Genomic DNA, 65,373 nt, shown 5'->3' with positions numbered 1-65,373 from the left:
TCTGATGTACTATTGGAGCTGGATCCTGCTTAGCCCGGCGGAAGGAGGGATCCCCCAAGTATAAATCAAACCCCGGCCTTGTGAAACGGTCGAATAACAATGGGATAAAACGCCCAAAGCGCAATAGTGCCGTTTGTGGGTGTGCTTGTGTTGCCGTAAGGTCCCCCCTGAAATGAGGCGTGTGTGCTGGAGGCTGGCTGTTTGCTGGAGCCGCTATAAATAGCCTCCCGGTGACAGCAGGACTCAAGCTAATGTGAGTGAGCGCATCTTCTCGCCTTGCCCGTGTTCATTAAAACCCACCTCGGACCCGTGCTCCACGGCGCTTTTCCCCTCTCGTCTTTGCCGGTGGGGTATTGGTTGAAGCCGGCAAGACGAGGCGTTTGCTATAGAACCCGCTCCTCTCCGTTAACCTCTCGCTGGCTGTTTTGATAAATTAGGAACATTTAGACATGAGGCATTAGCTGCCAGCAGGGTTTCATTAAATTTACCTCCCGCTGCAGAGCCACCAGCACCTCCAATAATTGGGGTTTAAGAACCGAGAGCAATTAATTTCTCCGGAGCGCTCGGAAAGGGAACCGTGAGAACGGAGGGAAACCTTTGAAACAGGGTCATGCTGTATGGAGGTAATTGTGGTATTCCATTTATGTTGAGATGAAGTGAATGGATGTTCTGACTGCGCTAGTGGAGTACAGATATGAAAGCGTTCAGCTCCAGCGGCTGCGCTCTCAGTGGACCTCTTGACCTTTGCGTCTTCATTTTTCTCCCGGGCCTTTGAGGACACAGTTTTATTTAGAAAAGAGGTGAACTACCGAGTGTGACTGAAGGCCACAGGTTCAACCTGTTTTGTGTGTGCTCTGTGTTGCTCTTCACGTGTGATCAGGTTCAGGGTGTCAGCAATTCGGCTCTGAGCTCGGACTTCTGATTGTTGGGGCCTGTAATTTCAGGATTCCGTAAAGTGTCAATCCATTTTTAACCCTTAGTCATTTTCTATCCGTTAGGTTCCAACTTCCTGTGTGCCACCCACATCATCCCTGTGAAGAACGAGGAGGGCGTGGTCATGATGTTCATCCTCAACTTTGACTACATCCTGGAAGAAGGCAGCAGCGACTCGCTGGAGAGGCTCAACCACTCCTCGCCCTCCAAGGCCGATCAACGTGAGTACGAGGCGGCTGCTTGTCTCAGCGTGAGGACGTCAGGAGGTGAAAGCAGCCGCTTTTCATCCTCAAGTACAGCAGGTTCAACATCATTACCCAGAATGCAGTGCAATGCCAAGAGCAGCTTTTAAAACAATACCTCTTGTTTTCACGCATCAAAGTAACAGTAAACATGAAACATACAAGCACTTCTTACACAGAAGACTGTCCATAAACTCTTTTTGAAGGACATCACGCAGCGTGTCCTCAAAGTTGCGTCTCTCTCCATTGATTCCTTCAGCGCGCTGCCGCCGTAATGGCCTCGCAGCTTCTCCTCGCGGCGCTAATCACGAGTTCAGCTGCAGAGACTCGCCCGCTAGCCGGCTCCCGTGGCATGTTGACGCCACTGTTTAGCAGACGCCGATGTGTTAGACTGCCATCATCTCTGAAGTCTGGCCCAATTATAGCTCATAGTCTGCCGGTGTGACATGATAAGCTAGTGGGGCAGTGCCCTCTGCTTCCCAGAGCTGCCGGTGTAATAGCGTATAATGCCAATCCCCAGCGGTGCTCTTCAGCGCGCTCCTGACGCTTCCTCTCCTCCGTTCTCCGCCTGTGACTTATGAAGCTGCAGCATGAAGGCATGCGCGTTGCCTCTGGACGGGGCCATTCACAGGCTGATGCCTCTCGGAGTGGGAGGCGCGCGTTGTCATAAGTGACTGGTGTGTCGGCTTGTTTGCGCGCGCAATTAGGCTCCTGTGAATCCATGTGTGAACGTAGAAGCTGGGCGTATGGTGTGTGTCTGTGTGCCGCCATGTACTGTACATACAGCACCACAATGCAATTTCCCTTTCCCTTCTTGTCCAATTAGGAGGCTAATTGCACAACTCATATACTGTATCAATCCCCGTGGAGAGGGCCTCTGCTTAGTCTACTCATGCCTGTCAGAGTGAGGGAGCGTCCCTGCAGCTCGGCTGGTGAGGTCCGTCTCTGTCCAGGAGCCCGGCGCTGAGGCCCTCTCTCTCTTATCTCTCTATATAACAGAGAGAGGGAGAGAAAGGAGAGAAGGGTAGAGGAAACACCGATAAGAGAGATGGTAGCAGAAAGGAGAGATAAGAGAGCGAGGACGAGGGACAGAGAAGGAGAGAGGAGAGAGAGAGAGGAGAGAGGGAGAGAAAGGAGAGAGAGAGAGAGAAGAGAGAGAGGGAGAAAGGAAGAGAGGGACGAAGAAGGGATGGGGAGAGAGAGAGCGAAGAAAGATCAAAGAGAGAGAGAGATGAGGGACTAGAGAGGGGAGAAAGGCGAGAGAGAAGAGAGGAGAGAGAGAGAGAGAGAGGGGGAGAGAGAAGAGAGAGCAGAGAGAGACGAGAGAGGTAGGAGAAGGGAGGAAAGGAGAGAGAGAGAGAGTGATTGAGAGAGAGAGAGAGAAGAGAGGCAGAGGAGGGGGAGAGCAGCAGATCTCTATCTTCTATCACTCCTAGCTATCTCCCCTATATCTTTTCCACTCGGCTTCATTTCCTCGCTGATGCTGCAGCCTACCTGGATTAATGGGGTAACCTGCTAATCTTCCACTACACAGATGGCTCGGCAGAACGACGGCCCAGCATGCTGCACAACCCGCCAAGTCCCAGCAGGCCGAGTGTTCTTTAAGGTTTGGCGACCAAAGCTGCAACGTTCAGTGTCTTCTCCAGCGAACAATGTTCTGCTCTGGTTCTGTGGGGACACAGCCTGAGCTCTGATAAACCCAAGTAATTACTCTCAGAGTCCTGGACTGGACTTGGATGAGTCATCTGAGTGCAGGTCCAGGGGAAAACCTTAAACTTGATAGATGTGCAAGAGTAGATACAGCACAACCATTAAGATGAATGCCACAAACGCCCCCTTAGACTTGTTTGACCTTGAGGCCTGTACTGACTGTAGCGCCGCTGTTGGAGGAAAGGACACAGTTCAGGTGAGGACAGTCTCATGTAGCAGGGATGCCTCCGACCAACTGTCCCCACGGACAAGTGGCTTTACACACACACACACACACACACACACACACACACACACACACACACACACACACACACACACACACACACACACACACACACACACACACACACACACACACACACACACACACACACACACACAAATATGAATTTCCGTCCGGGTTCACCTCAGCTCCCTCCTCATCGTCTTTCCTTTGTTCTAGCTGTATTATTTACACAATATGGAGGCTATGCCATCGCATCTCACTTCATCTTCGCAAATTAATTATTAAGGAATGGAACAGAAAGATTTAGCCCATTGAATTAAACTATATTAAAGGGTTGTTGCACGGTGTGTGTGTGTGTGAGAACAACCATTCAAGGGTAATAACACTTTGTTTTAAAATGCCAGACTACAGCACTAGTATCTCTCTAAAAGACTGAAATAACTGAAACTCATTTGCTGTTTCCTTTGTTATATTTGTGACTTTGCCGCTTTAATAACAAACTGATGAGGACGACAGAGTACTTCATGTGGTAATGAGCTGGCAGTGGAAGGGCTTAACACAAACCCCGCTGTCCTTAAACGCAAGTATTAGTGAATCAAAACAAAAGATAAAGAAAGGATCTTTATTGTCATCATTGAAGTCATTACAAGCTACATGCGCTCAGACTGGAGATTCTGCTGCTTTTCTTAGACTTAAATCACAGGGATGGAACATTTTCAAGGTTCTGGAGCCTCATTTGTTTGCTCGACTTTTATTGCAGCGAGAACATTTACGTACGCCTGAAGCCACAAACGTTCACAGCAGGACAAGCTGCAATATCCCTGATGACCTGACAAGCCTTTAATATTACTTAGGGTACTTCAATTTTCCTATTTTGTCTGTGTCAAACTCAAAGTAATGATTAACTACAGCAGTTATAACTAGCACAACAAAAGTAACAAGGACAACAGTCCTGACATTTTTAATATCAGAGGTAAAGTATCAAGAATTGAAGTACAGTGCAGTACCCAAGTGCATGTGATTAGTATCTTCCAGACTTTTGCTGCCAATGTAGTGAAATGAGTTCAATGCAAATAAGAGCAGCTAAATGTGTAAGTACACCTGCACTGTGAGCAGACTGTGGAAACTGCCTTTAGGTGTTTCACTGAGAGCAGGTTTAGTTTCATTTGATTCAATTTCCACTATCAATAATTAAGACAACGCAGCTCTGTGCACTGGCCCATTGTGGGATCTTAAGTTCTTAAGTGCTGAACACTTTGATCAGTTAGTGAGGATGAAATGTGTGTGGTCGAGCCGAACAGTGAATGTGGGATTTGTGAACGCAGATAGTGCTCCTCGACTGCCCTCTGTGTGTGTGTGTGTGTGTGTGTGTGTGTGTGTGTGTGCGCTTGTGAACTGCAGCTAGGTGTGTAATGTGAGTGACACTGATGTGAGCTCAGCCTCTTGCAGGACGAAGCCGTTGGTCGGTTACGGAGACATCTCCTGCCTTCGTCCTGATCTCCGACCCTCTGGTCGCCAACGACGACTGTTGTCAGATCAACTTGTTCGAGTCAGACTCTGACCCGGGATCCACATGTCAGCAAATCTGAATCACTGCTGCTCTGCTATTGTCCCCCATTGGACTTTACAACCCAGGCCGAGGAAAACAGGATCAGAAACCGGTGAATGAAAAGTTTGCTGTAACAAGTGGCTGTGATGTAGAGTGCTGTCGATCCAAAACACAGGGAAGTCATTTGTTGTAGGGTTAAAACGTAACAGCACTGGGTGCAGCTGAATATGACAGCTTACCTTTCAAAGGGAGAAGCATGCTCGGGAAACGTGATCCCGTCCCCTTCTCCCCCAGGAACACAGTTGTACCGTACTAAGAGCCGTTTAACTGGGATGCCAGCGCTCTAATCCAGGAGGGAGAGTGACAACATCATCAGTGCTGTCGCTGAGGCCCAACAGTTGCACGGACTGGAAACAAAAGGTCACGTGAAACCAGTGAAGGAGCAGCCAATCAGTCTATGCACGTGTCCCCAACAACATGCGTTCAGGTTACTGTTCTGATGTACAGTAGCTCATATCCTTAACACAACATTACTGTGTATGAAAAGAGGATTTGGACGCAGCCTTAAGGAACAGAATGCTAGAGAAATAACAAGAGGAGCCTGCGAGGCTTTGGGCACCATGTGCAGTCACAGCTAAAGGTTATCTGGGAGATCATGTTGGGTGATGGATGGCTCTGTGGACTGTCACACGGCAAGCTGTGAGCGGTGTCATAAACACACGCTTTATCATTATGAATGGGGAGTAAAACACAACCCTGACAGATGGTGCTGCAAACAAGATATCACCAAGTGAAGTGACTCGGACGCGTCTGAAAAGAAGTCGCTTCTAACAAAGCTGTCACCGTTTGGAGACAGAAAGCGCGGCCATGTTTTTAAGTTTCTGAGAGATTAGTGTTTTACGGAGGGACTATTTGTTACAAAAGGGAGAGTGCTTTCTTGTTTTGTCTGTTTCATATTTCATACTGATAGAGTAGCAGCATTCCCACCTTGAGGGGGAGGCGGGCGGGAGCAGGGGACATCTTGGAGGCATCGACGTGTAACACTGCAGCATTTACTGGAAAAGGTGTCAGGATTCAGGAGAGAAAACCCAGAGCTGTCAACGCTCTGTAACCAACAAGTACACGCTTCAAATTAAATCCACTCAAATGGGAATTATTACGATGTATTAGGCAGTTACGCAGCACAGCGGTACCCTATCATTATATGGGGGGGCTTGACCTGAAGCTGTGAATGTTTTGGATCACTGACATAAAAAGAAAAGCTCTGATGATTCGATTTGTTCATTCAAGTACATACAGTAAAGGAAACTGCAGTATCCAAGTAAAGGCAGGCAGACGTGTGGCTATAAGAGCTTCATTTAGCTGAACATCGCTGCATCTGCTGAGCAGGTTCATCCAGTGAACTGGACTGCGTCTCGCTCTCTCTCTCTCTGGGCCTCGGTGGGGACGAGCGCGGGACCCGGACGGACAAAGGCAAACACGGAGCCTCAGAGAAATGTCAGATCGCTGCGCTCCTGCGCCTGGATAACGCGGAGCCGTCCAGTTCTGTCGGGCGTCTGGCCGGCCGTGATGCAACAGGCCAGGGGCCGCAGGCCGGCCCCCTCACTCACTGGGTTTATTAAGTCACCGTCCATCAAAACGGCTTCACAGAAAAGTTGATCCCCGCATGGCACTTAGTGCTCGCTCTCAAGACAAACAAGCCGATTCGTGAACATGGGCAAATTTACTTAGAATATGCAACAATAAGACGCGGTTGATTTGAATCAATGAAATGCAGCAAGGAATGAGCTTAAAATCACAGTATATAGTTAAAAAACACCAAATGGCCCCTTACAAAGCCAGGGGAAGGTCCAAGATTACATAGGAAATAATTAAAACTTCCATGATATTGTTGCAGAAAATAAACCATCACATGAATGAACATAAACAGGGCGCGCAATGAATGAATGAGGACGACAGAAAGGGAAACGAACGCTCATTCACAGACATGTAATCTGTGAATGGGAGCAAAGCCGGGATCATGGTCTGGAATCTCATAAGCCCGACGGAGGGGCTAAGTCTGCGTGCCCATCAATAAACCTTTTGACTTCACTTCGCTGCCAGGCGCTTTAATGCCGCGTAAACCGTCGTCATGTTGGGCTCATTGTTCGCCGGGTGGCGGCGAGCTGTGGTGGGCGGGTGAGACATGGGGGAGGGGGCGCCGCAGAGCGAGGTGTTGAGCCAGACCAGGTTGGGGGAGGGAGCTGTGTGTCTGCGCTAATACCATCAAATAATGGCTGTGTCTGCAGCGACGGGGGAGGAGGGGCTTCGGGGGGGGGGGGGGGGGGGGGGGGGGGGATCCTTGGATTCGACATCAATGACCTACATTTATTCACTGGCACGGTGCCTGCAAACCCACGGTGGAGATATAAGCTGGTGTATACGGCTGACGCTGGCAGTCTTACAACATTTTACAAGGTATCAGACACTTACATGGAGGTGAGACCCCTGATGAATACACAACTATAAAACTGCCATCTCATTAGTAAAATATCTCTCACAATAACATGGCGCTGCGTTGTCATTAATATTGCTAACATGCTTTTTAGTGTTTGAGCATATTAGCAGCGCCGGCTAATAAAACCAGGATAATTGTAACAAAATAACTCTTAAACAGCTGTTATAAAGAGAACTTATTCTATCAGGTTTGGACAAACAACACTAAAAGTCACTGATAATGAACAAAGTGCTGAGCTGCGGCGTAAATAAAGGTGATGCAGAGAGCTGATGTTCGGTTACTCCAGCTGTGCACACCTGTACGTCAGGAGAGGAAGCATTTTGTGAGACATTTTTTTAGGATCTTTTTAGGATCTATTGCATTATGGTTCAAGACTTCACACAGTAGGAGTTAGTCACCAAGTCATGCTCCACCGTATATGAAATGCTGGGAGTGTCTGAGATGTGAACTCATTATGACTTTACACCAGCATCACAAAGTTCATTTTCCGGCGTTAGTCGCACTCGGCGAATGGACGAGATGCGTTCGATGCCGGTACCAGGACCGCGTGACCCAGTCCCACTTGTTCGCTGTGTTCCCCCGGCTTTGAACCCCTCCGGCACATAACGCCAGGACGAATCCGAGCGCGAATCAGTGGTTGCCAGGACAACACTATGCTGTACAACACAGCAACGCTTGTTATGGGGAACGGAGCGGCGTGGAAAAGGACGTGTCAGACGGGAGGAAATTGACCTAAACCAATCAAACGCTACAGAACGGAGGTGCGTTCAAATGGGACTGCCAGAGCACAGCAGGGGGCACGATCTGCTTTGAAAACACCACAATCTATAACGGCAGCGGCCGAGGAGCGCAACCGCAAATCGGCTTTTCTTGTAAGCGGGCGATCTGTAATGTGCGAGCCGCTCCTTGTTGCTGGAAGCCTGGGGGGAGTCGTTGAACAGACTCGTTATAAATGAGATCCACTGCGAGGCACGGAAGAGGAAATCGAAGCCTTTGCTACAACACAAATCTGTCAGTGTCACTTTAGGTCAAGAAAGGGGAGGGGGCTCGGTCCGCAGCTTTCTCTGGGGCTCGGGAGACCTCAAGTTGAACCAATTCATGAATCTTCATTTGTGTGATCCTTTATGATTTGCTCTAGACGTTACCGGCACCGCAGTATTTTAGAGTCACTTTACTTGGACCTAAAGAGGGAACCCACTTTGCAGAGAGTTAGATGGAGGATGCTGGAGACAGAGGCGGGGCCACGTGACTGAAGCCAATCAACCGTACCTTCATCTACTCTCTATTTAGCATTTAACTTGTGTTGCATTCAGGTGCCTGTTGTCTCGCCTCCCTTCTGTTTTTGTTGCTCTGCTTTGCCCCGTCCTTCGCCTGCTCTGGTCTCTCACAGATATGAGCTGGTCAATGCAATGCTTTCAAATGCAGCTCAACCTGAGAACATGAGGGGTGACTGCAGGGGAAATGGGATAAAGGCTTATCTTGTTTGCACAGTGGTGGATCTACAAGAATTGTTTTTTTGTTTTTTTTTTTAACATAAATGGCTTCCATTCCAGAGTCGCACCATCGGATTCAGGCTGCTCCAGGCAAATCATCAGTCATCGTGTCCAGCTTGGTGCGAGGCTGCAGGGCCCCACTGACTAGTCACTCGTTACTCTCCAATGTAGTTGCATTAGCAGCGTCGACACTGGAGAAATAACATCCATCATAGACACTCCTTAAATAGTTTCCATTGGCATGTCTGCATTTCGCTCTGCAAGTATGGCATACGCAATATCTTCACTTCTCCAGGTCAAGTTCATACAGTATAGGAGCTCAAATAACTCAATTCAAGACCACAACCAAGACATCACTGACTCAGTATTTAATTTGAGTTTTAATTTAAGTTTTTTATACAAGTTTACCATCAAGCATTTTGTGTTTTCAAATCTTTAGTGATACACAATCTAAGGTTTGTAGATGTTACAAAAGGCTAGAAAACCAATCTCTGCACATCTCTGAAGTAACAAAGCAACTTTTATCTGTTTCTAGTTCAATGCTTCATTTAATTTGCTATTTTCAAATGAGAGCTTTTACTGTGCACTGAGCCCATGGATTTCTTAATACACCAAGGACCAGGCGAGCTCTTTAGTATGGAGAGGTTCAGTCTGAATCATTGGACGGAGAGGCAGACAGAGCTGCTCGGTAAATATGTTCTGCGCTCGTCAGAGCCGTTTGTTTTTACTCCGATTTCCGAAGCCATCATTAAGAGGGGAAGATTTAAAAGCTTAATCTCTAACTTGCACATTTTATTTTGCAAGACTGAGTGCATTCATTAGCACATTAAAGGCTGCAGGCTAACAATCGCTGTCTGAACTGTTGCACTTGGTGAGTACGGTGCAGTGTTCAATCTTAAATCTTAAACAGATGACCTAAGGGCTCAATTATTTGTTTTGATGGCAAAGCATTTATAGTAAGTGATGCTGAATGAGAACAGTATGTTACTCACACTGTAGTAAATGCTGCTGGGAAAGTTGAACTTTAACAAGAGTATTACTGTACATTAAGGATTGCACATACTGATATGATACGGTTTATATATTATCTCAGGGCCCCTATATGTGATATATAGAATATGTTTGATGTGTTACGACCCTCATCTGTCATCTCACCTGGCTGTCGTTCGATTCAAAGACAGCTTCTAATATCAGGGTCCAGACATATACACAGTAAACCAGCAGCTACTGTCCGTGAAACCCCAGTTGACTTCACACAGAGCAAGTCATTAGACCCCTTTGGGTTACCAGACATCTATGAAAGTTATGCAAACATACGTATTATGTAGGGAGCTGGGGCTCCGTCATTGTAAATGTAGCTCTGATTCATTTATTTCAAACAGTCGCCTTTCCCTCGTCCCCTGCCTTAAAACGCACCTCACACATTAAGCCCACACACACCACGTCACGCATAATGAACACTGTCCTCTCTTCTCAGACAGACTCCGTTTTGTTTCTTACCATTAGTTAAGAATGTAAACAAAGACCGAAATGCACAAATAAGTGGGATGATCGTGCGCTTGTCTTTCCTGGTGGAAACCAAGGATGTGTAGAGGCACAGTTTAGATAATACATCATGGAAGAACTTAGACACAGTTCAGCCTTAAGCTACAAAGAAATGAAAAATGGCTTTCAAAATCCGAATCGCTGTATTTATTCAGCTGAAAAATCACATCTGTCAACACAACACGACGATGCTGTGAAGGCAGCATAAAGTAGCGCTGGAGGAAACCGCAGGTGGTGGCCTTTAACAAAAAACAAAATGACACTAAAGTCGAAAGTACTGAACTGAATATTTAGTCCGGACTTTTAGAGCATCTAAATGTCAAGCAGCTTCAATAAACTTCTGCCACGTTAACAACAGCTGCTTCGCTGCTATAGGTCACAGAGATAAGCCCAAATACTGAGTGGTTCAGCAGAGGCCGAATCATAAAGCGCTAACAATGTGCCCGGGGTTGTGCTGACGAGCACAGTCTTCCTCGCGGACCGTGAAGGAGAGTTTATGCAGACCCGGGGTCATGGGATTTAAAAAAAGAAGATTGCCTCGCAGAAATCTCTACGGTCGCCACGAGAGGAGCAATCATCTCTGCACAATGACATTTCCTCTAACATCCCGGTACAGGAGACAGCAGAGATACAGGCTGAGAGCTGTGTGCTGGATACCAAGGGCCACTGAAGAAGTCCCATCTAAAATATAATTGTTTTTTAAACGGCTACAACCTCAAATCATTCATTTTAATGTTTTTTTAATCTAAACCTAAAATCTCTCACATTGACCTGGTTTTTATTAGAGCATTGTTTCAGCTGAGACACTATTCCTGGAGAAATATTGAGCACTGCTTCACGCTGATTTATTTCTTGTCCTTTAGCTCAATGCTGCACTTTATAAAATGTCCCATTAAGACATCAAGATAGTCGTTTTCCCCTGAAAGAAGCAGTTCGAAGCTGTAAGGTGTCCAGCGTCTGCATGGTATCTGGCCTCAGACAAGTGTGGCTGATCAGACGGGGAGGTTTGAAGCGAGCGATCTTCTCAGCTGAGATGATGAAGCTCTGCGGTCTAATGTGTGCACCGCAACACACAGTGAAGCTGGGAGGACGGCCTCCTTGGAAGTAGAATACAGCAGCCTGAGGATGAACATGCTCTACTGGGCCTGCGTTGTTATGGAGCATATATTAATGTGTTAACATTTAAGGTCCTTGGCGATGGTGGTACCAGAGCTCCATAGCTGTCATTGCAGTGCTGCAGACGGGAATTACCAGCGCTATTGTCTTGAAGCTGTTCATCTCCAGCCTGTTGTGACTGTTAGCTGTAGCACTTGTCTGTATGCAGAGGCATCTGAATCCTCAATGAGGCCAAAGACTCATTCAAATGTACAGTAAGGAGGTGTGGTTCATAGCGTTCAGAGAGACGAGGAGGGGGCGGCCTCCTGTCTGTCTGGAAGCTCTGACGGAAAAGACAGAAGGGCCTAAATGTGGTTTAGGCCCTTGTTTAGGTGGTTTAGGTGCTACAAACCTGAGTTGGTGTGAAGCAGCTCTGGTGTTTAAGCTTAAAACCAAAAAACGGATCCCTGTTTCTTTGGATGCTGGAGGACGGAACGTAGGGAGCAAGTATGGATTTTATGGAGGCAGAATGACACTGAAAGACCTTGAACTCGGGGGTCATTAAAAAAGGTTTTATCATTAACTTTTGTGGTGTTTTTTATTTAGCAACCAGAATTTGAGTTTGCTTTGAACGTCTGTGCAGCGCTGCAGTTACTGAATGTGACGCGAGGACAAAGGCTGAACTCCTTTTGGAGAACCATGCCTATAGCGACGGCTCTGTCCCCACAGTGAAGCCTGCTCTTGACCCCGGCAGCAACAGGGCAGTGAGTAGCCTGAAGGGATGAGGGATCACTCCTCTCATGCTCTGCAGATCTGAGACCTGAGACCGCGGTGATGTCTCACCTTAACCATCCAAAGCAAACCCCAAGACAGCGCTAGAATGGTTCTGACCGTCCTTGAGTGGAGGGACCTGAAGATGACAGATCCCAGATAGCTCCATCCAGTCTGACGCAGGCCGAAGACTGAAATTACATTTGCAAAACATTAAAGTGTCCAGGGAGTGAGGGAAAGTTTTTTCAAAGCTACTGCACTACGATTTGAAGAAGAAAGACTTGAGTCTTTTCTATGATTTAAAATTACAGAAGCAAAGTGCACCAAAGGATCGTGTACACTGTGAATATAAGTACATTTGTTTAGAAGGGCAGCTCGCCTCGTTGAAATAGGTGTACGACCTTCCCTGGAGAAGATCTGAGTCAGGTGAAGGGAAAACACGGGGGTAATTAGAGGCACAGGATACAGAATAATAATGAAGCATTTTGCCCTGCTGCAGGGTCCGACAGTCAGGAGCCCCGCACTGCTTTCTATCCAAGTCTCCTGTGGGCCAGCCGGTGGAGGGAGGGTGTTCGGCAGCCATTGATTTTCTTCCTCCCGTGCACCGGTTTTGAAGATCAATGCAACATGAAGGTATTTGTGTCCTCATTAATGCTGTTTGCTCAGCGGATCAATGCAAACTGAAGCCCTGGCTCGGCTCGGCTGATGATGATGCGGGCCCAGAGAGGCACCGGGCTTGTTTGGGTCAAGAGCGAAGTGCTTACTAATCATAAACATGGAAATGCTCCGATGTGTGTAAATATCCTGCATTCAACTTTACTTACTGCCCTAATTGTAAGATGTCTCACAGGCTTTCATTGGTTAATTAGTTCAACAAACATTCCCAGAGGCTTCCTACATAAAACTATAATAACAGTAAACACTATTGATGATCTATTCAATTTTTTTATGTACCCCCACACAAATTTGCACCCTTAACTTTTATCTCTGCAATATTCTGCTGAGTTTATATCTACAAGAAAAATATTAACTCAAATTTCTAAGATCAGAGCCACTACTAAACTAAATATATGGTACATAAATAAATACTGTGGAAGATGTTAGGAAACATAAAACCACAAATCAAAGCACCAGGACCTCATTTAGCACTGACCAGCACAACTACATGGAGCTTTTATTGAGACACAGACTCTTATTGCTGTTTCTGCTGGCAGGTCAAAGTTCAGAGGAAACAATATCACCAAGGGCTGTGGGTGACACTGACAGCCTCACGGGGCACGGTGTAAGGCCACACCACTCCACTCAAAACACAGCCTGACATCACCGCTCTAACTCATCGCCTCCAGCAATTTTCTGAAACTCGATCTCACTCCTCCGACCCCACGCGTTTCTGAAGTGCCTCTATGAGATGTCCACAATTAAATCTGTCACAAGCCGGTCTGGGTTTTCTGTACCTGCCTGAGTACAGTACAAACTGAAGACACGCATTCACGAGTTCTTCTTAATAACCACACAAAGTTTCTATCACATTAACTCAATGACGGATTATTATCTGCAAGAAAAAACATCCACTGCACGAGATAAACTGTAACCACAGCTCAGAAGTTTTGACATCATTTACCCGTTACATCAACTAGTCAGTGATGGTTATTTTTAAATGCTTACATTCAAACGCTGCACATTCAAACGTGCTACAACTGTCAATATGGTCTTAAAATACACAGCAGCAGAGTCAGGGCCACATCATTCAGTTGAAGTCAAAACTGAATCAACATGATGAAAGGCAAAAGTTTTTGTCTGAGGACAAAATATCAGCTGTATCGAGCATACCAATAAAAACAAATAAACTGTGTATTATTACTTAGGATAGCAACTGTATTGGAGTTTGAATCCTGCTGTAGGAGCCGTTCCTCCTCCAGCGAGTGTGAGAGAGTCTGCCAGTCTGAAAACCGGTAGCTGGTGTCGTCAGAATCGTACACTGCGTTCCCACAGATGGCGGCTTGAACTCGCCTCATCGCTGCATCCCCCCCACACCGGCCGGCCACCGCTCAGACACAACAGCATTTTGGTGCAGCACATCCACTTCTGAGGACAATCGGCAGCTCAGTCATCGCACACACACACGCGCACAAACACGCACACACACGCACAAACACACACACACACACACGCACACACACACACACACACACACACACACACACACACACACACACACACACACACACACACACACGCTGCCAAGCGACGCCTCGATCTGAACGCAGTTTAGGCATGTAAATACATTCTCCAAGCTGCTGCACAGAGGAACATCAGGTCTGCTACAGTACGGTAAAACGCTTACATCAGGAAACGCGAGGGAAGCGAACAAACGCTGGGTGACACGTCTGGACAGAGTGCTGCACCGCAGAGATGCTATTTTCTGTGGATGACGGGAGCGGAGGCAGAGCAACCGCACGCTTCACTGTCTTCACATTAGTCTTAAGGGAAGTGCGCTACATCCTTCCCAGGGTGCCCTCCTCAGCGCAGGCTAATGAACATCTTTCCCAGCCACCCAGCGCCCGCATCACTTCAAAACTGGACTTGGTAGCAAAGGAGACCTTCGCAGCTGCTCCCCCTCCCCCCCTCAGGGCTCTAAATGGGTGCACTCAGAGATTTGCGGCTGCAAAATGCTCCAGATAAGGCCAAGTCAGAACTAAAAATTACCCACTGTGTACCGAGGGCGCGAGGCAGTGGAAAAGTCACCTACTGTACAGCGGCTCACTGCCGTGGCTGCAAACCGACACAAGCACCCAGTGTTTCACAGTGGTCGTGGACCAGGACTAATGGTCCACACAGACAGACAGACAGGCAGCCCAATGAGGCTTTGCGCGGAGCCGCGGCCGCACTCACCGTCTTTGCGGTGGTAGGTTATCTCCACCTTGCGCTCCTCCGAGCCCAGCAGGGCCTGGGCCACCTGGGCCACGGCGTGCCGGCTGGTGAACTGGCCGTGCAGGAAGTCGCACGTGCACGGCCTCTGCATGACGTCCGGCCGCGAGAAGCCCGTCATCTCGCAGAAGCCATCGTTGCAGTAGATGATAGCGCAGTTCTGCACGCGGGCGTTCGCTATGATGAATTTCTTGTCTGCGCCGGTTCAGATGTTGGGGAAGAAAAAGAGAGAGAAGGAGGAGAATGTCTGATTATTCATGGGCAGATTATCGCACAAACAAATCAGTTTAGCGTGGTGAATCACGTCTTAATAAAGACGCACACACTTTCAGACAACACATTAGAAGGAATGTGGAAAAATGATAAATTGGAGGCTGTTGAAATGGTTTTAAATTGGATTATTCTCCATTACATCCCTATTATAGCTGCTTTATTCTTCAGAGGGGCTGTAGGAATGAAAAACGTAAAACTTCATAATCTCACACTGGATTAAATTAAACCTGTTCAAATCAGGTCTTTACGAAAGCATGATTCTATTCGCAGGAACAGAATGTGATGGAAAAAAAGCGGTCCTCTTGTTTACAACAGCAAACCCAGATTTATGGCAGCAGGCATTAACACAGCGCCGATAATAATGTGTAACATACACAAACGCATGCTTTTTGTGGGTGGGTTTTTATCGAAGCATTGGATTCTTTAATCCGCGTTTCTCATACGCAACTGCAATTGCCACTGCAGCGGGAGCGCGAGAGGCGAGAGGCACTCCTGCGCTTCACAACTACCAACCCGGCCAGCTGCTGCCAAGGTAGCGGCATAATCAGCCCATAATCAGCACCACGCATCTCCAGTCCATGCCAGTGACTGGGAAGTGGGATGAGTCGAGATCAGCCCGTCTGCGTCGCACGCCGTGGCGTTACAAAAGAAGGCCCATTAGGCGACTAACAACAATTTTGCAGCAGGACGGACACAAAAGGCGAGCGGCAAAACCGCGCAGGACGCCGGCGGAGCTACTCACTCTGTCCCTCGAATTTACGGATAATTACTCCCAGAAATGTGTTCTGTGGCGCAACATGACCCCTCCGGACCGGCATGGTTCCCCTCCAGGAAGAAGAAGGTGGCAGAAATCTCCGGCCGCCCGAGTCAGCGCGCGCCGGTCCCCTGAAACGCGTCGGTCAAGTTTCGGCAGGTGACGAGCGCAGCCGGATGGGCTCCACGTTTCCCCGGTTTCTTTGTCACCAGTCAGTCATCCTCGCAGGAAAAACCTCCCCCTCGGCCGCTTCCTCGCGCTTCCCCCCGTCTTTGCCTTATTTCAACTCCGACGCGCCCCCCGCTGAGCGCATCGCCGAGGCTCCCCTGCGCTCCTCGCCGACGTGAAGCTGGGATCAACGGAGGAGTCGCTGAGCCGCAGTTGAACCAACATCTCACCGTCGCTCCTCGAAAGCTCCGTGCGCAAGTGTGGCGGCGCGCGAGCGGGCGCGCGCGCGCGCGCGCCAAGGCGTGCGTGCGGGGGGTGTCCATTGTTGTGAAGGGAAGACGGATGGTCCGCGAGGCCAATAGCTGAGAGGCTGACACCTACACTGCGAGGAGAAATAGCCACATGGATGCGCAGACAAAGCGGCGGACGCAGCGGATTACGGCAGTCTGCGGTGCCGGTTGTTAGCGCTTAATTAACATAAAACTACTATTGATACATTTTAAACCTTTCACCATTTCCGCCTAAACCTTTTGTCAGACTGTTGCCGCCTTTATTCCAGCTGTCAGCTCACGCTGCTTTCACTTCAGAGGCGGATGATGCGCAACTGCTGCTCAATTCGACGTAAAAGCCACAAATCACGGCGGAGACGATTTAAGTGATGAGCTACACCCGAGTCACGAGCCCGGCGGCGCGCGCAGGTGCAGCGCGTGCGGAGGGGCTCGGCCGTAGCTGGAGCGGCTCGGAGCAGGAGGCGCTGGCCATGGTGCTGCCCGGGATCTGGAACTCCCCGCTGCTGGATGCTCTCCCCTACTGTAGATCTGAAGGAGTCAGGGGAAAGGTCGCACAGAGTAGTACCAGTCCCCGTCCAAGTGAAATATAGTGACAGTAAGAACAGTCATTCTCATCTAAAGTGACACATATACCGCTTTTAAAATGTATTATTTCATTTTCAAGCCGTTGTACTGATATTCCTAAATTAAACTTTAGTACAAAGTTGTAATATACTCCCCAAACTGCTTATTTATAGATACATGTACCTATTGGGACAGTCATTGTTTTTGTTTCTGCAGTGCACTGGATCATTTAACAAAGCGAAACGTGTTGCTCATGGGAACTTCAGCAGAACATGAAGCATTAACTGCAGGCGTTCGCCGGCCAACAGAGACTTGGAATCACAATCCTGTAACCGATTTAAAAACCACGGCAGGTGATCTGGAGCGGAGATTTGAACATTTTATTCCGCTGTTCATCCCTCGCTCGCTCCACTTTTCCCGTTGGATTCAATTCATTTTCCCCTCCGCGCTCTCAGAGAGGCAAACGCAAACAAACACACGCCCAGAATGTAGCGGAACATGTGTCCAGGCTCCCGCTCCATCTGGTCCATTGAGAAAACCGTTCCTCACACAGCAGCGGGGGGTGTGAGAGGGGAAGCGAATGCAGCACAAACCGTCCTGAAACACTGACCACACTGGATTTCACTTTGGTTTCCAACACACAATTATTCACCAAGAGTAATGTCCAAAAACAATAAAAAGTAAATCCATTCTACTGACTGCGCTGGAGCAGTAGAAGGTAGTCGTACTCACATTAAGGGGAGTGACAACATTAATTAATTGTGTTTTAGCTCATAATCTGCTCAGTGAACGGACATCTGGTAGCGGAAAAAGCTGTTTTAACAGAGAGGGAGAGAACAGACTAAATACTGAGCTCTGATCAAAATCAATACTGAGCAGCAGCGCAAGAATGTCTACAGTTAATACATGTAGAGTATGTTTTAGGACAACAGGAAACATATGAGGGTGGATTGGGTTTGAGTATACCTTCAAACACAGGCCAGCTGGCTGGGGAGCGGACATGAACACTGTGTGCTGTGCAAACAAGGCAAAGGAAACCTATTTGGAAGACAAAAGGATTAGTTTAGATACTGTGAACTGTGTTGATTAAAAGTAAATAGGAAAACTAGTTGTCATACGTAATTTGTTTGCACTAAAGCAACAAAAAATGTCTAAAATGTTTTGCTATGCTGTGTGACAGCCAACATATTGGTGTAGTGGAACCAGACATGCGTTGTGCTGCAGGGACAGGTCTCCGCGTTCCTGGAAGCAGCCAGCGCCGTTTACTCCTCGAATGTCTCTAGCCGCATGCACCTGATGAGGAAGCTCCGTGGTTCTGTGGGAAATGACAGCTATGAATGTATAAACTGTATTTATGTCCCATTTATCTGGAACATCACTTACTGTGTTTGTCTAAAGCCCTATGAATCACAGTAAAGAGTAGGAAATCAAGCATTTTTTTCCTAAAATACTGCTGAAGGTGTAATGATTAATTAAACTGAAATTAAACAAGGCAAAGTGGAATATAGGACTCAGTGACAATCACAGGGGAATTCTTAGGGCCTGGGGGCTTGAGAATATTTCATAAGCACTTCAGGATTTGCTTTGTTTAGGTCCAAGGAAGTGATCATTTTATTGTACTAAAATATTAAGATCCCCTGCCTCCTGGGATATATTAACTGTCATGTGACTGTCCAGCAGTTTTATGGTCAAATAAATTGATCCTATTACAGCTATATGTAGCATTTATAAATATGTAATAGTACAGATTTATTTACTTTGCTGTACAGTATATTGTATATACTGAATGCGTCCTACGCATTCGGAGCAAATTCAACAAATCGGCTCATCAGCTGGTTGCTCTCGTCAGACCATTTCTGGGCCAGTGCTTGGCTAGATGCTACTGTACGTGCCAAAGCGGCCGCACTCACGGTTTCCTAGCACAACACTGACCACAGCTTCACCCCGCCTTGGCTGGATTGCCTTCCTCCCATAGCACATCATGTGCCATGTGTTCCCCAGATAAGTGCAACACACACAAGTCATCCACATAAGACCAGGCCGCCCTCTTCAAATGCATGTGCTTCTGATCATGCCCACACTTTCTGAGGAGAGCAGGGGTCAGTGACTATGACTGGACTGTAGATTTGCAGCCCCCAAGGTGATGCACTGTGTATTATGACTTTCTATCACAACAGTATTAGGTTTCTCAGCAATATGAGCCAGCCCTCACTTCCCAAATGCAACAGTGAGCTTCGGCCGCCCTGTCTCTGAAGAGATAGTTCTATTCACCTCACCTTCATGGGTCAGAATGTAATGGTCTGTGTACTTCTGTAGTCAATAAAAAGTCACAGATATTAACTTGGCATAAAAAGCAGATTAACTTTGTTCTGCAACGGAATCGTAATACTGTAAGTAGTGTTGAAGCTATTTTAATTTGCTAAAAAATCTTGTCTTTTTCCTGTGCCTGGCACAATAAAGTTTGTCTCTAGCAAATGTCTCTGTTTGAGGAAGGATGTTACGGTCTTGCTTTCGTCACGGGCACAGTCAGGCTCAAAAGGATGGAGCTGAAATAGCCCCCGTATCATTAGAGCTGAAACAGCAGGTGAATTATTACAACTCTGCCCTGTGGGATCATCATCATCATTATGATGTACTGGAGAAAGTAAAATGGGTATTACACTAAAGTGTAACCTTGCCCTGGGCCTTGCTAATTAGTCGTACTAATAACAAACAATGCAAGTTGTGGCCTGTGAGCAAAAAAGTTCAGATTTAGCATTGCAGAGATGCAGCGTGACACCGTGAATGCAGTGATACAGAAGTGAGCAGAGAGCCTGTCCTTCAACCTGAGTGCAGGCCCTCTTGATAGCAGACATCCATCTTCCTAAAGCGTACAGCAGGAACAAACACCGAAATCCCAGCAGTTCCTGAAATGTTCAGTCAAATGAGTCCACTTCCCTCGTTAATCAATAGGGAAACACGCAATTCCCCTCCTCTGAGAGTGCTTAATCATTTAAAATTGGCTTTGTCGTGAATTTAGGGATGCCGTCTGCTGTCAAACAGGCCCCATCCACTTTATGTGACGCAGGATTTAAAGGTTATGGCCTACAAAGGGTTTATTCTCCAGCTTTTGTGAGCGTAAAAAAGCTAACATGGTTAATTATGTGGGCCGCCAACAACCCAGCAGTGATTTCCCCTGGTGGTTGTAAAGGATCTCTATTACTACGAGGCATTTTCTCTGACCTCAGCCCATGAGAGAGCCTCCGCATACTGTAGCCTGTGCAGCAATCATTAAATAAACCCAGCACAGCCTAATCCACTCAACATCAGCTCATTCATGACTGCAGAGAGGAACAGGTCATATGTGTGATTTCTTTTTTATGAACATGTATCTGGTTCCGACTGGCACATGTGGATCTCCCTGTATTGCAAAGCATTGCATAACAGGAAATATTTGGAAAAGGCAACTAGAATAAAGAAGCCTTTAGAAGCTACAGAATAATGTTTGTGACGCTTGACATCTTCATATGCTACAGTAATATTAGTCAACTTCCACGAGCCTTATGCAAAAGTCACTGGTACTGTATGTAATCAGAAATCCAAAGCTGAAATGTTTAGATGTTGATTTACAAGCAGAGATAATGTAAAAGAATTGCAGCATAGATCATTCCAAATTCAGTCAATCCAAATAAAAAATGTCCACAACATAGTGGTTTTACAGCCAAGGTCAGGAATCACCACAATGGATGGTGTATGTGCTTTTGGTAGAATAATGGTCTGTGGTTTTGTACCAATCCATAATAACAAAAATAATAGTTTAACTGGATAAGTAATAAATCTTCCCCATCTGAGCCCCAGATGAGATGCCATGATATGACCAGCGGTTTATCCTCAGAGCATGGTGGAGCCCTTTGACCATCTGATAAATTAGCTTTACACAAAGTATAATCAATAAACACACAACCTGATAGTGATGCTTGAGAAAAGGACAGCAGCCTCAGAAGGATTCATCCTCTGTGCACCATGGATAACAAAATTCCATGGCAGCCACTACAGGTGGACTAAGACATGATAATGACACATAAACAACATTGATGATGAGAATAATACTGCTACTGATGCTGTACTGGTGATCAAGAAGCAAAACTGGCAATGACACAGACACTGACTGAAGTGTGACGTTAGTGGTGGCAAGCATTACTCTGACATCATGATAATTATGACCAATGGTGGTCTTTGTGATGACAGACAGACAGACACAGTACCTGTTATCAGCAGCATCACTGCGGAAACACTGTCCATTCTTATATCAGAGTTTGTTTCAGACAAAAGAAAGTTCCCTCCACGTCTTTAACCTCCTTGCTGCTGCTAGGAGTGTTTCTGAATAGAGAATATCCCTCCGTAAGCCTGACTCTATCATCTCCGTTGGTCCGTTCATTTATAGCTTAATCTGTTCAGTTTGTGGAGCAATTTAGATTGGGCAGTCAGGCCTTGCCCCCTAATCCAGGGATCACTCCAAGGCGAATAGCTGCCTGAATCCAGGAATGACCCTCCTGGCCTTTCTATTCTCTCACCCTTTATTTTTGCTCATTCTTGCAGTTTGTCCTTGATCACTGCTCTGACAAAAGCCAGGAAAAGCTAATAGGAAATATAAAAAAAGTCCAAATGAATAAATAAGAAGAAGTTATTGTCTTATTGCTTCCACTGTAGTCGCACATCAGCCTATCTTCCCAGACGTTTTCCCTGACGGCCCCTTTCACAGATAAATGTCTCACCTTTCCCCATCTGCTGTCTTCCTATCTATTGGGACCGGCGCAACCCGGCTCTCGGTTCATGGGAAATAAGCGCCAGGGACACAGTGTTGGCGTGTCAACGATAACCCACGTGTCACTCTGAGATACCGCCGGCGGCTCCCTGTAAACCCGTGGCTTTGTCTTCTGTCAGTGTCGCCATCACAGCTAAACGCCTGTGACTGCACAGCTCATCGCCAAAGACAAGTGTCATCCCACAGACGTATCACCCTGCACATGTCCCCGTCTCTTGGTTAGTCCACTCGAGGTGCCAAATTGGAGTTGCTGTGACTCAGGGTGGTGCGTATGTATCTGTCGGCGTGTGTAATCGTGTTGCTGTATTGTGACAACGGTGTCTTTGTGTATTGGAGGAGGCCATTTTTGTAAAGTGAGGTCATTTCAGTCCGTTATCACTTCATGGGACATGGGACTAGACCAGATTAAATTGTCTTTGGAGCAGAAAAATGCTACCAAATTTCCTACTGAACACTGCACTGCGCCCAGGAGGCCACTACCACTACCTGAGTTATGACTAGGTTCTGGCATTTTAACACACAGAATATTATGTGGATGCAGATATGAAACATAGGGAGAGTGCACTACACTCTTAAAATATCTCTTACTCTCTAATTACTGATCGTAAATTAACTCATGGTACCCAGAGGTTGAATCCTAATAACCCATCATCATATCATGGCTATACTGTACAGTATTGCTGGATGTTTTTCCTTACCTGTCTCTTTAATACCTGTTGATTTACTTGTTAAATAATGCATTAATAACTGTAGGAATCATTTTACATTTGCAGAATGTATGTTTGAATGTCAGATTTGCTGTATTGCATTGAATCAGACTGCACAGGTGTCCCTAATAAAGTGGCCAACGAGTGCATATGAGTGCCCAGCAACGCTGAACGTTCAACAGTAAGTGTAGATGCATTTGTCATCTGTATTAACTCACATTACCATGACATCTCAGACTAGATCTGAGATCAGTGACAACAGTCCCTATCACTGAAGGCAAAAGCGCAGCAGCCGTGTTTCTACATTTAGCTTCTCCTGCACTAAAAGCGCTCCTGCTGAGACACCTCCCTACACATCTTTGTCACGTTAAATTACAGCTGCTATGCTCCAGTGTTACACAGCTTCTCGCTCTGTTCTCCTCACACGCAGCATGAATGGTAAACACCTGAGATCCGCAAGCCATCGCACACCTATGAGTGTAATTAAATGAGCCAGTGATTGCCGTTACAGATGGTGACAATTGCATCTATTCGCGAGAGCGGCTGGATGTTACCCAGTGACACAATCACATGGTAGCAGAGATTACATGAGTCATCTTCTGGGAACAGTGGTGATGAGGCATTTGAGTCTAAGATAATAATAATATGGGAACTAAGTCTTAGTAAAATATCACTCGCTTGGCGAGAAAACCACTTGGAACATCATTAAGATTCAAATATTGCCGGCTTTCGGCACGACTAAACAAGAATAAGGTCATCAATGTGTAACTGTTATGCGGAGTCACTGCAGTAACCAGTCTGAGCTCTGGCACCATTTTCTCTCTTAAACCCACTTTGGAAACAATTATTAAAATTAAATGTTAACACCCTGGTGCTGAAAATAGACGTGAGATATGCAACAAACTATTCAGGGCTGACCCTGGAACATTAGAGAATATTATGTTACTGCATATACTCCGTTCAGCTGATATTATACACAAACAAGATTAGAGCAAAATTATTATGCGCCGTGATTAGTGTTGACAGAGCACACAGAGCCTGTAGTATTTTTAGACTTTGTTTACCTATTGAGTGACTTGCTATCTGGTAATCCTTTGTTTTTCTCTGGTGATTTGCATGTAGTCCAGTAGCTGGTAAAAATCTAGCCTATTTATAGCTATTAGGATAACAGTGGAGTGTGCACCAGAAGCTTAGGTTCTGTCATTTTCACAGTGGAACATTCACATTTATTATTAAGTCAAGCCACCGTGGTCATGGTTAACATCCCATTTAAATCTAAAAGTGTTGCTTAGTGACACATAGACCTGTGCTGGGTCAGAATCAGAGGGATTACATTTTAATTCATTTATATAAGTCTGAGTCACAGAAGGCCTTGATATCACCTCTCTACATTAAGATGCATTAAAGCATAATGATATGCAGAATATCACACGATCAACGCAGTTTTAATTCATCTAAGAACTTTAAGTGTGCATCTGTTGGGTACCTACCTCAGCTTTTTTAGAAAGCAATCACATGTAAAAGAAATAACCAGCAAACATAAATCACACAGGTTACGCATGTTACCGGGAACAATTTACTCCAATTGACACACACAAGGAGAAAACCACAGTGCCACAGCAAGGACTAAGCCTAAATTTACAGTAGGAGAGGAAGATGCTGCTACTGTACGTTCTCCGCAACATCTTCTGTGTGTAAGACAGAAATGGCAGAAGATATTAAAATATTTGTTGTGTAGCTCTATAAATATATACTGTATGACCAGTATAACACATTAAAATCACACCTTCAATCTGAGTACAAAGAAAAGCAAAGCTGCTTTTTACTTTTAGAAACTGCCTCGTTTCCTTTCTTCACACCGTTTCTGTCATGCAATATATATGCAGATATATGTGTATAAGAAACTAGAGCACAGCCAGCAGCTGATGTAATGTAAATTAGCATATTTTGAAACTTTATGCTACTGGCTCAAGGTGCAGCTTAAACAGTCAGGAGAGGTACAGCACCATCCTGCTCACATCTCTTGGACAAGACAGGAATAATTTGAGTTAGTGGAATAAATAACAGCGGAAAACAAACAAAGAGGAAGTTAATGAATAACAAATTAATACAATTTAATACTGTGCTTCTCGTTATCACTGGACACTGTTTACACTATATGTTTGACCATCATCCACAGCAGGCTGTATCTACGCTTCAGTAGCATCTTCATGTCTCCATGTTTTTAAATGTACAGTATGTTCCTCCACATGGTGTAAACAGGGAACTGAATGTCCTCCATGTGTGTATGTTTATCTGCGTGCGTCTGCGTGCGTTTAGATGGCCTAACTATGAAGCAGTCGTTCCTCTGGAGACCCTGACTTCCTGTACCGTGCCTCCAACTCTCCTGTTCATTAATGTACAGTTGTCAAAACTTCTGGCAACACTTCAGCCAACGAAAGTCATCCTTCCACCCCCCCCCCCCACCCCCCACTCTCCTCCAGTCTGTCTCTCACTTGCTTGCTCTCATTCTATGCCAGCTCCAGCCGGTCTTAGGGATCAGGAGCCAGGGTTGCCGTGGCAACTTGTCCTATCCCTATCACCGGATGGATCAAGCCTGAATTGTGTTTCCCGACAACTCCAACTCCCCACAACACACGCACAAAAGAGACACATGAGACAACCCCTCTCTTAGGCTTCTACAGCAGCATTTCTTGTGCTTAATTCAAATCATCTGTTATATTTTCTCTTTCTCTCCCCTCCCTTCTTTATCTGTCTCTGTAGTTTGCAGCTATACAGGTTGGGAAGCTGGTGTCTTGTGTGGCAGCGAGAGCCACATGAAACAGGTTTTTACCAGTGGCTTGTTTAAGTGGAGCTGTAGGGTGAGGCCTGATGCTCTGTGGGATTTCCCACTATGGCTCCTCAAGTGAAAATGCATTAGTGTGGAGTCAGTGGGTAGAAAGGCTCATGATCTCCAGGGAAGAATTGAATGTCTGCACCTGTCAAAGCTTTAAAGACAGGAAAGATGGAAACGGATGTTTGCATTAGGACACGTAGCAGATAATTGTTTTAGACAGTTGTGAAGAGAAGAACTGCTGTAGGGGCTGAAAAAAACTCTCCCTGGGTCAATCTAACCTCAGTCACAGACCAGTCACAGACCAACTGCCAGACAGTGACTGTATCTAATTCCATTAGCTACACAGAAACTGCAGGGATGCAAGCCGATATTAGGGTTTAGCGTGCTATGTACCAACATCTAATTAACACTAAATGCCAGCAAATATATTTTTCTGAGTAAAGGTATAAAACAAATTAGAAATGGGAAAACATGATGATGGCATTAAGGAAGTCAATATCATTAATGTTTACATTTTCTGGTAATTTAATCTCCAGATGTATGTGACTGAAATCTTTGGCCCACCTATAGCAAAAGAGAGTTACAGGATCACTGATATTAGTAGGATTCACCCTGCAAGTAAAAAAGCCGTGTACAGTGGACAGAACTACTGTGTGGGGTCCCTCGTGTATCATTAGAAATAATAATGTGAAAACCATGATGGCAATAAGAAAGAATTTGTACTTTGTACTATAAATAGATTACATTCTCTGAGGTCTATGAGTGTTTGAGCCTTCTGTCAACTAGGCTGTACAGTACATACACTAAGGCTGGATGTACTGTAGGTCCTGGACCAACGGACCAACACTGCTACCCCACCAAACCTCTTTCTTGCCTCCCGGGAAAATAGTCTACTCAGAGACTGAATGGATTTGACATTGTCCAATGTCTTTAAGTACAACTGAGGTTTGCCACCTGCTCTCCAAAAAATGTGGTCCTTTCTTCCTCCAGAGCGGCACAGCCAAGTTTCAAAGTAGGCGCAGCTCTCGGATGATCAAAGGCCAGTGAGAAGTTGCCAGGTGATATTATTCATTTGCACATGAATGTACTTGCTACAGCACACAGCCTCCAGAGGACAGTCAGGGCCACACTGAGTATTAAAAGGACTGTGATCACTGCATCACTTTAGATTAGGCATGACAGCACTGCAAGTGTACGTGCGCTGGCAACAGCCGCAACAATTTACCAACACAGGCTTTCGGAGTCAACACATTGCTCCCCACAGTCCAGATAAAACAGCAAAATTTGTGTCTGGTCGCTCCCAACAAATCACTTGGGCTTCAGTAGTTGCTAAATCTAGAAACACTACACTGGCTAAGAAAAATATTTGAAACACCCAATCTGAAAATGCACATTGCTTACATATCCCCATCGACCCAACCTAATATCTTGACAGAGCAATCCATTTATGAGATGTCATACAAGGTGAGGATGCCCACCAATCAATCTGCCTTATTGATTTATGGCTAATGACATCGGGAGATTAGTAAAAAGCTCCTACATTTAGCTTATTGACACGCTCTATCGAGTGACAGATCGCTGGCTGAGGATCATTTTCTAGGATAGTAAAACTACCCCAAGATAATTGATAGTATGGAGGCCTAAATATAGAATGTAACAGAATTCCACCAGGATGTTTACTGTATGGCCACTGAACATCTCGTTAAAATGCGATCAAGGGCACGGTGTAGTGTTTGAAGGTATCCAAAAACAGAAGGGTGACACGAGTGTGTCCTTCACCTGAATGACCTGGCAACTATCAACTATCTGCACCGGTCTGACCTCAGAGTAAAGACACAGACTGCGTTCAAGGTCCACACAACATATCATTTCATACTGAAAATCACCTCTCGCTAGTGGCTCATGAATGTCAGTGCACCTGTAAACTTAGTAGCAGATATAAATGTCAACGTTGGGCAGTTCTCACTTACTATTACTGATAATGTCAACAATCAGATATTTCTCGCCTCCATCCGTACCTGCACAGGGCAACACCACCATTAGCCTTATGGACATAGCAGACTCCAGAATCTGGCATTACAGTTAGACGGGCCTAGAAATGTCCAGTACACATCTGTACACATCTGTCTCGGTTGATTACAGATGTGTTTGTATAACTCTGCATATGGTTCGATCCTCTGCTATGCTAATCATTAACTAGCCTGTCTGGAACTCAGGGGCTTCCGAACAGGGACACACATTTAAAAGGGAGGGAAAAAATGTAAGAAAATCTAATTTGTAATTATATGAACGGTCAGTGTGAGTGTTATTTACATATTTATTATATGAATGTATTTATACGTGGCTATTTAATTAGTTTCAGTTTCAAAGCTTCTTTACAGTCATTAATGTGATTCTAAATACCTCCTGAATCTGGCAGGGGGCACCAACAGCTATTTTTGATGAGGGGCCTCTTAGCTCTCAAGTTCTGCCCCTGGACAGTTTATCAGTTTTAATATCAAGACCTTGGCAACAAAAAGAGAATGCTTGTTTTCCAAAATATATAATTTCCTCAGTGAGAAAAAATGTCTAAATATAACTTAGTAATTAATACTTCAATTTACTCTTCTTAGTTCATATTGTACTGTAAGCGTTACTTAAACAAGTGGAAAATCATCCATTAATCTGTAACCAAAGACATTCACGCCAATTCTTAGTTTACTCAAGTTATATTGATGTAATTAATTAGAGCTGTCAACAGCTGACCGTGTGTTGCCATCAGAGCACCTCTTACGGCGTCAGTGTAAAAGGACCCCATGTTTCAGCTGCTGCCTATCGAGGGCAGGGGAAACTATAGAAGTGTCCTATAAACTCAGACAATGACTGCTGCTGCACCCGCAGGATTCAGTTTCTCTTATAGGGCACCTCCAAAAGCAGCTGGCCTCATTAGACTCTATGATGTAAGGCGGGTTGTCACCTGGACAAAAGACCAGATCATTTCCTACAACTGGGGCTGTTAACATCCTTTTGTCTACAAAACTAAAATTCAATGGTGCAGGTAAAGTATTAATTCTAAAGCTTAGTAACAAAATTACATTGTATAAAACATGGCTCATATGATTTAATAAGTGTATATCGCCCTCTGTTGGTAATATTATTTAAACACACAAGAGATTGTACTGAAAGAACATGTTCTCCTAACAAATAATAATACACCTCAAATATTCAGCTTCAAACCCCTGTTTATTGGCCAAAACAATGAGTCCAAACTGCAGCAATGTTTTAGATTTATTCTCTATTACACTCAATTACACCATGTAGGCCTACATGGGGCCAAACTTGCCTTCACACAACATTGTTTTTGATGGTTTAATTTGGAGTATTCAGGTACTATTTAGTATCCATTAGTAGTAGTAGTAATACACTCTGAAGTCTCAAGCACGTTAAGCTTACCAATATCTACCTCCACAGCCACGCATGTTTGCATTTGCTGACTTTTGTCCCTACATCCCTGGTGCTCACTCATTTCACTTCAGAGTGTTCAAATAACTTCCGCCGAGGACAAAAACGCTTCACACAACCTTCTGAAAGTTTTCACTGGCAACAGAATGTTTGTGTGCTACAATAAGGTAACTTGATCATTTGATCCAACGTTTTGTAGTATAGAACTCTTCATACATGTAGAATGGTAAAAATGGATGCAAACAGGCAAAACAGCAGCATTTAGATGCCAACACAAATTTAAGCCTCCTTTGTTTTTACCTGACACTACAGTTCAGTAAAAAGTATGGTCTGGACAAACCTAATTTGTTAATTGCAACCAATTAACAAATTTACAAACCCTGTTTCCTCTGAGGATCACAATAGGCCATTAATCAGTCCATCTGAAAGGGGAGCTGCGACTTTCTCGTAGTTTGAGAGGACAGGCAGCGCCGAGACTCAATCACAGGTGTCAGCTGACCTCCGCTGTAAGGTCACGACTCAGGATGAGCTTGATTTCACCACATGACCTGTGTCTCAATCAATCATTTACCACACCTTGTCGAATTCAACCTGGTGTCAGACCAACCTGCTGCCAGTGCAGCCGAGTATCACTTACTGGCATTAACTATAAAACAAGCAAAGCAGGAGCTGGAGCAGATTGAAATTAGAGTCGGCGCCACCAACCCAGTAACACAGCAGCCCATCTGCCTCGGCCTGCTCGCTTTGCTCCATTACTTGGCCTGAATCGAGCGTGTCTGAGTGTGTGCATCTGCGCCGTAGCCCCTGACCAGGGCCCGGTTGAGATGAGAAGCCTTGTCATGTCTGGAGAGAGTTAAACCACTTAGAGGATGAGCAGTGGTCTGTGCTCCCCTCAGACATCCTAGCGCAGCATTCTGCTGAGATCCTAGATAGTCCGCTTTAGCCACAGATAGCAGCTAAGTGCCCTGTTAGTTCACTCTATCGCCAACCCCGTAAAGCTTGATTCCCAAGAGCCTCTTAAGAGGCACTGTAGCTTTTTCTTCTCGGCAGAAAAGCAGCTGAGCTCAAAAAAACATATTTGTCACACCAGGGAGCTTCACAGGTATCAACACTACAGCTCAACCACCTCCTACAGCACAGGTTTATACAGACAGGCAACATTTAGGCGAGTATTAAATCAAAGTACTTGCTTTATATACAGCCATATTCTGTATATATATGAATTAGATATGTTATATCTAGTGTTGATAAGGGATCCAGGCCACTTTTCCTGAACATTTAAATGAATAATACATATTTAGTGGAAATTAAATCATCAAAACACAGGAGGAATTCTAGAACTCAGACCAAGTTTCTCTGCTGAACTGAGTAGTTTTATTAAAGAGAGAGTAAAGAGAAAAAGCTGCAGGTGTAGTGTCACTCAGCTGAAGGTGTTACAGCACATGCTCCGTCTCCCCGGGTACAGTGGAATAACCTTACGTGGGCTATAGGTTTACTGACACTGATATCCACGCATTATGTCTAAGTGGCCAGAGGCTAAAGATTTCAGAAGAATGCTAACTGTGCTCCACTTTGTAACATCTCCACTGCCAGGTCCACGGCGAATGTCAATCAAACGCTGACAGTGATGGTCACTCTCCGCTGATATGCGGTGGCAGGAGTCGCTTTCAGGTTGACTGGAGCAAGGACCAGTCCAGGTTGAAGATGGAGGTGAAAAGCAATCCAATCCATCCTCTGGCTGGTCATGTGGTGTTGTTTGGGTTTCGCCGGGAATCTCCTAATGAGATTCTAGTTAATGAGAAATGTCTGTACAATAAAATCTGACTCATGTTAACTACTTGATCCATGTTTATTACAGTTATCCTGTGTTGTAGATTAAATTAAAAATGTAACTTTACTTAAAGTATGTTTGAAGCTGTTTAACACCTGCTTTCTGTTCCATGCTTTTTTAAAATATTCATGCTGTCTACACTACAGGGAAACTCTATAAGGAGGGATTGGCCAAGTTTCCCTCCAGCTCATCTGACTTTATCAATAAAACAGCCATATTAATCAAATTACAAGCTCCACTTAAGCAGAGTACAGTATATGACTCCTCGTTACCATTCCATTAACCCATCTGACTGTCACATCGTCTGTTCAACCCTGAACATCGTGGAGGCAAATAACTGAAGTCATTTTTGCAACTCTTGTCTTGTGATAAATCATAATAAAAATGATATACTGTCATGATAACAGCAGATATAGAACAAAAGCAAAGGTCCGTTTGAGACAAAACCCACAGAATCCAAGATTATATCCACACTGTGACACACAAAGGTGTTTTTATTACACAGTGCTAACACAGTGGCCAAACACCACACTGTACAGTCATTACATCCTGTGTGCACCGATAAGAGCTTTACTTCTTTACCACAAGACTGTTGTTTGCATCTAGAGCCAGCAGATGGCAGCCCCTTTACATAAATCATTCAAAGCAGTGCGTTTATGAATTCAATCGTTTGTTCATCGCTATGGTAAGTTCATAAGAATGTAAAGATGAGGATAATCATTTATCATTATTAATAGTCATGTGTCTGGCAAGAAAAAACAAAATACAACCTACAAAAATATTAACTTGTTTCTCAGCAAAAAAAACAATATAAATTCAGTCGTTTCTCGCCTCAGAGGTTCTATTACTACTGTATATCCTACTGCACTGTGAAGGTAAAAACAGTTATTCTGCTGTCTTATATTATAACATAATGCATTATGTTAATTGGTTAGGAAATATTAGGCCTAAACCTAAAAATATAAATAGACACGCACACACATTACACTAGGTGTGTAGACACTTTGGAGACGCTCTACTGTAGTAGAAACTGAACATCAGAGGAGGAAGGAAAATTATTTAAGTGACTGAACACGGTACGGTTGCTGGCGCCAGCCCGGCTGCTCTGAGTATTTCAGAAACTGCTGATCTACTGGGACTCTCATGCCCAAGACTCTCTGGGGTTTACAGGTAACGGTGTGGAAAAGAAAAAAAATGCCTTGTTGATGCCAGAGGTCAGAGGAGAATTGCCAGCCTGATTCGAGCTCATGGAAATGCAGGAGCAACTGGGAACTATGGTTTCAACCAGAGGTGTGGGGAAGAGCATCTCTCAGCACACAATAGGAGACGTTTCAATACATAGGAGTAAATCAAAAATAAGATGGCACAATAGCGGGTAGTGTGTGTTGCGAGGGGATCTTGGCACACTTTGAACATGACAAGGAGTCCACTGCACTGAAGCAGCCTCTGCCGTCATCAACCATGGGGCGTGGCAAAGCAAAGGTTTGGCCTTATTGACATGGAAGCCATAAATGCTTAGTAACTGTTTGATGTAATGAACCAAAATGATTCAGAAATGTTTCCTGCACCTTTTTGAGTGCATTCCATGAAGGTTGAGAGCAGGTACACGGTACGAGCAGGCTGCACCTAATAAAGTGGCTACTTAGAGTTTATAGTTAATTTTCAAGATCATATGTTCATGATCAATTTCATGATTTAATTGTAGATTGAAACCACCTCGCTGTCACTGTCACAAATAATGTACCCATCACTCACTACCTTTTGAATTAAACTATACTGTAACGTAACATAAACATTGCATATTAAAAAGGTTATTAAAAAAATTTGAATTGATGCTGATTGAGGATTTAATATTTTTTATCCATTTCTTCTAAGACAATGTGCTCATTCTAGTTCTTTTCATTCATTCTAAAAGAACTTTTAGTTTTTATAATTATGTACCCCTATAATTAACAGACTATGTGACAAATTTAGCGTTTACTTTTAATACTGGCAGCATTTTGTAATACAATGAAAGGAAATATTTCATTATATTAAATATTATTTTCACAGCAGGCTCTGCTGATGCTTAGATACCAATGTCTGCGTTTCTGTAACGCTGCACTGAGAATTACTCGACTACTTAAGGTAGTATTTTCTTCTGAACAACATTAACAGCTGATATTGTTAAATGTCTTTCTAAGAAGCAGTCCCGTCTGTCACCACATCCTTGTGTGGGGATCTTTTTCAGTCTTTTGCTCCGACAGCTTACTTGTACCAAACGTGCCCTCAAGGTGGCGATAAAGTTCAGCGAACAAAGTCCACATCTCTATGACGAGTGAGTCTGCTTTATTTTTCTTACATATGGGTAAAAGATCTTTTTTTTTTTTTTTTTTTATTTTCCCTGATCTCCTCCTGTGCGATTAAAGAGTGGCTAAAATAAGGAGCTGTTAATACTTGGTGCAAATGATACCGTTTTAATTCCTCCTTAAACTGGAGGCATGTGTGAGGAACAAATTCAACTGTGGCTGAATTCTAAAACAGGATGAAGAGCGGACGATGAATATTTAATCGGGAAAAGTGACAGAGTTTGCTTTATTACACTACAGCCTATTTAAACCCCATCTTTCACGCCCAAAACGTCATTAAACCTTCCTGTAATAAAAAGTTAAACGATAACTACCATGGTACAGATAATTATCATCACCCTAATGATCCTTTTGAATGATCAGATTCATTTACTTGCGTGTCTTACCTAATGGCATCCAAACAGGTGCGATTTAAAGAATGGCTGCATTTGCCTGAGGTCACGGGGCTGATTGCAGCCTCTTGCTCTGTTTTCATTATGTGTTGCACCAACAGGGGGGAGCAGGAACCTACAGGTGGGCTTTCTCTCCTGGGGTGTGGGAGTGAAGGAGGAAGTAAGGTATCTAAATCAATATCTTGTGAATTATTAAACGCTTCCTCCGTTGTCACGCACCGCGGATCTCCAGCCTGAACAGACGCGCACACGCACGCACGCCCTCCTTCCTTCTCTTGTTGTCTTTCTCTCTCCACCTTCATTTCCTTTATTACACTTTCCTATTTCACCACTGCATGGATGCACACACCCCTGCTCATGCGTGCGCCCATTCTATATGCCCTGCACTGTGTACATATGTAGCGGTGCACTGTCTGCACGTGCATGCACGCGCGCCAGCCACACGCACTGGTCTTTAAGCTCAACCTTGTTGGAGTGCTCATTAGTCAGTGCAGTGATGCAGAGTAGCCCTGTCATTAGCTGAGAGCTCTGTGTCCTCCACTCCCTTCCCTCTGTTTTACTCTTCTTCCTTTACTAAGGGTTCGTCTTCATTTTATCTCTGAAGCCAGGGGCATTCCAGAGATCTACATGACAAAGATTTCCCTAATCCCACTGAAGTCTAAATACCCTCTGCAGACTGTCTTTATTAGCAGAATTGAGATCAGGTATCCTAATTGCCTTTGCCATCGTGTCACTTGTTACTGCCCAACTTAAAACTGTTGAGAGTTTATAAGTCTCTGTCTTTGTTTCCGCAGATATGACGCACGTACCATGACCAGTTTTGTGTTCTCGGCTCTATTCAGTACAGAGGCTGATAAAGAACTCAGAACTTTAACGTAAATAATACAGTAATTATTAATAATGATGATAGTTCCGGCCCAGATAGCTACTATAGCTATCAGACATTGTAATCCATTCTACATAACATCTAAGGTGATAGTGCTTGCGTGGTCTGGTGCTATTAGGCAGATCCGTGCCACTACCCACAACCCAGTAAATCAAACTATACAACTGCAACACATCTTTACCAAAGGTGGCTCCAGTGTAGGAATGTTTGCTGTTTGGTCAACTTTGGGCCTTCCCCACATGTTGTGTGTGCACGATGAACGCCAGCAGTGGCAGATCATTGCCTGACCCACTCCTGTAACACTGCTTACATGCCCTGAAGTACATATATAAAAAAAAACATCTTTACAGCATAGTGTTCAATGGTTTGTAATCCTGTCCAACCTACAGAAAGTGGCCACTCTAAACCTGCCCGACTAGACTACCGAGGCCCTGGCTCACAAAGTTTAGAAACCTCTTGTTCAGTCTATATTAAAGCAAACATTATATTAATATGTTATTATTTTACAAGCCTACTATAAAGGCATTGTGTACTTTTATTTTTTTAAATGTAACAAATTCAATGCCATGAATTACTTATTTACTATATTTACTCTGCTTGGACAACTATTGATTAATACAGTAACAAAGTGTGCTTCAGACGTCACAGGTGGGTTCAGAGGTAAATCTGGCTTTAAAGCATTTAGCCACAGAGGACAGTTAAACGCTGCTTTGAGTTTGAGCAGTTCAGTACAGAAGAGTTAAGAAGTTAATTTTAGATCCACTCAATCCATTGGTTGCCAACTTGTGTGGATGACCTGGGAACGCTTCCAACATCTGAGTGTTACATACAGTTTAATGTTTGTTTGAAAAGAACATTGTGCTAAATATGCAGTGGTGTATTGTATATTACATTACGTAATTTTACTGAATCCTCTTCTACCCTGGAGTATCGAGAAAGACACTGGTTATCCGTGGATAGTAATGTCCATGTGTGAAGCAAAGAGAGAATTGGACAGAGGTCTGTAATTCAGAATTTAGTTTCCGCTTCAGTTTCATTTTGTTTCTGCTTAACTACCATAACCTCAATCACACTAGACAGTAAGTTTTAGTTTTTTTAACTAAATAGAAATGTATATTGTACATTATTGTACTGGAACCAACTGTGTTGTATTGTAAAGCTTTACATAGAATGTCTTCACTGGTCATTAAGGTAATTAAAAAGAATTAACAGAAAAGTAGTAAGACCAGTATGGAATGCAGCCATCACTTCATCTCCTAGCCTCAAACACTACACTGTAGAGGTACCCTTCATTTTTTGGCCACATTTTTGGCTTTATATATTTGTGTCTTTCTTTTTCCTGCAGATTTATTCTGGACCAAATGTAGAGAGTTTCACCCTTAGATATTTCTAGCACAGCTTTTTTATTTTGCATCCATCCTGACATCAACAGTAAATGTCAGGCTTGGGTGTCAGTCCTTCAGAATAAAAGACTAACGGCCTCTTTCATCAGTTTGCAACACTAAAAAAAAATCACAGGGAGAGAAATACATCACAGAGGAGGCAGATATGAAACGTCTCCACTGAGTGCAGCCTCAGTGATAGAGCATTCAACAAACCCGAGACGGGTTCTGAGTGGGAGGTTTGAGTCCAGCTGGACAAGGGGACCTCTTACCGTGATGCTGCACTCATTTGCAGTACTGCATGTGAAAGGCATTCTGGAAAACGTACGAAAAGAACAAGTGGAGTAAAACAGCAGGATTAAAGACAATAATAACCCTCTTCAAACAAGATTATGTACATACATATTGATGCATACTAGACTAATTGGCTCCTTTGTTAGATACAGCACACAATTCAATCCAGAATACAGGAGCTCTGCTGTGAAAATTAATTTTTACAAGGTTGTAATTTCTCCATTTTTAAGTTGGAGCTGAAGGAAAGGTGACAGGTCTATTATATGCTTATTATTGAGGTTACAATGGGTGCTGGAGTTTTATTGCGGTACTTTATATTATGATTCTAATGTTTTGGCCATGCACCACCACTCAGTCCACTTAGAGTAACACGCCCAAGGTGTTTCTGACTGGCCGATAAATGTCAAATTAAATTCATTAGTGTTATTAGTAAAAAATAAATCATACTTGGACTTTGGTGTACAGTACACATATAATGTATTAATAAATGTATTTTTCTTTGTTTCTAAAACCCGTTGCCTGAGTTTAACCCATAAAACAACCTTGCCGTTGACTGAATCTTGAGCCCTAGCCATAGTGCTTTCTGCATCCAAAACCTGAACTCAAAACATATTTGACAAAACAAATGATTACAATATAGACATAGTTTCCATGAGACAAGATAAATACAACTGCTACTAATACTAATAACTTATAGTCAACTCCTATGCACCACTTTCATGGAAATGAGAGACTTGTGCACCAGCAGCCGCTCTGCCCTCTCCAATCAGAAGAAATCACTCAGTACCTTGTAACCTCATGATTTGCTGGCACACTTAGTCTACCACAATATGAACCTACAGTCTTCTGCAGAAATCAGGAAATTCCCAACATAATAAGAAGAACCACCACCTACACACACACCTACACAGAGCACAGCAGAACACAGTCCTCCATCGCTTCCCTGCCCCTATCTGCCTTCTTTAACTCACAAGACACTAATGCCTGCTTGTCATGTTTAGCCCCATGGGTGACGAATCCATCACAAGGAGAGGATGTATTTATTCTGCTGTCAGGAAGCACACCCCGCAACCAAAATCCTAATTTGTCTAAGTGGAGACATGCCCGACACACAGACTGATGGGACACATCGCCTGTACACGTGTCTCTCCATCCGTCTTCCTCCACTCACTCACTGGTGTTCCTTATCTCCGAGTTGGCCTCATCGGTTAAGCACAAAATCCTCTAATATCTGTTCAACTAATGATCGTGTTGTAAAATCTGTCAGCCTGCAGGTGGCACAGACACCCAGGGTGATGTGGAGGAAATAAAAGTTGTTAGAAGGAAACAAACCAGGTAAATGCCCCAGCAGACATTCCTAACTGACTTATCATGACTCCCAATTCCTAGCAAAGCCAAATTTACTTGAATGTGAGCTATTTCTGCCACATAAACACAACATAATCACATCCAACCTGCTGTGTTACCAACTACCATCAACAATGCAATTAATGAACACAATGATGATAGCACCGGGAGGACATTCCTCTTTGCTCATCATGGATTCCACACTGCATGCTATTACAAATGACCAAACACTCCATATAATAGCACATCATTTAGCCGATGTCCTTCGCTGGCTTGGCTCCCCACATACTCCACACTGGCCATCAAAATCTCAGTGATAGAGCACATTAATTACACCCATCCACAGACAGCTATGATTACAATTTCACACGTTTGAATGGACTACAGCCATTTGCCGCAAAACTGCAGAGGCAGAGCAATGACTTTGGTGAAGCGGGATGGGGGGGTGGAGGCGTGTGGGGGTCGTTCGTAATTCTCTGGAGAACTGCAGATGCAGGATATGTGGACGCATGGATGCTGACAGCCCTGGCGTTTAAGCAATGTGCTGTAATTGCATGCAAATGGACCAGAATCTGTATCTTAACACATCTTCATTAGCCTGTTCACAAGTGTCCGCAGCATAGATGGAGTGAAAATAGAGAGTTGAAGTTAATTCTTAGTAGGCTGGTTCTGTTTTCATATTGGACAACTTTAATTAAGCAATAGATTAAGTTTTGAAGGGATGGTTTAATGCATTGAATCCCATGAGTGCTCTAATAAACAGCAGAATAGAATCAGTCAGTGGATGTCTAATGGGGTTGAAAATAGACATGGACAACTATATTTCCACAAGCAAATGCCATTTTAAAAACATTTAACTAAATATCTGGGTGTCTTTCAGCTGCACATAATATTACTTTAATAAATGTAATTATGTCTGATAATTAGGGAGTTCATCTGTACACTACATGAGTGCTCAGCTGTGCAGATTGAGGTTATGTGCATGACTCTATGCAGGGAATGTGTGTGTATTTTTATGAATGTATTACTGTACATTTAAAGTAACATTTCTTCATTTTGGGGCAACATACGCATTTGATAGTTTGCTGAGAGTTTGATGAAAAGGTTCATACAGCACCACTCCCCCTTTACATGTGCAACATATTAGGCCAGGGTTGCGATCACAGCGTGTGTTTGCACAAGCTCATATAATCCTTTTTTTTTTAACAAACAAGATCAACTGTGTGCATTACTGAGCTTAACTTTGCTTACCCACTACTTCCAGTCAGTATGTTAAGCTAAGCTAAGCTAACTTGCTGGTGTGCAGTAGGGCATGAACCCTCAACTGTCAGACATGAGAAATAACTTATTTTAGGCTATTAATATTTGTAGACAATGTTGTATTGGAGTCTGGGCTCTTTTGTTCACAGGCAGTTACATTTCATGTGAGACACGGGACCAAGAGGAAGTGGAAATCAAACTACCATTGTGATTCATCAACATCTGCCCTAAGCTATTATCCCCTGACCTTTAGTCCACAGTCTCAAGAATCAAGCTAGCAATTAACATGAGTCCAAAGTCTAAAATTACTTGAAATACAAATCTACCAAACCTAAAGGATATACAGAAAGAACAGGTCACCCCAGACTTGTACTAAAATCTTTAGAAGGGCAACTAATACTAATGCTTTGTGTTTTTTTATCTTACTCAACAGTACAGTATGTGCTTATCTACTACAGTATGAATGTGTCGTGAATACGACATGTATCTGCTGCAAACAGCAACAATGCTTGACATGGTTATGCCATTATTACATTTGGTTGTTGAAAAAAAATAATTAAAAGGTTAAAAACAAGCATATTCAGTCTACTTAAAAAAAATCTCAGTGTAATTCAATTGACAATTATGGTCAAACACATTTCTAGGGAAATAGCCTAGTATTACTGTACAGTATGTTGCATATTTTTACTTGATTTTACTTGACTACTGTATGTGTATCAGTATGTATCTTGTACTGATTCTTTACTTTTTGGTCACTAGATTTAAAGGTTAGTTTTTATTACAAAACATTTTACAGTATGTATTATATACAGGAGCTGGATAGTATACATAAATACAATATACCATTAAATGTTTTGTACTGTATGTCTCTTGTATGTCTTTTGTTTTGGTTGAAAGTTTGCAGTTTAATATTTTAATAATAAGTTTAATAACATAATATGCTTAAACTACAAAGTTGACTGTGACAAGTATAAAATTACAGTGGTTTCATCAATCATTGTATTACTGAGAGAGACTTTGGTAAGAAATACACTGATGGGGATAAAGTATGTGGCAAGACACAGACTCCCTGTAGCGAAGGGTGTCTACACAGTTTTTTCTGGTGTGTGGAATCGTTTTGACCTGTAATCCCCAAGATTATAGTGGCTAAACTGCCCACTGTGTGTTTTATGCTCTTTATCAACTCCTGGTATGCTAGGCTGAAAGGACTGCTGGCCTCTGAATGCCCTTAGCCTGACATTCAGGGATCACAGGGGTAGCTCGCTGTGCGTGTGCATGTACGTGTGAGTTTGTCTGCAGGAGCTCAGGCATCTCCAATGCCCTTGGGGTGGAGACCAGTTCCTAGGTGGTAACAGTAGGTCAGGGGGAACAGCAATTAGGAAGCAGTTGGAACCATTAATTAGCCAATATATCACTTGCACTATTGTTGATATAGACTGTGTGTTATAAGCTGGACATAACCTCTGGACAACTTCTACTTCTCATCATACTCCTATTAGTCTTAAGTCTTGCCAATAATTGCAGCCAGCAGTTCCAGCTCACCTTAGGTAACCCGTCGAGTGGACAAAATGACATAGCACATTTCAAAATGATAATGGAAAAAAATAACAAATAAGTGAACCTCAGAGACCAAGCCTGGCATTGAGAAGGACTCTTTCAACTCTGTAGCCCGTCTTCAGGGATGATGTCTCTTGAATTCACATCATGTATTTTTTTTTCTCTTTTTTTTCAGTGGGTTTCACCTGTGATCCGAGCCCGCCTTGAGCAGTTTGATTTTCCTCTCTTTGCCTTCAAGCCAGGCTGTGAACTTTCAAAGGCTGCAAGTAAAGCCTTGGTGAAAACTCAGAAAGGGGGATCTAAAGCCCCCCAAGCTCGAGAGCTCTGCGGCTGAAAAGGATGGTGGATGGGCACAGGCGCTTTTAGCGAGGGTTGTTTAGAAACCAGAAATCAGGTAGTAATAGAGATTGACAAGGCCACCCACGTGAGGGAAGGACAGTCTGCTGAGAGAGACGAGCGCTTGCAAGAGAAGGACATAATGTGCATGAATCTGATCCTGCAAGCTCTTCATAAAAACGCCATCAAGCCCCCCTGACCCATTCTCCACACCCTGGGGGGTTGTAAGTGGGTGATATCCTGGCTAGCAACACCCCCCCCCCCCAACCTTTCAGTTCAATGATAAGGCTTTTTGCTGTTTCTGTACCTTTCTAACCCACAACCAGGGGATAAGCGAAAACACAGCAGTGCTCCCCGGGAGTAGCAGAGGCCTACTGCCAAGCCACCAAGTGATTGACAGGAGTTGACGATAAAGAGAGAGGGGGAGCGACGTTGAAGGATAGCGGCCTTGGTGATGGAGTGCTCATGGTGAAGAGTAGCTATTGAATCCTCTTTTTAATCTGTCCGTCAAGGTTATTGAAAGTGCCGTCTTCGTTATTGCATGCCAGCCTCGGATTTAGAGGGGCTATAAGTATGAGAACACACCCTGTTGTGGTGGGCTGATAAACAAGCTGGAAGCATACACAAACAACTTAGACAGATGCATGCATGTGTGTGTGTCGAGACACCCATTTACTTTTTTTCCTCAAGCTAAAAACAAGCCTGATCAGAGGGCAAAGAAAGAGTAGAACAGTGAGCACTTACTGATTTTGCAAATGTCCTGAGGTGGACAGACCGTTGATCCCATCAAACCCTTGTCCTCATACAATAACAATTCTTGGTTCACCACTCCATACAAATGGCCGTTCTCTTTGCCCTCCGACAATCTGAGTCTCCTCCTGCAGTTATGCAGACACAGTTTAGACCGAAGGGGCTCCACTCCACACCGGACCCTATTTTAAATCAATGTTCATCAGCAGGTCCAGCAATAACTTGTCAATGGGATTCTCATTAGGATTCAAGTATGCTTTTGAATATTATTGTATAGTGCTGAAACACACTGACAGATCACTGGGTGAATGGCAGCTGAGAGCTTGTCATGGTGTGAATTCTAATTTAAAGAGGGGCCAGTGTCAGGCAAAAAGTGATGTCTGTATCAAACCACTGCTTCTGTACAGCATGTGCCTGGGTTGTCTACTAATCTCTAACACCTAGCATTAATAACGTTCAGATAATTTACAACTGCTTAAGCATGTAAAGTTGTTTAAGGCTGTCCTCAAATTAAGAAACCTATAACTAACTAAGTTCTTCGGATATATTTGAGCACAATGTTTACTACTGAATATGTCAACCATGCAGTTGACCAACTCTTCCAGATGAAGTCATCTTTAAGAGTACACAGCCCAGATGATCACGTTTTTGTTTTCGCATTTAAAAATGTTTGACATGACCGACAAGCATTACTGCAATACTTCCCTTGAGGAATACATGAATACTGAAGGCTGTTACACGTTGGTGACCAACCTGTTGTCAGTTAAAATAAATTAAGAGTGGACTGCTCAGTTTATAGGTACAGTAAGTACAGTACAGTATATACAGTACAATCATCAAGGAGGGGACGAAGAATGATGGGTAGGTAGTTGAGAAAACACAACTAAAAATAGAAGAAAAAATCAATTTAATTTTCTCACAATAATAACCTACTACCACAACAGCTACCACCACCAATGATTCCAAAATGGAAGATCCACAGGGTCAAATCTGCTGGGTCAGATGTTGTGCTTTTTAAATCATTAGCATGAGCATCTTCTTCGCTGTTGCTATCACGCTTGTAGTAAAGTTATTAAATCACAACAACTACTAATCATAGCGGTGATATGTGTTGTTTTATTGCTACACATGATACATTATCCAGCTTGGATCACCCACTGCTTGACCCATACTAAAATGCTGTCAGAACCTTTGGTCTTAGCAATCAAATAATACTACAGTATAGATAAAATGAAGAATAAAAGAAATTCACACAACTGCAAAAATGTGCAAAAAAGTTTAACATCGATGGTCTATGTTCAGAGAAGACAGGGAACAGCAGCAGTATTACTGTATGTGTTGTGGCTGAAAATGGTGATAACCTACAACACCCAGATTGACATATCTCCTGAGCTGCAGCCATTGGACCTACCTGAACCACCAGTTGCGGGGCGTGTGTGTTTACTGGTTTACCGGTTTACAGACAAATGTTCGGATGTTTCTTTACATTTTTAACAGCAGGTTATATTTTAACAGTGTGTTTGAATAAAGACAGTTTCTAAGTTGTTTAGTAGTAGCCATAGATTCCTCCTTTAGCCAAACCCACTTCTTTTCTTCATTCGCTGTCTGTGGCTGACAAAGCAAGATGGTTGTCCTTTCCAAGAGTCTCTGTGACAATATGCGGCCGGCTGATCCTGCCTACAAAATCAAGTACAAATTATTAGATTAGTATTAGTATTAGTGCCTGCCACTCAGAGCTAATGCACAATCTAAAGTTAGCAACAGCACTATTTCCGATACTCTTCTAGGCATCAGCTTGTAACTTTGCTCCAAGTTTACAGCACAAGCTAAAACAATAAAATGACGAATTTATTACTTACTTAGTGCTCATTCAACCTTTTGTCCTAGCTGTTTTATCCAGCTTCTTCTTGATATTCTGCAGTTAGTTTTGAGTGTTTCATTTGTAGCCCAAAACTGATCATCCATAACACTCATATGTTCCCCGTAGGCAGTAGAATCCACAATTTCAACCGGCAGCAGTGAAATTCATTGCAGTACAGGGATATTAGCTCTTCTTTACTTGGAGACACAACCCACTCTCTGTGCCCACTCCCTGGCAGCCCGCTCCCCGGCTCTCCCCCTATACACACTGCCCATCAGCTTTAGCAGCCTCGTCCTCTTCTATCCAGCGTTACTCGTCTGCACTGTACTCTGGCTCATACAAGTAGATTAAATTAGATTAGGTTCAAATTTATTGTCATTACACATGTACAAATACGGGGAAACAAAATGCAGTTTAGGTCTAACCAGAAGTTCTAAAAGCAGTAAATGCAGCCTTTGCCAACCAGTCCAGCTGCAAATTTGTTTTGATCTCATGGCTTCATCTATGACAGGACATTTTTGAGAGACTGATTTAACAAGCATGAGACAGACATGCGTTTAGAGGTAGTGAAAGGTCAAGGTAACCCTCACTTCATCACTGAGCCCATAGGGATGTTTGCCAAATCTGGAGAAACCCCGTCTAGTAATCCTGAGATACTACATAAACAAGAATGAGATATTTGTGAGCTTGTAGTGAGCTTGACCTCTGAACAGCTAATGTAACAGATAAAAGGTGACTAGTTCCCTTCCAGGCCAGACAGAGGTCTCTACAGTACATTGGCCAGATTTCAAATGTGAGTGATATGTGCACCTTTAATAAAACTGATGTTCAGTTGTTCTTTTCTGTTCAGGTGTGTCTTTTTTCATTGCTCCACTCCCCTGACCTCTAGCTTGTCTTGTTAGTCTTGTTGTTTGTGAAATGATAGCTTGATTTACTGGTGTTTGATCTGTAGTGATTTTGTTTTCTAGTTTTTCCAATTTGTTAGTTTCTTTCTTCCCCCGCTTTGCAGGCACTTTTCTTAGTAGTTCTTTGATTTTTGATTATTACAAGTGAATATTTGCAATTCAGTTGTAAGTTCTTTATATTTTCTAGTTTTCCTAAGTTTAGAATTGTGTATTTCCACCCTTGATGTGGTTTTTCATTCTGTACTATTAAATCTTTGAAAACCGACTTGACATCTCTCTTATTTAATATTCTTGCTCTTGGGTCTAACCTGTTAGCTATCGTGTTTGTGACGGCTATTTGTAATATCCCAAGCTGTGTGAATTGGTTGACCAACCAAATGAAACTAAATGTAATTAAAATCTACTCAAGGTTAATTTGGTCAGTAATGGTATTAAGTATGTATGGAGTCACCGTTTTCTAAATACCAGTCCATTAAATCTGTGTTATTAAAAGCTGATTCTGAAATGAGCCCAAGCATATACACATTAAAAATAATGAGTTTGTTCTGTGTTTTTCTTCAGTGAAAGATGAGGTCAGGATTTAATGTTTATTATCACTAATTGTCTCTTCATTTATTCACATTTTTTATGCAGTTTCCCTTCCTTGTCACTCTGTATTGAGCAGAGCATTCATGAGCTTTGGTTAAAATCGATTGGTCGACATCCACTTATTTGAGCTCCATTCAAAGACCAAATAAAAGACGGTCTTTTAGAAGTGAGCTTTGGTAAGCAAGGATTGCTACTTGAAAAGTGGCATCTATCCAAGAGAAATAACCTTCTATTCTCTTATTCATTTCATTTGAAAACTTGGTCCCAGATTGCCCTTAAACAAAATAATTTTCATATGCCAAAAGTGCCGCTTTGTCATTCCTTGCAAGGCTAGCTTCTACAAACAAAGTGGTCTGAAATTACCAAATAATCCATCCAGCCACTGCCTTTCAGAAAGCGCTGCTTTGTATCAAAGGTTTGCTTTGCCTTGTATTCAAATTTACGTGCATTATCTGACTATTCATTTTTAGCATAATAAACCTCTGGAAGCCATAACATCTCTGAAAGATGTACTCTAGCCTAGCTAAATCAATGGTTTACTTGTGACAAGCCAGTAAGTAGTAATTTTTGCTGTCCCTGAACCATCAATGGCCATCAAGAAATGCAAAACAAATGCTCTTCTGCATGAATACACACAACATCTATTTCACTTTGGCCTTTACTACTATAATACATTTATCAGCTGTTTGGACTTTAAGGAGCACTTTTTAGAGAGTATTTTTAGCATTGGGATATTTGTTTAAGAAAAAAACTGCTATGACCGCAACATTACCAGCTACACTCCAGTAGCAATTAGAGCGTCTGCTTTTGTGTGTGCGCACGTGCGTGTGTGTGTGTGCGCACGTGCGTGTGTGTGTGTGTGTGTGTGTGTGTGTGTGTGTGTGTGTGTGTGTGTGTGTGTGTGTGTGTGTGTGTGTGTGTGTGTGTGAGTACACGCGCATGTGCAGTCACAACATATGCTGGAATCAGTGGGGAATGGTTTTCCCCAGAGAGTATTCCACACAGCCCTCCAGTCAGTGTCTCAAATTAGAGAGAGCAGCAGCATAGCTGTGCCTCATCCACTTTAATAGCATTTTAACTGTTATTGGAGCTCTTATATATGAGCATTCAGTGATGCTGGTCATGCCGGCATGCCTATGAAAAGGACAGTGCCACAATAGCCTCCAACTGAACTGTGACAGGCCAGTTAATGAGCCTTCGTTGGAAAACAGTCGTTACATAGGTCACCTAAGGAGTGTAATTAGAATGCACTGTAGATTCTTATTTTTATTGAGAGTGTTAAATTGAAAAAGTGAGCACAATCAATGGCCAGTCATTTTAACGATGGAAGTTGATAGATCTGAGTAAAAAAAATAAATAAAAAGGCGGCTGTTTATGGTAGAGATGCAAAACGGCTCACATGCAAGAGTGAACGCATGTATTTGTCATCATAGACACACACACACACACACACACAGAAATGTCGCCCATGAGGTTTGATAGATGTGTCACAGTGGGGGTGTGAATGGGAGCCAATTACATTTATAATGTCAAACGTGGTGCAGAAATTTGCTTCAGTATTATTATGTGAAAGCTAATTGCAAGGAAATGCTAAAATGATTTAAATCACCAGGGCTATTTGAAGACATTAAGACATTTTGAAGATAGCTACAGCACTAACAATTTGTACCACCCATTTTATAATTACATTTAATAGGTTGTCTTATCAGTACTCTAAAAGTGGATTCGGATTATCGCAGGCTGGACCAGACCGACAGAACAAAATTGTATTTTTTTTTGAGTGATGAGTGCTGGCCATTCTGCTCACAGAAGGGAGAGAGATAATATTCTGGGGGTTAAACTCTTGGATTGCCTCTTCAAAAGGTAAAATGGAGCAGAACGCCATTGGCGGGGGCCATGCTTTGTATTTTCAAGAAGGCAGTTTGGAAGGTCTACTATTGGCATTCACCGCCACTTAACTTTCAACCGCAATAGATTTCCTACAGTATGCAAAGACACATACAGAACGTGTTGCCAAGCCGTCCTCAGAATTGACCCCATCCAGCGGCACTGACCTCACCATTGTTGGTGCTCTCAGCATTCAGATTGTATGCTAATAAGGCCAGCGATTGGAGGGAAGAGGAGCAGGAGACATGCTTTGTTATTAAGAGTACGCAACACTTGAGTTGCTGCTGCTTATTAATGTTCAGGGTCCAACACTTAAAGGTGCTATGAATGATGTTGTTCTGATATAGTACGTACATTGTCCATAAAAGATGATCGTCAAAAAGGTTAAGAGAATTGAATGCAGTCTTTAGGAAAAGCCTGACTTTGTTGCACAGAAGTTTTGCCTCCAAATTCATGTCCTCGCTGTAGATCAGTTTGAAGGACACTCAGCACTTACTGTACCACAGAGTAATTCATTGTTGAATGCGGCATGTGTGGCCCGTTTTTATGTTAGCTGTATGTGTCACAAGTGCCGCCTGAACTGTGACTCAGTGTGACAAAAAGAGCTAAAAAAGAGATTTGTTGGTAAAGAATTACAGCTAGAGAGGGCTGATGAATGGAGGAGACATGATCAGGAAAGTGTGTGATTGTGTGCGCATTTAAAAGGAAGCTGGGCGGGTGGGAGATCTGTATTCTGTGAGCGCAGGTTGCCGGGGGCTTAAACTTCGGTGTCTGCGGCACCTGAAAGCCTTATCCATAGGTGTACAATCAGCAACATAAGCAATAGGCCCTCTACCCTAAGACCACATCATCCGCGGGCCAGCCACGCAGACCCAGGCTGCCACTTGGAGCTTAGGAGGAGATTAAAGTCTGGAGCTGGCGAAGGATGTAATGTATCATTCATAAAGCAACATTTCCTTAATGGTTTATGATGGCTACACCATGTCCTGACCATTTAACCTCTGGCTTGAATGAATTCCTTTTCAAGTTTGCGCAGTAAAGATTTCACAGTGTGCCCAGATCCATTTGTGTACTTTGTCAGTTTGCCTCAGATACTGATTTCCATTCTGTATGTTGTAAGTATGATCTGGTACCTTTAGGTGACATATAACTGCCAGAGGAAATGTCGTTTGTTTGTGCTGCAGTCACACGTTAGAGATGGATGGATGGATGGATGGATGGATGGATGGATGGATGGATGGATGGATGGATGGATGGATGGATGGATGGATGGATGGATGGATGGATGGATGGATGGATGGATGGATGGATGGATGGATGGATGGATGGATGGATGGATGTTCTATACGTTCTGGGCCCCATATTTAAAAAGAATGAGGGAGTCGAAACATTGCAACCATCTCCTGAACCAACCAGAGGGTAACTGAAATATTATGAATAAAAACGTATATGTGGTATCAAAAGCCAAACTCCCTGAAATGCCACAGAGTACGACCACCTGCTACAAATGAATAGCATTAATGTATGTTCTATCAAATATACAAAGGAGCGGAAAAACATCTTTAAAACATACACAGACCTTGAAAAATAATTCATACTGTAATAATGAGCCTGCAGAGGAATCGTGCTGCAAGGCTGTGGGTTCAGGAGTGTCTTCTATGTGTATCGCTGCTTAGGTTTAGCCACATTATCCTCCTTGAGATGCAGAGCGTAATGTAGCTGTGCATGATTAGCTTTGATGCAATGACAGGCTCTAGTTTAGTCTTGTCCAATTGCTGCACTATGTAAAGCAATGCAGCCCAGTTTGTTTGGCTTCTTTAAGTCTGAACACTAGCATCTTAGCAAAGACTTCACACTAATGGTTTAACGACTCATAAAGCATGTAATGCGTGTTTGTTTACCAGTTCTATAATGTAAGAAGACTTAGACAGTTGTTGGTTCGCACATTTGAGCACAATCACATTTTAGTGACGAGAGGGGATAATTTCTGCAACTTGTGAATGCTATATTGTGGAGAAAAACAAGCAGGATCATAATACAGCTCTGTTTGCGTTGAAGATTCTCTCCATGTGTTAAAAGCTTTTTTTCTTGTACTTCCCTTTGAAGCCTTCATCTAAAACTTCTATTTAATTATTAAACCCATCAATTATAGTTATTTTAGAATCTCTGGAACATGTCATTCATGATATGTGGGGTTTTATTTTAGTTTATTTTTGATTTTTGGTTTTATCTTTTATGTAATTACTGTAAATGACTAATACTGTAAGCTGAATTGGATCATGTGATTTTAAACATGCTTTACATAATATAGTTTGACTGTATAACCACAATTTTAGATGATTTCTTTGACTTGTTTAATGCGCACATCAGCCATGCTTGTAAACACCCAAAGGAGATTTCATTAGCATCAGCAGTCAGTGTTCAATGGTCAAATGTTTGTGAATTCCATGTGACAGAAGCTCATCGATACAGCTAAACAAACAGCTGATCAATATTTCTGTTCACCATCATTTGCCTTTCTAGTTTAATTAAGATCTTCATTTGTGTGGAAACTTTTATTTATTTCCTCCCTTGTCTTGCAACCTCTTTGTATTAAACAATAAATGCTTTTTTAAATGAGGTACAAAACCAAGCAAGTTTGTGTGTTCTCCACAGTATGTGGTGGTGGGCTTGTGTTTACCGTCCAGAACGTCGCACAAGTGTTTCAGGGATGGCGGGCAGCATGGAGTTTGGTGGTGAAAAGGGCTGCTGATGAGTTGGCCTTGATTTGAGAGAGTCGGTAATCAAGCTCTGTGTGCAGTTAATTCTATGTTCTATTATGTGCTTACATGCATAGGCACACAGTGAATGATTGTGCACACACACACACACGCTTTGACACTCAGCACGCACACACCAAACAGACAAAGCTCTATATGCGAGGCATTCCTGTCTCTCTACCTTGCAGTGAGTCATTAGCCATTCCAGACGCAGGGTGATCAGCAGAGCCAGCCTGGCCTGAGACAATTAGAGACCCCAGAGGTGGCTGCACATCACAATGAGCCCTGCGGCCATGATTAAAACATCAGCCGCTCTCTATGCAACGCTGACGGGGGAAGAGAGAGAAGGGGAAAAGAAAGAGATCACAAAAAAAGATGAAGGGACTCAGAGTTTAGTTCTGTGTTCCAGCTTAAAAGAGCAGTTTGTTCATCATTTTATGAGCTGCTCATCATATGAGGGGCTGTGCTTCATTTAATCTGTACTGTACACGCGACCTGCTCTTACGTACACACTGCACACACATTACTGGATGCAGTTCATTTATCCGTCAGCCACAGGTGTGCCCGTACCTGTGTTCCGTTACTCTGTGAGCTGATTCGACAGTGAAAAGCGTTGTCGGCGCTCACACCCGCAGACACACTTGCATAAGACTTCTACAGCCAGTGGATTACCACGGCTGCAATGCTGCTATCTCCTTTGACATTTGTGGCTTTGATATGTATCTCAGTGAAGGGAGATTTAGATGGCAAATCCCTCAAGTGCTTTATTGAGCCAAGGTGCATACTATTCAGAAAGCTTACAGAGATGGTCAAAAACCTGGAACGCCACTTCAAAAGGACCTGAGCTTTGAAGGTGCTAAATCACACAGTATATGCAAAAGCAGGTAACTACTCAGTATTGTACTTCTTTATTTGCGCTTCTACTTCTTTATGTATACATCTATTTACAAGTTCACAAGGTTTTCGTCTATGTTTTTATGGTGCAGTATGACAGTAGAGAAGTGTTAAAGGTTCAGCAGCCTGGATCTGCAATGTCGCCACTACCCCAATAAATGTTACAGTAAGGTAATAGCAACACAAATCACTTTTCATTTTCAAGTTTATTTTTCCCTTTATAAAAACAAGCAATTGCGTTCATCAAGGATGAGCTGATCTACTGTATACAGCTGTGGATTTACAGTATGTGGCTATCTATCCGGTAAGTAGCCACAGACTTTGAGGGACTGTGAGCGTGTGACCCTGAGGCACCCTCCTCATTTTTTACTTATTAAAATGTATCAGTGTAAATCCATTAGCAGCCGTATCTCTCCAGGTTTAACACGCTCAAAAGACAGAACGGAGAGGCTTCAGCTTATGAGAATAGCGGGCATGTTTTAGGATTATTAGTGAGTGGTCTCTAACTGCAGCAAGGCTTTTCTGTTTTTGAGGTTTGCCAGAAATGTGCATATCTCGCTTGATCTTTGACATTTATATTTGTGTCAAACCAAGTACATCTGATATCGGTCTCATCTTCTTATTTTAAAGACTTATCTACTTCACTTGCATGCTCACCTCTTTACTCCTTGTATTGACTGAACAATCCACCTCAATTTAAATGGCAACTCTCAGTCAACTCTGAGTGCTGAGCTACAGATGGAACACCACGCAACTTCCCAGCAAACATTTAGTGTCAAGTGACCTTTGAACGCTTGCAATTTGGGCTCTGTGTGTTAAAAGGGATTTATCGCCTACACAGTTCTTCTAAAATGGATCGAAACCAGCTGCAATTAAAGCTTAGACTTGACACTTTATCACAATTCAATCAGGAGCCGGAAACAATTCTGACCAGAGTCAGTGTTGCTTTAAGACTTTCCTTTAATTATGAAATCAGTTTAACATTAAATAATAAATAATAAAGCTGTTTCTGAGTCTTTTTTTCCTTGTTTATATTGCTCTGAATCTTATTTCTGATGGCAGAGGTTCAAAAGAAGAATGTCCAGGGTGGGTTCTAAAACAGGTGTATTTTGATAAAATGGTACTTAAGGTCACACAGGTATTTCATTGTATACATGCACTACATAAATGATCCCTAGGTTCTGTGTGAAAAGTTCATGATAAGGTCATTCAAGCAATTTAAAGTTACACCTTTACTAACAATAAGAACTCATCATGAAGTCCGGGTAACAGAAGCCAGAATATCCTGACTTTCAGACCCCAGCATGAACCAAGCTCCAACACACCCCATCTTCGATTGAACCTGACATGAATGGTAAATCCAGTCAAGCGCCTCAGCCCAAGTCTCTGTTCAGTAAACAACTGGCCCTGATGCTGATCTGAGGTACTGACATTCAAATATTTGCAGCCCTATTTCGTCCACCTGCAATGTCTTTACAAACCTCTGTGTTTGTACAACAAAGGAAACGTTTGATATGACATTTAAAAACTAAAGCCTACATCTGAGGCCGAACAGGTCGGCTCAACATTCAATTATCAGTGTTCTAATGCGCTCACATGCATAATGTTCAGACACAAAACTGAATATCAATACGTGACTGTGATGTTGTCATCCGGCCTGAGCCTACACTGGCTCCACACAGAAAAGAAACAACCTATTCACTGGTACTCCCATGGTGGTCTGCCCTTGTATTCCCCAGTCCTCCCCGCCTCGGTTGACCCTCATCTCCCCCCTGCCTCCCTCTCCAGCTCCTGCCTCCCCAACTTGTCCCACCTCCCCTCAAGAGCCTCACTGTCCTATGATCTGGAGCGACACCACTACTTACCCAAGGCTGCGGTCCTCCCACAGTAGGTTGAGCCATCCCCGAGTCCCCGTGGTGTGCAGCCCTCTGTCCCTCTGTTCTTATGGTTCAGTCACCATTGAGCAAAGCCACATGGGAGCTCCACTCCAGCACCAGGCCAACCCACAAAGGTCCCACCAAAGCTCCCTGCACACCCACTGTGTGAGTGTTGTTCTATGGTGCAACCTGAGAGGATGGGAAGCTGCGTGTTACAAAGTTAAAATGGACAAAAATATAATTCTGAGTAAACCACTGAAGGTCAATTGTACCACATTTCACGACTTTTAAAACGAGCCTATTCCTAATGACCAAAAGGCAATAAAGGTAGTGCAATTAGACATGGGTTTGCTAGTTAAACCTAAATGAAGGGAAAATAATGCTTGTCCCAGGCAATATTATATCTAATGTGTTCAAGTCGTGGCTGCTGACGCTGTCTCGTTGCATTTGAGATGCCGCCACATCCTCTCCTGTTCTGACACATGCTATGACGGCTAATTAAATGTGATGGCTAGTATTATTCAATTCGGAAACAGTCGTACCTCAAAGAGCAAAGAAAATTACAAAATTGATTTGATGACAGCTAAATTGCAAGAGAAGGCCTTGATTTAACCAGCCAATGTAAATGAGTCCAATTTGGACTCGTGTAATGCGTGCAGGACAACGCGGCGGAAAATGATCAGGCCGGCCAGTCACAGATATTAAAATGAATTATGTCTAATCGGAATTTTAGTCACGCTACATTAACTAATAGAAAGTTATTAACATTTCAAGAGTGTGGGGAGGGGAAAAAAAGCTTTTGCCTGCAAAATTAACAGTGGCTGGGCTGACCTGTGGGCCTGCGGATGTGAGCACTGTAATGACAGCATAATGGCATATTTACATTTAAAACCTCGCCGGCTAATATTCAGATTCAGGATTAGACGTTAAGTCAAGGAATATTTGGCCTGCCCTCCCGCCCTCTCCGTTGAGGGTTTCTCTGATTTCAGAAGAGCAGTCTAACTTTTAATTTACCTTCATGGTTTCCACCCCCCTCTCTCGCTTGTCACTTCTTTCTTTAGCAGGGTTGTACACTTTCATGTGGCATGTTACAGTAAAGTTCCAGCTCTATCCCTTGCTCCATCTTTATTTATTTCCTTCATCTTTTCATAGTATAGCTATAGAAATGCTGTGTTTCCACCTCTGTTTCACTTTGTCTCTCTCTCCCTCTCTTTCTAATGATGAGCCTAGTCTGTCATTAGGCTAGAAGGCCATCCATGACAGCTATTTTACCTCTGGCAGCACAGATTTGTATTTTAAAGTGTTTTATATTAATTTTCTTTGCTCACCAATATCACTTCAGTCTCTTATTCGTCTTCAATCTGCTCCGTTTTTCAAGTTCAAGGGCTGCGAAGAACACAGAGTAGCGCTTAAAGACAGCTTTTGAGGCTGTTGATACCTGCCAGGTTTTGCTAATTTTCAAAGTACAGTGAATATCCATAATGAAACGGCACCCACCAGTCAGCCAAGGACAGCGCTGCATTCAAAGACGTTTCAGCACTTATCACACACTGCCCACTGAGCCATTAGTATTCACAACATATTAGAAGTTTCATGGACATCAAGACGATTCAGATGAACTCAAAGCATAGTCGATCCTTAATAAAGGCATCAAAATCTCTCAGTATTCACAAAGTTTGTTTTCATGACCAGGGGTTATTTAAATTCCCGTGTTTTTCAGTAAGTGAATAGAACAATTTTCACACACACACACACACACACACAGAAAATGTGCCTGTATATATATCTGTGTGTGTGTGCGCGTGTGTGTGTTTGTGTGTTATTGTTTCTGGGTTTTGCCGGAGTTGGGCTGACCTCTGCCTCAACACGTTCAACACCAGACATCACCGCTCCTCTACTCTCCTCATTTCCACTCCTCCGCTCGTCTGCAACAGCTCTGTTCATCCGCAGCGCCAGCGAGAGATGAAATTTTTACATAGGACGGACTGGCTTTTTTTATAATTTAACACAGCATGGGTAAGAGCAGGAGTGGATACCTAGCAGTACGGTGTAGCCGTGGTGTGTTTTTAATGTGTGATAATAAAAACGCGCTGCACACTGCGGGGTTGTTGTCGTGAATGTGTATTTGCTCGAGGGAGGCGCACACACAAAAGCAGAGACAATACCTGGGTTCACGCGTGCCAGGGTCGAATCATAAAATGTTCCCTTTGCGATGGTATTTGAGGAAAACGCGAAGGCTTGCATCTCTGTGTCCTTTCAGGTTGACACTTTTAGCTTTTGACATTCATATGGTCCCCATCTCTGCTATTGTTGTGCATGTGCGCTTCCGTAAAGTCACTGTCTGTATCTGTATACGCTTCGCCTCTGCCAGCGGTGGTCTGGTTAAAAAAACAAAAAAGGAGAACGCAACAAAGAATGTCTCGGGCTCTGACGTCCAGCCAGCAGACCTTCCTCTCAGCCCACCATCTGCTCCCCAGGTCACACACACACACACACACACACACACACACACACACACACACACACACACACACACACACACACACACACACACACACACACACACCTCCCTCCGTCCGACTGCCTGCAAGCTAAGTAACTGGTTTCAATATGCACTGATGTGTGAAGTGCTAAAAGACTAAGCTCTGATTTTCTGTCTGCAGCCAACAGCCAAATTCAAACACTTCTTCTCGGTGCAGGAAACGCTATTGTCCAAATAACCTTTGAAGGGGGAAGTTGACATTTGCTGTTTTAAAAACGTATGTCCGTGTTCCCAGGTTATGTGCTTGATATTTCACTAATCCACACGCTTGTGCAACATTAATCAAAAATCATAACGTTTCTTACCATTGGCTCCTCAATAAAGTGAACTTTGGTACTTGATATATTATATTATCAGCTTTGGATCTCCATCACCTGTGCAGCATGGACAACTTGAAATTACTTTTACAGACCTACTGTAAATTACACACAAAATACTATGAGGTGATTCTATGTAGATGTGGAGTCATACAATTATTCACATTAGCTTAAATAATAATTATTTTTTAAGCAAACAGATGCAAATAGGTCTTAAGTAAGTACAATGACAACTGATATACAGTACTGTACGACGAATACAGAGGAGTCAGAATCAGCTTTTACCGGTACCGGACCCTATTACTCACTGACTACTTCTAATATATCGTACACACACCAGTGAACAGTTAATTGATGTAACACTACTGTGTCTGTGTTTAATAAAGTTACAGCCACTGTAAACACGAGGGTAAATGCATCGCTATCGTTCTTTAACAGTTAACTGCCAGCTACGGGAAGCTAATGATTTATTGAATGAATTGGTGATAAGCTACTAGTAGTATCCGTTGGTTAGCCACTGATTAGCGTCATGCGTACAGTATGTCCAGTCAATAAATTATACCAACATGTACTGTACGTAGCCAATATATCGTGTACTTATACTGTACACATACATATTTGCTAACACTAAGAGCGGTGAAAAGTTGTGTACCTCAAACAAAGTAGTAGTAGTAAAGTAGCGAGTCTCTCCGAGTTGAGCAAGTAGCGCTAGGTGGGATTACACAGGTGACAGCAGCACGCTAGCAAGCTAACAGGCTAACAAGCTAACAAGATGATTGGAGGCGCCGTTCCACGTCCACGCGCCACTTACGGAAAGTGCCGACGAAACGCGAATCCGCACGAGACCCGCTGGTACTGGGTGCGCTGTGAACGAAGGCACTGATGGCCGACTTCCGGCAGGGAATGTTTCTTAACCGTCCGGTAGTGTGACCACATTCTGTAATGAGTGTTAAAAAAAACGTCTTGCAGAAATCAACATCAGCAACAACCAACACGACCTCTGACCCGTCAGATTATTATTATAGCGGAAGTAAGACTGACAGAGACAGACGGATCATAACCTCTGTCTACACAGTACGTCAGCTGTAAGTGGAGCAAATGCTTGCAGCTCAATACTGAGATTTTCAGCAAGTAGCAAAAACAGACCAATGCATGTGTTTACCAGATGAGTCTGTTCTACTGCACGCGAGAATAGGTGTTTATAACTTTTAACGTTAAAATCAGCAGACTGTGAAAGACTGGGTCAGCCCCTGATCATCCACAATAAGACTACACAATATGAGCCATACAGTAGACAGATACAGTAGATGGAACATGTATGATACAGTTTTACCCAAGCAGTTTCCAGTTTAAACCTCTGTCATCACCTGGGTTTTTCAAAGTAAAACTCTGCAACTTCAGAGACATGAAGAAATTGAATTGTTGTTTTGCTGGAAGCCCCTCGTATGCGAGTTGTTTCCAGTTGCTGCCATGCTGAGGTGGTTTAAGGTGCATACAGTACAGCATGCTGTACTCACTGTGGTCACAATTAGACTCCCTATGGCCCGTCTGCAGCAAAACAGTGTGGAGAAAGTCTGCAAGCGAGCGCAACAGTTTTTATGTCACTGTGTGTGTGTGTGTGTGTGTGTGTGTGTGTGTGTGTGTGTGTGTGTGTGTGTGTGTGTGTGTGTGTGTACTGTATGCTTACCTGTAGAGGGCCAAGGTGAGCAGCGGGGCATGCATGCAGCATGTGTGTGATTTGATATGTTTTGTGCAAGAGCTGAGGGGTCTGCATCTGCGTCTCTCAGCGCGCGCACACACACACACACACACACACACACACATGCACGCAAAAAAAAACAGTTTGTCTCTCCCCATCACTTTACAAATGAAATCAGTGCTGCGAGGCGGTGGATTAATATCATAAGGAAGGCCAGAGTGGGCCATTAGAGTGGTGTAATGTTGCTCCAGGGCCTTGTGATGGATGGCCATCGGCGCTATGGCCCTATTTGCACACAGTCACCTCTGTGGTAGTCGCCATTAGCAGGACATGGGAGGTAAGGGCTAAGGGATGGCGGTGAGGTGCTGAACCGAGGTTTTATTATAGAGGAGTGTGTTTGTATTTTACTGTATATGCCTGTGTGAGTGTATGAGCGTGTTTGCAAGCATGTGTTTCTGCAATTATGAATGTGAGTGTGTGTGTGTGTGTGTGTGTGTGTGTGTGTGTGTGTGTGTGTGTGTGTGTGTGTGTGTGTGTGTGTGTGTGTGTGTGTGTGTGTGGACTCCTTTCCAGACAGATGTTGCGCTCCCCGCCCTCCACTCTATCTAACGTGTCTGTCTGTCTCGGTGGACGGCGGCAGTAGGCAGCAAACACACTCAGTGTAATTAAGACAAATTAGCCCGGATGGCAGCTTGCAATAACAGCAACATATGTTGGGAGGTTTGTGTACAGAAGAACACAATCAAAATCATCATTAGCAAATCACTTATCGCAAACAGAGTCACACGTTCCACCTTGGAGCTTGTCTAGATTAATGCAACGCTGTGATTTCTTTACAATTGTCCATCATTCTTTATGGGGCTTTGTCAGAGTGTTGAGACTCACTCTGTATATTTCTCTCATTTTCGTTTTGCTGCACTTTTTAACATTTTCAGTTGATAATTTAGATTGTTGAGGGATTTTAAATATGGACTAGTTAATATAAAACAAACAACAAGCTAAATCTATTTATCCATGTAAATAAATATTGATTGACTCTGTTTGTTAAATTCTTGTTGGTTCTGCTTTTGAGTTGAAGCTGTCAGAAAGGTGGTATGTTTAACATTGTTATCACAGTTGGAAGCAAATGTATCTGGTCAGTGTATCAAATGTATGCACGTATCTGCCACAGAGGTAATAGACCAGTCTGAAGTTATAAACTTACTGGTCTTAGGTTTTACAGATCTACATTGTGACAGGTTTAAGGCACTCAATGATGTGCTTGTCTGTCATTAAAATTATAATAATAAACAGTCAGTGTCATTATAGCTGGAATATGATAGTCATAACTGCATCATTGATGAACTTATTAACTGATTAATTAATAATACTTACCCTGTGATGCTGGTACCATAAGATGTCAAGATGTACATTCCTTATTATCAACTTGTGCTTCACAACAGCCTTGCTTCTTCGTCTGACTTGGATGGGTTCTGAATAAACCCATTCAATTCTACTGTGTGTTGTGTTTTCACATATCCTTCACGGCTAACGTGGCTGTGACACTCGGCCCAAACATGAAGTCACGGCACTGCACCATAAAAGCGTCTCTCTCACACACACAGAGTCGCCGGCCTGTGACTGTCATGGCTGTTTAAAGTGGCATCTGCCGTGGTGAATGCTACTGTACATGCACCTGCGCAGGGATCCTCAGATGCTGAGTTCAAACTCAGTCCTCGAGGGCCGTTGTTCTGCCGCTTGGAAAACTAGCAGGACCCTTTGAACACAACCCGCTTTAGAATCAGATATTTAATCAGATTTATGTTCAATGCCTAGAGGAATTTATTAACTAAGCTGCAATTATAAGGCTTTTTTAATGGACATGTTTTTACCATAAAAATCATTACATTCCCATAATAAATATGTGATGTAAGTCCAGAAATCTGAGGCTAAAGCTATTTTCTACCTTTTATTAAAATTAATAACATTCCTCCTGCTTTAATTCTTTCTGTTCTTTCCTCCCTCCTCTCTTTCTTGCTCTATCGCTCTTCATGTCACTCTTCTCCTCTTTCTTTCTTCATCTCCCTCAATATTTCAAAAGAATGAATTACTTTGGGCTGTCACTTGGCCCTGGCCAAGAATTCATTTTTGTGGGTCAAGTGTTTCAAACTGTCATCTTTGACAGGAACCATCTTATACAATCACTACATGGATGGACCTTGACTTGGAGCTCTTTCGGTTTCTCTCCGCGCCTCTTCATATGCATGCTAAAATGATTTTGGCCTGTTTTTGAGAGCGATGGCAGTGACGGGCGATGTTGAAGAGTGTCGCCGCGAAAAGGGCGCCGAAGCAGGGATCAATACCGGATTAATGGATTCATCTTGACCACCAAGTTATAAGAGGGGTGAAAATATCAAGAGCTGCAGCTGAGCGCCCAAACAGAATTCAGTCAACTCGATAAAGATGCAACTTCAGCACTTTGCCGTAAGTAAGTCATTAAAGAAAGGCAACATGCATGAACAAGATTCAGCTTAATGTGTTTGATGAGGGAAAGATGAAGTGAGTGTGTGTGCTCGCGTGTGTGTGTGTGTGTGTGTGTGTGTTTGCTGGGGACAGCGGGGCTTCAGTGGCATTGGACTTGAGCAGACAATCTATTTACAGTGTGCTCAGGGGAGCTTATAAACAAATGTTGAGTAATTTCAGCCAGGAGTAATTACCCTTGCCGCTGACAAGGAGAGTGTGTTAGCACTCCCCTTCACCCTCGGCCCTGTCCAGAAGGCTTCGAGCCTGCGCGCACAAAACCCCCCCCCAACAGACACACACACACGGACACGCACAGATGCACGTCCACACGTATGTGGAGCGTTTATCCAGCAGTCAATAATGAAATAATCAGAAGAATGCTGGAGGAGAGCGGTCATTTAAAATAAAAGTTAACTCAGTGAACTCAACCCAGTGCATTTCTTCTAAAATAAATGGTTTTAAAAAGCAAATATTTTGTTGAACTACATGTGAAAACAAGAATTAAATCCATGCAATTCTACTGATACAGGGTTGGACTTATTTAAATAATTACAAACTGTGTAATGAAGCATTTGTTTAAAAAATAAAAGCCCCTGAAATATAAAATATTTAACCAAAACAGAAACAAACAATTGACATTCTTCCTAATAAATGTTAAATGAAGTAAAATATACATAATTTAACTTAAGAATCGTCTCTTATTTCCTTAAATGTAATAAACTTAACCAGCAGCAGCAGAGTTGGAGTCTGGCTGAAGACGCTCATTGCATGTTGTACCATCCTTCTTCTTTCTCACTGCTTTCAAATAGAGACAACAACTGAACAAATGCATGTAAAGTTTAGTTCTGAACAAAATCGCTAGTAATATATACGTTCAAATTGTATAAGAATACATCAATGGATATTTATTGATGTATATCAGACAAATACTGAGGTTTAACAGTGTTGGGCTTTAAGAAATAACACATAAAAGTCTACTCTTTGTAGTTTTATGTAATGATCTACATCCACCTTCATTAGGATTCTGGGAGTGTGGGCATCAGGCCCACAGCATTATCGAATAAAATAATCAAAGTGACATTCATTGTTCCATTGTTTTACATTTTAATCATTTGCAAGACTTAATTACAGGATTGAAATGTAACTAACAAACAAGCAAATTAATTTTCACCTTAACCTTTGAAAGGCGTGCGGGCCGAATACAGGCCTGATCCCGTCTGATCGATCAGGCGCCGCAGCAGAATGGATTCCCATGCAAATTCACGGCAGATCAATTCACATCTTCTGCAGACACAGTTGTATGATAGATGATAATGAGATGATAATGACTGGAGCGGGAACAGCGGATTAAAACAAAGGAAACCAGGAGATGTGACTGTGTAACCACCGTAGACGAGCACGCGCGCCGCCTCTGAGGAGTGAAGGAGCTTTTCAAATCCAGACTCGCGGCGCTTTAAAAAGCCCCAGTTTGAGGTCTGTACCTCCCTCATCCCTGCCTCTGTTCTCCCCGGCTTTGATTCCCGCTGAGCAGGTAAAGACGACAGCGACGAGGCTGCTCAGGCTCCTGACAGCCGAGCTTCACATGTTCACGCGTGTCACAAGTGTAACATGGAAGAGGAGGTGCAGTGTGACGCACAACACGCTCTGGAAGTCAGCGGAGTTTGTCCACTGTAAAAAATAAAGTTAGATCCTGCAGATTCATGCTGAGGCAATTGGGCCTCCCTCAGAATATTTTACATTTGGATAAATTGTTGAGTATAGTTCCTCATGAGAAATCTTTGCAAAAAGTGACAGACTGCAGCTTTAAATATGCTCCAAACGTGTGTTTAGCAACTCTTCGGTCCTGGTGGAAAACCTGCATCGGTGGAAGCAGCTGGGAATAAAACGTAGGTCACTGGAGGCAAAGCCACATTTTCACATTCCACTGAACCATCTCAATGTCAAACTTCTCTGCTGTGTCCTCCACTTCATATATAGAAAAAAATACATCGCCGCTATTTACTAACTGGGAACACGGTTTGCATTTTAACACATTGTCCTCATTCCACATATTTAACAGCGGTGCACGTCTGCGTGTGTGTGTGTGTGTGTGTGTGTTTTCGTGTGTGTGTGTTTTTGTGTGTGTGTTTTCGTGTGCGTGTGTGTGTGTGTGTGTGTGTGTGTATGTGTGTTTTCGTGTCTGTGTGTGTGTGTGTGTGTGTGTGTTTTCGTGTGTGTGTGTGTGTGTTTTCGTGTGCGTGTGTGTGTGTGCGCGCGCCTACCTCTGGATGTTTCCATAGAATATGATGTACACTTCTTTGTCCTGTCTTTGAACAACTTTTTTCCCCAGCTGATACAATATGCTGGGAGGGTGGTGGGCTGCGCTGAGCGCCATTGTGCTGCCTTGGCCGAGGACTGCAGGAAGTTGTGCTTGGCACGAGGCCCAGAAGCAAGGTGAGGACAAACACCCGCAACAAACACTCACTGACACCCACAGATCTAGCAGCGTGTATGTACAAGTACGAGCTGGTGTGTGTGCGTGTGTGCGTGCGTGCGTGCGAGGACGTGTTCAAGTGTGTGTGCACACGTGTGAGCGACTCCACCTTTCATCTGCACTGAGATTTGGAAAGGCTTCACTTTGCACAGGCTCCTTAATTCTCCCTTAATTCATTTGTGCTCCACATTCACTCGGCTGCTGGGATAACCTGGGAATGATAATGAAGTGGGAGGGGGACGAGAGACGGCGCGAGGCAGAGAGGGAGACATGAAAACATCACAGCGCATGGCTCCTTCTCCTATCTCCGCTTTGACGGCGCTCAGATGGATTTAAGGCTTTTCGCCGAGTCTTTCAAGAGAAGATGGATCTTATTAGTGCTGATTGCCAGTCGCAGGACGTTCTCTGCCTCGAGAACCCTCCTCACTTAACCCTTTCACAGATGTTCAGGAACTGTAGCATCACCAGGGCTGGGGTTCGGTAGCGTTTCATCAAATATGAATCCACAATTGACTCCTCTTATCGGATGTGACTCTTTGTGGATGCTCAGCTCAGCCGACTGTATCCAGACATAAGCTGTTTCAGTCACACATGGCTTCTACTGCATGTCATCTATGGTTGTATGGTTACTATATGGCTAGGGTCCCATTTCCTGTTACATGAACATATAAAAAGCTAATATTAATGGACGTGGGAAGCGAGGTCTGGTCCACCACCTACAGCACCCACTATGAGGGCCTGAACTTCAGACCTGGACCACAGAGTAGTGGAACAAGGTGCAACAGGCAAAACCTGACGGTTGCGCTGCCGTGAACCGCTCGGTGCCATGACGGAGCACAGGGTCGAACCTACAGCATGGTGAGATGACGAGGACCACGATAACGAGCTTCTGGACAGCAGCTAACAGACCCAAACTTTGAGTGTGCTTTTCAGCCGAGTGTGTGCGTATTAAAGGCGCGTGCTTTGCGTCCATCTTCACAGCGCACCTGGCTGTGAGCACGTGCCGCTCTGCAGCTACAGTAGACGCAGGCTTCTTTTAGCATAATAATGTTTCCAAAGCTCCCACTGAAGGATGCTCCGAACTCATTTCATCTTCTCCTAACTGTTGGTATATGAAATGAAACAGTCCATCAAATGCTGGAGCCGCATTCAAAGTGCTAAGCTTGTGACTAATTGGCTTGGTTTTACTTCCACCGCGTCCGCTTTCAGAAGTTGTTGATGGCGAGAGTCGTCCACACGCGCTTTGAATCCACCGTATAATGTGGGAGATGCTGTATTGGTGTCTGTTTATTATATTCCGCTATATGTTATATGCTATATATGTTTACGCCAAACTGTGGCCATGAATAATTCATAGGGCGGCGTGCATTTCATCTGCGGGGACGCAGTTTGCGCACATGCAGACGCAGGTGAAGGAGCCTCACGGGAGGCGAGCGCCAACGTTCCCGCTCCGTTTTGAAAGTTTGCGTGTGCTGATGCGTGTTCCGTCTGAGTGGCCGCTGCTAATTAGCCCTCTTTCAGCGCAGCGCTCACGCTAGCCAACAAACGTGGCTGTAGCTTTGGGCCCTTTTTTTAGCGGCGCGGTGACAGGACTGAAGCTTGTGATGCTAAATTATTTGGCGACTTTAGCCGTTTTAAAGGCTAATTAATCTTTAGAGGATCCTCAGTTTAAGCAAAGATGAGCGCATGTATGGTTTTACTGATAAATAATTGGCCCCAAACAGCGAAACAGACGCCCACTCACCCGACAATAAGCAACGTTAAGAATAATCTTTATCAATTTGGTTAAAGTTGCGATAGTTAATGAACTGTTTTGTCTCTGTGTGGCCTGATTCTTCTGTGTAACAGTAAATCATCCTGGATTTTCAAGCCTTGCTTCGAGCTGCATGCACGTGCGGCTTCCGAACGGCTTCACTTACTTCTCTGTAACTAATTGATCTCGCCTGAAACAATGGCGCCGGCGGAGTGGTCCCAGCAGGACGCGGCCGTCCCCCTCCAGGAGCACGAACGCCGCCGCTGCCGCTAATTGAAATGATTTCGATTAATACGGAGGCTAATCACGGTTAACTATGCGGCATCACAGCGGGTCGGGCGCGTTCCCGCTCCCGCCGCCTCCCTTTCAGCCGCGACCCCTCCGTGTTTTGACGGTCTCGCCCTCCTCAATACACAAAGCAACAATTCATCCCGCGGAGAGGAACGAGCGCACGCGGGAGAGAGGGAGGGAAAAAAAAGAGAAAAGGCAGAAAGCAGCTCGGAGCGGGGCCCCGATCGATGAACAGAGTCGGAGCTGTGATTTATTTACCGCTGTGCGTTATGTAGAGAGGAGGGAGAAGAAAAGCCTTCAGATACGGCCACAGGCAGCCGACATAATGGGGCCCTCTCAATCTTCAGTGAGTGGCTTGTTGGATTGTCAGGCAGGTTTCCGCCGGTGTTCAAAAGCACTATCCGATCAAACCCCCGAGATGCCGGCGACCAGACAGATGATTACTCACTGTAAACGATCCAGCAGGGGAAAAAAGAGGAATAACTACGGCGGATATTGATGACTCAATAGACTCGGTGACAGACGATTCCATTTGTGTCTAGATAAAGTGTTTCGTATTCTGGGATCAATCATAATACAGGCCTCTTATTGAGCATAAAAACCATGTTTAATGTCATTAAATCCAGATCGAGCCCCCCCTGCCCTCCTCCTCCTCCTCCTCCTCCGACTAGAAGCTCACACACGTCTGGCTGGCTGCCTGCTCCGGCAGCGGGGCAGGAGAAGGAGGCGGGGAGACGGTGGGGGATGGAGGATGCAGGGGTGCTGGCGGTGGAGGTGAGGGGCTGGAGGAGGACGACGAAAGGCACGGGTGAACAAGAGGAGAGATAGGAGCAGGAAAAAAAACAAACCTCGGAGGCAATCATTCCTGGCACTCACTTTCAGGGTGTGTGTGTGTGTGTGTGTGTGTGTGTGTGTGTGTGTGTGTGTGTGCGTGCGTGCGTGCGTGGACGTGGGGCCACTAACAGTTTACAGGCTGCTGATGTCATCACATTTTGACAAACTTCTCAATCTGCAGTGACCTTGGCGCCGCTCGCTCGCTCCCTCGCTCGCTCGCCCGCGCACCCCCCTCATCGCTGAGCAGAAGTTCCCAGCAGTCGGAGATGTTTTGGTTTGTTACCACAGTTTGTGCCCTTCACATCATCCTCTGCCTTTGTCAAGTAATGAGGAAACTGCTCTGTGAGTTAGCAAAGGGGAAAATCTACGAACAGGAAATAAACTAACTTCTGAAACAAGATGGAAACAGATGAGTTACTCGGCACCTTCGCGTCTCTACCTCAGTATTTCCTACTTTTAGAATTTCTTTGAGCATTGAAATGTTTTCTGTGAGCAGCCAGTTTACTCAGTACACACAGTTATCAATAAGCAGAGAAGCTGAAGCTTCATGAGAAACACACCTTCATGCCTGATACAGGAAGTCATCTCTAATGACTGTGATCAGTACTACAGCATTTACTGCTGCGATGTGACGAACCTGTGGAGGACGTGGAGGCTGACACTCACCTGAACCGTCAGCCCCCCCCCCCCCGTCCAGTCTCCCAGCAGATCTCCCCTCTCGCTGCCCCCCCGCCCCCGCTGGAGGCCTTGGCCCTTGGGCCCAGCTGACTGACAGCTGTTGATTTGGATCTCTCCATCACACGCCAGATAAAAGAGGGATTCAGGTCTCGTCGGTGCCTCAGCCTCCGCTCCACGCCTGCCTCCGGTCCCCGCTGCAAACACAATTCCCAGGCACTGGACTCCAGCGGGGCCTTAATGAAGTCATTCCCAGCTCACATGATTGGGTGAGATTGCCACCACCGGCGTCGCCGCTTCCGCC

At 43.9% G+C, this 65,373-nt stretch overlaps 1 protein-coding gene and 2 long non-coding RNA genes across 3 annotated transcripts; 1 reads left to right on the top strand and 2 right to left on the bottom strand.

Annotated features, from left to right (window-relative positions):
- Positions 1-6,981: 6,981 nt before the first annotated feature.
- Positions 6,982-16,457, bottom strand: LOC121202601 (potassium voltage-gated channel subfamily H member 7). The gene is made up of 3 exons (XM_041072946.2): positions 16,008-16,457; positions 14,957-15,187; positions 6,982-12,255 (listed from the first exon to the last, which is right to left on the bottom strand). The coding sequence occupies exons 1-3, from the start codon at positions 16,081-16,083 to the stop codon at positions 12,092-12,094; spliced, it is 471 nt and encodes a 156-aa protein (XP_040928880.2). The 5' UTR covers positions 16,084-16,457; the 3' UTR covers positions 6,982-12,091.
- A 483-nt stretch (positions 16,458-16,940) lies between these two features.
- LOC121202603 (uncharacterized) lies at positions 16,941-19,516 on the top strand. Its single transcript, XR_005898365.2, has 2 exons — positions 16,941-17,072; positions 17,258-19,516. It is a non-coding gene; the product is annotated as an uncharacterized LOC121202603 (long non-coding RNA).
- Positions 18,008-55,641, bottom strand: LOC121202602 (uncharacterized). The gene is made up of 7 exons (XR_005898363.1): positions 55,495-55,641; positions 54,831-54,899; positions 53,312-53,369; positions 51,972-52,172; positions 49,394-49,538; positions 18,250-18,356; positions 18,008-18,079 (listed from the first exon to the last, which is right to left on the bottom strand). It is a non-coding gene; the product is annotated as an uncharacterized LOC121202602 (long non-coding RNA).
- Positions 55,642-65,373: the final 9,732 nt, after the last annotated feature.

The sequence above is a fragment of the Betta splendens genome, chromosome 2 (assembly GCF_900634795.4).
Source record: "Betta splendens chromosome 2, fBetSpl5.4, whole genome shotgun sequence".
NCBI lineage: Eukaryota > Metazoa > Chordata > Actinopteri > Anabantiformes > Osphronemidae > Betta > Betta splendens.
This window is presented reverse-complemented; position numbering and strand designations above follow the sequence as displayed.

Excerpts from the sequence above, each read along its gene's own strand:
- LOC121202601 (XM_041072946.2), bottom strand. The coding sequence starts at position 16,083 with ATGCCGGTCCGGAGGGGTCATGTTGCGCCACAGAACACATTTCTGGGA. Across the intron at positions 15,188-16,007 it reads CCGTAAATTCGAGGGACAGA|ACAAGAAATTCATCATAGCG; the intron begins GTGAGTAGCTCC and ends GAACCGGCGCAG. Across the intron at positions 12,256-14,956 it reads AACCTACCACCGCAAAGACG|TCTTCGGCCTGCGTCAGACT; the intron begins GTGAGTGCGGCC and ends ATGTAATTTCAG.